At 39.3% G+C, this 72,089-nt stretch overlaps 1 protein-coding gene across 1 annotated transcript; it reads right to left on the reverse strand.

The window, feature by feature from the left end:
* Positions 1-10,673: 10,673 nt before the first annotated feature.
* Positions 10,674-55,379, reverse strand: LOC139735344 (ras-related and estrogen-regulated growth inhibitor-like). Its single transcript, XM_071646091.1, has 4 exons — positions 55,130-55,379; positions 12,964-13,020; positions 11,561-11,640; positions 10,674-11,183 (listed from the first exon to the last, which is right to left on the reverse strand). The coding sequence occupies exons 1-4, from the start codon at positions 55,311-55,313 to the stop codon at positions 10,674-10,676; spliced, it is 831 nt and encodes a 276-aa protein (XP_071502192.1). The 5' UTR covers positions 55,314-55,379.
* Positions 55,380-72,089: the final 16,710 nt, after the last annotated feature.

Genomic DNA, 72,089 nt, shown 5'->3' on the forward strand with positions numbered 1-72,089 from the left:
TTGTAAAAGGGTCAAAAGTTGGGTACAAATCCTCAAATCCCCAAATACTTGCACTTTTAGACAGTATAGCCATTCATCCAAATAAACCTAGTTCAAGGAAAGTGAACACTAAATGCATTTATGACAAACCTGTAATTTTAATATTTTACCAGTTATGTGAAACTGTCATCACACATCGTCATTGTCAAGACATTGTGCTATAGACCTATTTAGAGAACCGTGCATTATGGCGGAGGCATACCAGTCGCCATAGCGACATTTCTAGTTGTTTCTTTTTGTCCAACAGACTTATTGTTTGGTCTCACATAAAGACCTTTTTAAGCCAACTACTGTATACACCGAATATTTTGCAAGGTTTTTATTTTCGCGAATTTTGCGAGTCAGGTGCTGTTCGCGAAACTAAAGACATGCAAAAATATTGACTCTGATCCCGATGTGGATGTGACGTATGCTTGTACATTTCTCCGTTCAGTACAGGACTCCACGTTCGCGAATTTAACCACGTGGAAATCTTCGGGAATTCCCAATTTGCAAAAATTTAGACTTGCGAAATATATGGCGTATACAGTAAATTGTTAACTGAGAGTTACATTAAACACAGTGTTATCTTTTGTTTCTACATTGATTTATCTATTTATCTACCTTTTTGTTCGGGGGAGGGGTGGTGGGAGGGGGTGGTTTTTTTTTTTTTTGTCCAATTCTTTGTGAAATACATTTATAAGTACCAGCTACTGATGAACATGCATGTATGTATGTATGGAAGACATGTATGTGATGTGCAGTACAGAGAATAAGTGATGAAATCAGATCGGTGAAATCGGTTTATAGTGGCCACCTGTCTGTAAAGGTCAACCGTTGCATTTCCCTTGAGTGCTCGCTGTGCACAGGTTTGACTGTATCAAAGTTACTCTTGTATCAAATTTTTGGAAGTGCGATGTCTCTTGCTTCAAATGCATTTTATCTAAAAGTCATTACTTGATGCAGCAGTTACATTCATGTACATGTAGTATTTGCATTATTCTCTTTTGTTGTTTTTGAAAGTGCATGCTGCCAGCGCGGATGTGTCCACTTTGAATGTGTTGTCTTGTGTTGTGCTATTTATTTATTCATTTATTTTGGTGATTTCTGTTTGAAAAAGGTTCATGTTCAAATGCAATAACTTTGAAGGTAGAACAAAAACAAAAGCAGAAAATTAAATGGAGGAAAAGGGTGTTGGGCAATTTCAATGTCTCACCTAGTCATCCTTACTTTTTTTTGGCATGATATTTTGACCTTCTGTGAGGACTCTGTTCATAAAGCAACACACAGCACAAACTAGAAATGCTAGTGCATTTTTATTATTTTCTGGTGCAGAGTATTTATCAAGGGAAAGATTTCCAACAATGAGCAAATAGATCAGAGCGTATGTATACATATGCATATATATATATTTTTTTTTTTTTGTTGATTGGCCTTGATATGGTGTAACTACAACATCCTGTGTTTCAGAAGAGTGTAATGACATTGAGAATCATGCACCTGTCTTGAAGCTCAAATTCCACCCAATTGGTGTATAAGTGTATGTCAGCTTCCGTCTTGTCCTGTAGAATTGTCTGAAGTGTTATTTGTGTAAATGTTTTTCAGTCAAAGCAGTTGATTTGTCTTAATGCTTCTAAGTGTGATCTTAAATTGAGTTTCTTCCTTCCTATGTAGGACTAAACACAATATTGACAAACAATGTATATTATTTCTTCATGTTGAGGTTATTTTCTTAATGGAAAAAGCATATCAAAACAATTCTATGCAAGTATATCACAAGCAATTTCTGAATAGCTTAATGTCTTCATTCTATTACTAGTCATTCCATTGAAATATGATTTTTTTTTTCTTTTCTTTTTTGTCCGTCCATGCATTGCACATGCACGTTATCAAATTTCAAAGCAATACAACATTCCATCCATTAAGCCTTGATACTTTGCCAGGTATTGCAAGATAGTCAAAACTGAAAATAATTTTGGAGCAGATGGCCCTAATGTTTATGACAGCTTGACATTCTATGATCATATCGTCCGCTGAGAACTAGAAGGGTGCTTTCAGGTTCTTAGACTTGAGCATTGATGAAGTTGAAACAATCAATTTTCATGAAATATAAAGTTTATCTAATCAAATGTGGGTAGATTTATAAGCATTGTTTCAAATATTGGGTAAATAGCACCCTTGTGATTCTGGTTTTTAACATTTTACTTCAAATTAAAATAATTTGGAATTGACGCAGTAATGTAGAAGAGATCAAGCTCTACAAAGTGATACCAACAATTCAATACCTTCTGGTTCTCAGCCGACACAATATTCAGTATGTAATCATCGTGGACATTGAGGTAAAAGTGACTTCAGTTGTTTAAACAGATTTCTCCAAGTTTTGTGGTGTTAATTTATTTCCTTTAAAAAAAAATGAATTTCCTTTGAGGTAGACAGATAGAGAGTGAGTAAAGCTTTTGTATGTTGAATGTGCTATAAAAGCTTTTTCTTAATATAATCAACAACTTTATTTGGCAAAATAAGACTTTCCTGCACTTGATTGGCTATTAAAGGAATTATAATTGCTCTCACTCTATGAATGCAAGTTTGCCAAATATCTTGTTGAAACAAGAGAAAAAATATTATTGCTTGAATATAGTGAGTATGTATTCAGGAGAATAGCTGTTCTAGCTTTTGGGTCACATGTGGAGGTTCGTTACATAAAATTGACATCAGCTGTAGTAAATATTGATATGTGTAGAAATAGAAGTACTCCATGCAAGTGTAGGAGTGAAGTAATCAGCCCAATTCCTGCTTGTGTCAGCAGCCACTAAATTATATTGTGTGTTCATTGGCAAATTATATGCTGTACCAATATTTTGTCCTTTTGCCTGTATGTACTAGAGATGCGTCATCTTATGTAGCCTGACTGTCGAGTGAGACAGGGGAATTTAGTGACTAAAAATTTAGGTCAGTCCAGTCAGTTGGTCAGGAACAAGTGGATTTGTACTTCTCCATCAAGGCAGGTACAGTACTTATGCTAAGGTTTGTCGTAATTATCCGTCCATTTTACGTATGTACCACTCCATTGTGCCTAGATAAAAATTATTCTTTGCAAGTATCATTACACCCTACATATTTAGTATGCAAAGCCCAATATCAATTTAAGAGAAATGTTATGCATTTTTGCTTTATTTTTTCAATCTAGAAGACAAAGAAGACATTTATTTTACTTGTGTTGAGTAGTGTGTGCAAGTGTTCATATTATGTCAATACATATTCCTGTTGAAAAAAACTGTCCATGAGGATTGGAAGATGGCCTTGTAAGTAATTTTATAGCAATAATTACAGAAAGAAGAAAAATGATCCCTTACAATGTGTACTATGTTCTTGTCAGTTTTGTTGTGTGCCGATTTGACAGATAAATTTGCATCTATGCCACAATACTTCATTTTAGTCATATTTATATATTATTGTGACAGTAAAAACAATAGATGTTCACAATACCAGCTGATGGCAGACGATAAACTAAGGGAGAACTAAAGATCGAAAGCTCCTACCCATCAGCTGGCATCGTGCAACATCTATTGTTTTCATTCTCACTATATACAGAGACTCCAACCCCAAGCACCTTCTGATCTGGAGATTCTCCCGCCTGAAACCCCTAGCAAACGGGAGACTCCAAGTTTATGTGTGCGAAGCGCGAAGTTCCTAGGATTATAAATGCTCTCTGGTGCTATCTAAGGCTTATTTTTTCAACATACAATAGCAATAAGTAAGAAATCCTTTAAAACGGGAGACAGTGAGCCAGGGCGGGAGAAATTAAATCTTAAGTGGGAGAATGGGAGATTTTGCAAAAATGGGTTTTTGGAGGGAGATCTCCCGTCGAAAATGGGAGAGTTGGAGTCTCTGTATATATCATCCTTCCCAAAATGACAGGCATTTGGTAAAGATATCAGCATCACACCAATATATATATATATATATAATGTGTGTGCATGTGTGTTATACAGTATATATATGCAGTAAAATAATACATACACCTATACACACACACTCACGCACATATATATATATATATATATATATATATATATATATATATGTATATATAAATATATCATATGTAATGAAAAGACGTTAGTCATCCAACTGACATCCTGCCACATCCTTTGTCATCATAATTGTCACAAATATATAATCTAAATATAAGTATACACACTCCCACAAGTAGGTCACGTTTTATGGTATATAAGTAAAGAATAGTGACTAGAGTAGACCTTTAGCAGAATCTTGGTTAATGGGGGTGCCATTGTCACAGCAGGGACTTGCCTCCCAGGTCACATTATGTGCCTACCCATGTGGCTCTGTGCTGTACTCCAGCTACTAGTCATTGGAAATATTCAGCGTGAAAAAACAAACAAACAAACAAAGCCTAAGAATCTACAGCCTTAAGTTACTAATTATGGCTTTCTCTCCTTCTCTTCCTCCTCATACTCCTTCTCCTTCCTGGAATGACCTTCTACAGTCACTGTCTAACTCCAATTAGAAAGCCTGAATGAGGAACAAGCCACCTGTGGTAGAATAATCAGGCTCATTATGGTACATCGATGATAGTGTCTGTTGGATGTTTGATCAGGGAGGTAGCCTCATTACCACCCTTCCCCAATGCTCTATCTAATTCTCCCCCTGGCCTTCATCTCCCCCACACACCCATTACTGTTGCATGACGTCATGATCCACTTCAAGTCACTTTTATCCCCCCCCCCCACCACTGTACGTGGGGTCTACTATTTAACCCTAAAGGGTCCCGGGGGGGGGGGGGAGCAGAATCCGCCCCCCCCCCCCCTTCGACGTTTCGCACTATAATTCTGTAACGCGAGAAGGCCTGGTCGCAAGGCTTCTTGACTTTCTTTGTTCAAGTCTAGCGCAACTTTGGAGACCAAATTTACAACGTACGCGTGTACTTTTTCGAAGCTACGCCCATTTTTGTAACGGCATGTCACCCCAAAACGGGCACAATTTTGTGATTTTGTGTACATTTCCTATGGAAAACTGCTCTGTCATGACAATTTCCAATAAAAAACAAAGAAAATAACAAAAGTCGAAAAACCAAGAAATACATAAGACATTCTGAAAACAATAAAATATATTAGAATTGAAATGACTTTTGGAAGTTTTTATGTTGTACAATATTGTTGAATATGCTCAAACAGATATACAAACCAAAAAGTAGACTCTCAATGCTTTTAATTAGGCTAAAATATGATCTTTTGCTTAATTTGCATAATTGATTAATTAAAATCAATAATTGGTTGTTTCAAAAAATCTTTTTACACAATCTTGTAGATTTTGACGTGGGTGTCACGCATGACAAATTTCGTCGCGATCGCACCTCTGATGGCCGAGATCTGGGGGGGGGGGGGGGGGGCGGAATCCACCCCCTCCGGTTAAGGCATAGCCAAAAAAGCCCGGCCTGATTAGGGTTAAGGGTCAAATATACATTTATTCATTCAGGTCATATCAATCGCAAGGATACATTTATATGGAATACGATAGCTCTACAGAGATCTGATGAGAACATGTTACGAAAAGTTACACCAACAGGTGACTTGTGTTGGGATGCCCTCATACGATGAAACAGTCTGAATACAACTGATACAACATTATATTCAAAAGCATACGTAAGTAGGCAGCATGAATGCCATTGTATTTTGGAACATTGTACTCTGTGCTATCTAAAGCCCACGGCACACTATAGTGTATTGTGATTGGCTGAAAACCCACGACCGGTCGTGAAAATTCGACATGTCAAATCTCTACGACTGGCACCAAGACCCAGTCGCACGACTGGAAACTGGCAAGGCTGGTGACGTCACACTTCCGGTCGTACGACGGGTAAATCGTGGCAAAGTCGCATAGTATGCGATGGCCTTACCTCCTTCCCCACCGGTGTATAAAACAGAATCTAATCCCAGATAAAAACTGATTTGACTAAAATTGGTAAAATCAAAGCAGGAGATAAGACAGTGGATTAGAATTTAAGTTTAAATGGTTTGGGAGTGTGACATCTAGCGTGTTGTCATCAAAATGGTTGCCTAGGTGGCATATGGCCACGACATAAGTTTTTTAGTGATCATACTGATCATAGGGAGCAATCTTGGGGCGATATAAAAACAAAAAGTAGCTGCGGTGGGAGATTTCAGGTGAGCTGGATCAAAGGTTTGTGAAATTCAGTTATCCTTACACGATCATAATTGATTGTGACTTGCTCTTGTAGACATTGTTTTAGTATTACGCTCCCATGGCGTTTTTGTTTGTTTGTTTGTTTGTTTGTGTCAATTCTCTGGAAGTCTTTACCCGCTAGGCAGTGGAAGGGCAGTATTGCTATATGCGAAAGAGCAAACGACCTTCTTTTTATCATTTTAAAAAAGTCTCACGGAGTAGTAACTTTTGTCTTTGATGAATGTTGGGTAGGACACTGTATCAAAACAGTCCGGAAGTGATGTGGAAACTGGTTATTTTGTCCCTTGATATCAATATAGTGTTGTCACATGTGTAGGAGAGGACAATGCTGATACATGTCATGGCCCAGAGTAAGTCAGTATAGTTTCCTATACAATTGTATGTGTGACAAGATGCTGAGAGATGTTCACACAATATTGATGCAGGAATTTTGTTGTGTGTGTGTGTGTGTAATATATAGGACGTATGGGATACTTGAGAACGAGTTGACATTCTTAGGATTGAAATTATGTGTAGATTTGTACTTTTGCATGATTTGAATATTTTGCAATTAATAAAAAAATAATAATAACCAGTGGACCAGATGGATGTTACATTCTCATTAGTGTCAATGAGTTATGTTTTAGCATCACTCATCTACCACGACCATAATATCACACAAACACATTTCAGTTATTGGCGTACAAAATTGTGATGTATTCTCTATTTCATCTTATACGTCGTCATAAAAACAGATCCACTGTCATTACGTCGTCGGCATTAGCTTGCGTATAAATCGTGCTCAGCAATACAACTCACCAAACAATGTGTTCGGGTATACAATCATTTCTCGAATGTAAAACATAGGAGCGGAAGATACATACATGTACTACAGTTTTACACAGGGTCGTCTACCCAGCGGTATTCATCACGTGAACATTATCAAGAAGGCCTTATTCCGCCAATTTGAAAAGGTTCATGTCAAAATGAAAATAACAGGATAAAGAAATATGGAGTGAGAAAATAGATGAATGGATAGATAGATAGATAAATAGATAGATGGATGGATAGATAGATAGATAGATAGATAGATAGATAGATAGATAGATGGATGGATAGATAGACAGAGAAATAGGAAGAGAAGGACAGAGAGAGAGAAACAGAAAGAAAAAAATGGTCTATGCAAAGATTCAACAGACCTGTCACAACGTTGTCACGACACAATAAAACAATCAATCAATCAAACTGGCAGTGAGACGGCCTCATTTGCTATAAACTCCTTCTGCTGTAGCCATGATATCTGCCAAATTCATGTCCATGGGGACAACTATCAGACTTTACAGTGAAACTAACTCCCTTGCATCTCGAAGAGTGAAACATGGTACAGTGTATTAAACAATGATTATGTCCAGGCGGTCTGCCTACTTCAGCATACTAGCAATCAGAAGGCTGGGGTACACGCATTAGGTGTTAGAGCGCCCTCATCCAGTACTATGTTGAGTTTCGCCTGTCCAAGCCATACAACATCCTTGGTCCGAGGCCAACGATGAATGACTACCAAAAAAAAAATGAATAAACAAATAAGAACAGGTCTCTAAGTGAATACCAGTAAAACAGTCTTTATAGATTAATGTAGACAGTACTTCCGAATTGCTTGCTAAGTATGACAAACATATTTGAAGAGTAGGTGTGATAAGTAAAGAGTAAAAATTAACGTTCACTTGTACATCTTCACCTTCTTCGAACATCGCTGCAGGTATAGCTGCTACAGTCGAGGATTTCTTCTGGTCGTAATGCTACTTTGAAAGTTTACTTCTGAAGCTATTGATTTGCTTGTATACATACATCAATGAACACTACACGTTCGCTGCCTACTTTACAAGCGCAGAATTTGTTAATCAAGAATTCCAATACGAAGGCACTGTGCGGAAAAAAGATGGAATGTGAGAAGTGTCATGTAAGTTTCTGGATTTTAATTTGTTCTATAACAGGCATGCATTGAGATATCCTTTGAGGAGTTACAATGGACACATCACCATACCTACACAATCGGTGTAGTGGCACGATCACTTTTATACTTTCATTTATGAGTATAATAATTCGAATTTTTATGCAGAATGTTTCCTATTCGAAAAAGTAGTAGGTCTCAATGAAGTTCAAAACTGTTGCTGTTAAGGCTTGAAGTCCTAGAACGAAGTTATCTATTCCTTTATCGGTTGTCATTCAGGTCTTGCCCTTTCTTCGGTGGTTATACAAGAAGACTTTAGGCCATCGCCAATTTGGCTAGATGAGCGATTCAACGACAAGTACTTTCCTGTGGTTGGACTGATAACACTGTCACACTGGTAACCTAACCATACAGACCATAATAAATCACGACTCAAAACAAATCCATCGTAAGCTGTCACCGGCGTCTTTAGAGAAACAGAAATCTGGCCACAACGCAAGACTGTGCGTAAAGCATCTGTCCTCTCTCCATTAGCTACCTTGATAAACCTCACATTCTGTGGGCAATGGCAAATATCAGGTAAGAATCAATATGCCAAATTATCCTTTTGGACAAGTTATGCAAAGACACTGCGATAAAGCAACGCCCATTCAGTAAGTAGGTCTTCAGTAATCACTGGTCAAAAAGCGCTATAGCGTCCGTTTGTCGTCGTGTAACTCTGCAGGTAGGCGTCACTCGCCCGATTTTCAGCAACATATTGTCTTGAGAGACCACCTGAACCTTTAGGTCGAGTCGTTGTTCACTCGTGAGATTCAAGACAGTTAAATGCCGCGAAAAGATTACGAAATTGATTTTCATCAATTCTGGTATTTTTTTATCTTTACCAGCACTGCCACTTTTTAATTCCTATTAGTTGAAGGGTTTTCTTCCTTCCTCCTGTTGTTTGTCATTAGTGCTCAAAGATTTATTTCATAGCAGCAACAATACCCGGTGGTATCTGGTCAACACAATACCACAGAAATATCAAGATCATAATCATATGATCGTTATATTTCACAATCTTTTGTAGTTAAGCGCACAAGGAAAGAAACGATGCCACGATAACATTACCATCCACTGCTTTCATTCTTAGTATTCAAATCAATCCGTAGGAGAGAACAAAGAGAATCAAAAGGACTGCTTACAGTTAATTTTGCTTACATCTTTGTTTTGTTTTGATTATGTAATCATTACGTAAATCTATTGTAAACTGTAATGTCGACATACATCAAACTGTAAGTCATACTGTAAATTATTTCGGAATAGATTGTACACATCAGATAGACGTATGTCGAATGTTATAATAACGAGATGGTTATAGTTGACGATTGCGTAATTATATGTTTGAAAGTCATGTCTGTCAAATGTTTTGTCGTAGCTGTGGGAGAAAACTATGAGAAGGGGTTATATTTGATAAGCTTGATGCAAAATTGTACAAGCAGTTGGAAATGCAATAATCGCGAGTGCAATTGTTATTCTTTAGAACGATCAACCTCTAATCATTTTTGTGACGGTGGTCTGATAAATTGCTGTCCTGGATTGGAAAAAAAAAATAGATTTTAAAAAACAAGGTTTTAGCCGCTTACGTTCGTCTTCAGTGAGACCAATTAAGCAGCTATGAATGCATGCAGAAAGGTCCATGGCATGACATGAATTATTAAGGCCAACTTTGCACATTCCACAAGTTTGGTCCTTGTATGGAGTCTACTAGATACAATATAAAATTCTTTCTCTTATAATACAACATACACATTGTGCATTGTTAATAGGAATGAATGCTTTTAAACAACAAATTGAGCCAGCAGAGGGCATACAGGTCATACACCGTTAGTGTCTCATTCGCCCCTTTTCTGTCAATGTTCAACAGTGCCTCCATAAGCTGATGATGATATACAAAAAAATAAGGCAAGTAAATTCGACATTCACCTCATTTCAATCGAAGCATTTGCGGTATGGGTTTAGCTCATAAGAATACAGAGTACCAACAGGTATGAATCAGAGTACGAGCACGATGATGACATCCCTGCGGAGACGATGGTTAGCCATCTTGTCTATGTACTTGCAAAATATCACACATGCATTGTTCATAATGCCTGCTGAAACTGTTGTTCATGTCGTTGATTTCCTACCAAATGTCAGTCGAACATCTTGCAGTCACAGGATGACTTGATTCAATCCGCCAGTGATAATTATTATGTATGGCATCGTTGTTTTTACGCTCAGGAAGGCATTTCTGGCAGTGGCATTCCGTGTATTTAATACATAGCTTACGTCGCTTGACAACATTAAATGGTCACTATCGAAGGTTTTAAACGTTGAAGTTCGTATGTCAGTTTAGCTATCGGTCAGTCGATAATGCCACACGAGTCATCGTCATACGATGACACCAAGTACAGCTTGTAACCGCTAACATGGAGGCTCCAACCGCATCAACCACATCATCGCATGCAAGGCGGTAAAACAGTCATTCTGCGATCTCATTATCTGACAAGTCGCTCATAACCGCATGGTCAAACTTTCTGTTCATCAACCCCATGGGTGTGACGAAGCTGGTAGAGCGTTCACGCGGCCGCGGTGGGCAATTGTCCAGGTCCATTTTGGGGACACTATTCTTTTTCCTTAGCGAGAATTTCTGCGTAGTCGATGATGTCCGCTTCCGAACTCGGTACTCGCTCATGAGTTTCTCGAACGCGTTGTAGACCTCCTCAAACGACTCCCGTACAGACACTTCGAGGAAAGCACAGCCGAGGCTTCTGGCAAGCTCCTCACCCTCGTCGGCCTCGACGATGCGGTCGTACTCCAGATCGCGCTTGTTGCCGACGATGAGGATAGCGGGATCGTGTGATCGCTTCGACGTCGCTCTGGCGCAGAGAAATTTAAGACGCATCACCTCGTCAAAGCTGCAGCGATCGGCTATGGAATAGACAATGATGAAGGCATCAGCCCATCTCATCTTCTCCTCCGTCTTGTCTTCCTGGAAAAGAAAACGGGGAGAGAAAAGAGAAATGAAACATACGGCATCAAGATGAAAGCACTGTTTCAGATCATGTTGTAGATTTGTGTTTTTCATCATTACTGTTGGGAACACCAGAACCCGATCACAAGCCACTGCTGCAAGCCACCAGAAGATGTTGTATACATACTGACAGCTAAACTACATATTACAATTTTCTAATTTGAAGAGACGACGACGTTGCGTTCATACACCTTCGTCTTCATTTCTGAGTTATATGCACTGCCACTGAGGTTAAATTGAAAATAATGTTTATTCCTGTGGTGATAATTATACAACACTTTTCCAGTCTATGCGTCACATGTTATGGCTAGTTTTCTCTCTGCAGTCATAGTTACCTGGCCAGCTGTATCTAGGATTTCAAAGTCAACTGGAGCTGTCTCTTCGGGAAAGAAGGCCCGATGCCGGTAGATCATTTCTGCAAACCAAACAGGAGAACAAAATCACATGAATATGCTTTTTTTGTTTTCAAAAACGGAAGTAATGTAGGCATATGGAGACAGAGGACCGGAAGACAATAAAAAGAATTTACATAGGGATCGTAATTACCTTTGTAAAAGGTTCTTCCGTACAACGAGGGGAAAAAGATGTCAAACTGAATTTGATGGCCTCCTTATTCTAACAAGACTTAAGTTATTCTCTCTTCAAACAAGTTACGGCAGTAAATACCTTGAAAGTACCACCGTTCTGCCTTTTAAGATACTACTACGAGAACCACAGTTAACCATTATAACGAATTCAGTTCCCGCAGGTATCAACGAATGGGAATGTCATTATTTTCGTCAAACAAAGTGTCTGTTCAAAAGTGAAAGAAAATAACTTCAAATGTTCATTTTTCTTCTTATCTCAAAGACCGGGAGAAAGGCAAGGAGGATCTATCACTATTATACCCCCACCCCACCCCACCCCACTCAAAAAAAAAAATAAAGAAGAAAGAAAAGCTTTCTGTCCAGGTTTGTACGATGATAAGTGATGGAAGGACAGGCCATGATGATCCTAATCAGATTTAAGACTTACGATCATCGACAAACCCACTTACGGCCTCACGCATGGGCCTCCGATATCAACTAGTATAACGGTTGCATAGTCAAGGGTCCTCCAAAAGTCATTACGCGTGCCCAGGGGAATACAAAGGGGCATTTTCTGAACTTGGGAATCATGAAGGAGGACCGACACATTGCAACCTGCTTAAGGCCCCGTGTGATTGCTCTCTGGAAACCCTTGAAATAAGGTAGTCATGTTCTATACACGTGATACATTATGAAACGCAATGAGGACCTTATCTTTACAACATGGAATTAGCGAAGGTTTTGGCCATGGAAAAGGATAGATATATAAAACCTTATACGAAGCTGAATAAGAAACTGTTTGAACTGTAAACATAGTACGGATGGTTATCTTCGAGAAGAAAGACTGGAGGTGTCTATGTTTTTATCTCACAGCAGCTTGTTCGAGGACACTGCCTTGTATAAGGAAGTGAGTTCAATTAATGCGCGCTCATGTTCACGTTATAGTATTATGGATAGCCCCGAGAGTTTTGCACAGGTAAAAATACTAACACGGGACAATGGTGATGATGACAATCAACGTAACATCCAGAGACAATGCAGTCTATGATTAATAATCAGCTATGTGAAATAAACTATGTCTTTCGGTCCAGTGGGTCAAATGTTTCTATACATTGCCGAGAGGATCTTAGGTCCCGTGGAGGGATAAGTGTTACCAAAGATGAAGGACTCACCTAGGGTGGGGTCGTACTCCCAAATAAACCTCCTCGTGACGAACCTCACGGTAAATGCTGGAAAGAGAAAACGGAAAACAGTATAAGATGCATGAGACTGCACAAAGTAATCATCATAATTATCATAATGAATGCTAGGCGATTTTATCGCACCTTACCGTTGTCGACTGCCGCAGAATGATTGATAGAATAAAACACTGATCAATGAAGTAATTACATAACATGACCGCCGAGGGATAACAAATGAAATTTGCAAAGGCACATTATCAGAGAGAGAAGAGGAGGGGGGAGGGGAGGAGGTGGGGAGGGAAAGGGTGGGAAAAGACAGACAGGCAGACGGATAGACGGAGGTTAGAATCATGTTTGAATTATACAACGAGACGGTAACTTTATCATATGATTTGTTGTTGTTGTTTTTTTAAGAGAAACATGTGCATATAGTCGTTACACAACTGCAGTCTTTAGTTCTTCTCACATAATGAATAAGAACATATCGCTCGAATGATGATCGGTCGCGAGACTGCGAACACCTTTTTCAAATTCATAATATGTAGCTGAATTCTAAGATGTAATATACATCAAAACGAAACAAAGATATAAGAACGACAGTCTTCACCAATGGAAAAAATGTTAGAATATGTAGTATGAAGAAGCGGAAAGATGAAAATGTGAAAAGACAATGCGAACAGAAAGGTTACTTTTTGTCTAAATGTAAAGCAAATATCATGATATCAAGGCAAAGAACAGAGACATTAGACCGGTTTCGGATAGCTTTTTTTTTAACCCGATTAGAAAATAGGTAGTATTACAATGTATATGTATTTATTTTTGCAAATGAAATGAAACGAAAATAAGCAGGAAACAATATAGATTGTGATAAAGGGAGGAAGACAAAAAAAAAGTAGGGAGAAAGAATAGATAAAAGATAAAAGGTAGGAGGAGGTAGGAAGAGGAGGAGCAGGAGGAGGAGCAGGAGAGAAAAAGCAACAAGAGGAAGGGAGAAACTTTAGAGACAGGCTCTCTATGATATATCACCCTCTGACAGTCCCCTGGTGATTTTATCTGATATCATACCACCAGCTGGCATGCAATTGTCTACATCATTTCATATGCCAACGAAATTGGCTCTTGGATTATCCAGGGGATACTGTTGAACCAATACGGAATTTCATCAATAGTATCACGTCTATGAACGTTGATATATGTCAACCGAAATGCAAGTCTCGTTGCTAGGCAGCAAAACATCATCCAAGAACAAAAAAAAAAAGTTGGAAAATTGACCATGCCACGATGAAACGAAATAGGGTATCAAACTAGCAGGATACAAGTTTAGCACTCTTCGTCAACTTCCCCAAAACATAATCATTTTCATAATTTCTTCCCATTATAAGTACGCTGGATAGGTACATTTGATTCTGATAAACAGATTCAGCAATACGTTGTTCAGTTGCAGTCTGAACGTGTAGAACTGTGCACCGTCAAATAACAAGAAGGGGTGAGACGAAATATCACCTCTCTGCAATAAGAGAGGCTACACCCATTGACAAGGTGCACTGTCAATAGACTTCGAGAGGTACCTGAATTTTTGTAAATCTATTTATTATCATTTTTCAATCATTATTATCATTTTTTGTAGGGCACGATGTCATTACGCCGGGCCGGCAAGGGTCTATCCAATCGTATGAGGTACAATAGTTGTGTTCATTGCAGGTAATGAAATCTTCATCTTCTGTTCAAGGGGATCATGCAAACCATGGAGCTATACAACAGGACATGGACAAACTTTGATGGGTGACCTATGTACACAGTATCCGAGGACATCCAGCAATTGCACGAGGATACGATTAGATAATACGCCTTATATTGATAAGGGGTGTTGATTCCAATTATAAGTGTAATGAGAAAATACTCATGCCACCGAGAAAATCACTACTGATTGTCGCTCTTAGTTACAGTTTGAAGTTGTCTGAAATCGCTCAACTAAATCTCATTTCAAGAGTGTGCTCTCATATATCACCTAACATGGATATGTCCGTCCAAGTCGGCACATTTGATTATAGGTTATGGTTGATCTCCAAAACTATATAGCGGGTCTTCGAGAAGCATCTTTTGTGCCCAATTTGGCACAAACCATTTCCATCGAAACACCACAGTTTTCAAACAGAAATCAAACTGGATTCCTCGATTCATGCGCTTGCTGGAGAAACTTGAATATTGGTAGATTCCTATTCTGCCCAAACTAATATTCATTCCCCCAAACTTGTACTTGGGCCCTGCACATGAGACATAAACGTATCCTGAACATCATGTGGGCTGGTGGTAGGCTGAATGCATGGTACTCTTCTGAGGCACCCTGTACGGCTCGCGACTAGCAACCAGGGTAACGATCCAAAAATCTGAAATCATAGACACTTGTTGACATTTCAAACATTCTGATCCAATTTTTATTGTTCTCATCGCCCCGGCGGAGAGCATGAGCGGGGTTGTAAGACAATACGTCAGGTAGGTAATGGGTCATATCTTGTCGGGTTGCCATAAAACAGGCGGACATAGGGATTACGAGTTCAAGAAAGACAGACTCACTCAACAACGAATTTGCCTATTTAGTCTCCGTCTATACACCAGTTATTCTCTCTCGTCCACAATATGACATTACAGTCGTTGCACTTACCAACTCTCTAAATTCTTTAGATTGAGATGAGGGGCAAATCCAAAATTAGATTGAAAATCTCGATCTACAAGATTTAGAACTAAATCTGTTTTCTCACTCTGATTTTGGATTTGTCCCTAAACACAATCTTATAGATTGATTTCCAATGTAAGGAATTTAGAGAGAACACATATTTAGGGCAATCATGAACAAGGTAAACATAAAACCAAACAAACACCCAGCCCTCACACAGAACTTGAACTGCTGCACAGAAGTGTAATGTCCATGACTTTTCATGTTAATTACGAGGTCGTGTAACGAAAGTAGATTATGTCCGGTTTACTCCTATAATACGGAACTGTCAACAGGTCATTATTGATGGTTGTCAACAAGTTTCTTTGAGACAGCAATGTATGATTTTAAGATATACATTGTAGGAGTCGACAACAAGCGATATTTACCAAATCTCTGCGGGTGTGTGGGGGCGGATGAGGGGTCTGCTTATACCATTTTCACTTATACCCGGTATAGTTTTGTTGTGTAAGATGGGTTTCGTGACATATTTCCCTTTCTTCTTCGTTTCTATTTATAACAGATAAGTCTTTGAGAATAAAGAGGCAATTAAAAGGTATTATCGTCCTTTTTGAGCGTTTGTGGTTTCTTTGTTGATGTTTTTTTTTTAATTGACTGAACAGATTTGTCAGAATAGATGGTGTTAAGCAGGGAGTGCAGTTACTGTGCCAAATCATCGGATGACTGGTTAGACAGGTCTTCAACCTGCGAATCCCCATATTATCAAATATCAAAACAAACGTCTTCTCAACGCGTAGACCTTCGAAGATGGGATGGTGCGGTGCGCAAATTGGCAACCTGCCGAACATCACAAGGCCACGAGGTGTCAGGCGACTGGTGGTATGTTATATCGAGTTGCGTAACATTCCACGTGGAGTGCTTATTTTGAAATAGAGAGAACTCCTTCCGTCCGTCACAGCTCTGAATGTCATCACACTTTCTCATTTCAATGGTTAATTATGGGATGGATGTGATACGATCCAAGGCACTTTTAATCTGGACAATGATTTCACTGATCACACAGATACTGCATTCCGCCATGAGTTTACAGTATATGACAGTATATACTTACACTATCGCTGTAAAAAGTAACCGTTACATTTTATGGGGGAAATTGTGATACGTCTGATATTATATCATGAGCGAAATGTGTCATTCTGATAAGTTTATATTACATCTATCGGTTTCTGCGGCACTGATTTGAATACATTATTGTATTCTTACATACAGGAAGCAACTTTGTGTTAGCATCCAATAATGTGCATTGACTTGTGTGTGTGATACACATCGCGCTCGTACAGCAATGCCGGGACAGGAAAGAAATATGGCTTGCACATAGTGACGGGGGGGGGGGGGGGGGGAGCGAATGGACATTCAACAGCTTTTACAAGTAATATCATTACCAGAAACTTTGTTGAAACAGATTTACGATATGAATAACTGTGATATTTCAGAGAGAGTAAGGCGTTTCTCAACTGTACTTGCACTGTAATCTGCCATAAATGAGTCCGTAATATATTTTGATGGTCAAATAACTCTCGAGAAAGAAGGTCCATGTGATAACACGTACCAGAGACGGTACCACCTAAAATACGTAGTTTATAGGTGGGTAATATGTGGGCAAAAGCTGCGTTCAGCTCTCCGACAATGCATGCGTCTCACTTATATGCTTAAAATGACTCAGGAAAGTGCATTCATTGAGAAATTTGACCTAATTCAGTAGTAAATATTATCGAATGCATCGTACAATGAAGGCGTTTTCAGCCGCTTGTCCAGACAAGAAACCTCAAAACTCGCCATTAATTACCCGTTTAAATCTACCGTTAAAACCCACGATTTCCACATGATCGACCAAACAAAGATGAGTAAATTCCACTCATTCTCTGTATTTCTACGACAACGCTGTCTAACTTTCGAATTCGGTAAGAAAAACGAGGGCCCACACACTCCCCTTATTGAGATACTGACAGCAAATTGTTTATTTTGATGCAGCTGTGACTTGAAGTAAAAAAAAAATATACTTGTGTCTGCCTTTCAACTTTGTTGTGATCTGAACTTACTAGACCTTCGACGAGGTATACCAGTTCAATGAAGGAGGCACAATCCCGTAATCACATGACATGGAATAAAGGAAATGAGAAAGGTGATGTGGATCCTAGTTTTAGACTGATGTACTTCTGCATACAACGCCAGCAAGTGGAATGTCTTGACAAGACGCCGACCGATCATGATGGTAGTGGTTGTGATGGCGGTGACAACAACGGTGATGATGATAATGATAATGATAATGTAATGATGAATAACAATTATGATATCAATGATGATGAATGTGATTACAATAATATTATTAACACAGTGACTAATAACAATGATAACAACAACCATCGTCGTATTAACCATGTTAACCATCTATTATTGTCTTCTTCATGCATTAGAGGGTTCCTAGCATGTTTATTTCGAACTTTCGGGTTTTTTTACAGCTAGTTGTAATTTTGCCTTCACTGAACATATAAAAACCCAGTTTTTGATTCTTTTCGCTGTTATGATAACTTCCAACAATCAGGACAAAAGAAACGTCTTCTCTTGATGCAAGTAACATGAAACTTTTGTTGAATTCTGTCATTTTTACCCCCGCAGAAAGAAACTATGGAAACACAGGGGCATCCAACCGAAATGCATACTTCTTGACTAATTAACTAAAACGTTCCCGTCTTCAGTACGTAATTATCGAGAATGGCGGGTTTATAAGACGCCATAATTAAAAAATCAGGGTTTTAGATTCCAGAGGCACGTGCAAGCTGCTATTCCTTTGTTTACTTACTTAATTTTCGTTTGTGTCTTTCTTGTTTTCTTTACGCTCATCACTGATCAACCTCTGACTTTTCATTTCGTGTCACTAGACTTGCGTTCTGTCTCGTTTTGACCATGGAGGTGTGAGACTGACACCTCCCTGTTTTAATTTTTAATAAAATTATCGAGATCGCATCGCATGTGCATGTCGAAGTGCCAATGACAGACGGCTTGGACCGAAAGGGCGTCGATAGCGTCGCGTTCAGCACTTTTTCTGCAAACCCGGGGAGGGGGGACGACTTTTGACGAATGGCGGGGTTCCAGTCAACGCGACCCGGCGGTACAAGCTATGACTGACAATGAGACTCGAAGATGTAAACGGACTTTGAGGGTAATGAAGCGTGAGTTGGTCAGTGTTATGGGAATACGTATGTAATGTGTGAATGATTGTCAAAAAGTGCATTGACACCAGGTATATCACCTGATCTCCTTTTACAGGAAGTGAAATCAATCTGTAACGTCAAAAGAGGAGTAAAAGTTAATCCACATCCCTGCTGCTGATCATGATCCACATATTAGATTATGATTGTTTATCATCTTTATGTATTGAATTTGGATTTTTTCATGCCAACATTCTTGTTCGAAAGCAATGTAGACAATATTATTAATTATGATGTGACAAAAATAGACATGATAGCACTGTTCAGTTTGACCAAGGGCACTGATTCAAAAGTGAAGTATTAATTGCACCTTATATCGGAAGGGGTATTTTGGAGTATCAAAAACTGTGTGAATTTATTACCATTAGTCAAACTCGTCTTTCCATCCACGCATAGGCCTACATAATAATTCAAAATGTCAGATAAAACACTTGTCATGTAAAGTCCCTGACCGTAACTCCGGTTTCAGACTAACCCACTAAAAAACAAACAAACAAACAAACAAACAAACAAACAAACAAACAAACAATACACCAAAACATTTATCATATTATTACACTCTTTGCTGTTAGGATTTCGATCACAGCAGATCTTCTGATTCTATCAATAAAATCTTGGCATTGTTGCAGAAGGCCTACATATTATCTTAACGGAATTCAATCAACATTGGAGGGATCGCAAAGGCTCGCAGCATCTTTGTACAATGTCTGGATTAACAATGCAGTTAACATCGAATACTTGAGTAAATCAGGAAACTAAACGCATTATCCCTCATGCCGTCGGCTGCTTTTGAACACTATACTGTATCTTAATCTTTTTCATCCAACCAAATTTGCTCCTGTTCAAATATTGTGAGATTCTACCATCCCCCAAAAGTTGTTGTCATATATACAAAAATGCTAACTGGTATTCCTTTTTTTTTTCACTGCACACGATAACACGTTCAACATCAGTAAGCCAAATCGGTTTGTCTCACTGATAAGAGAACCATATCACCATGTAACTATTTTAATTGGCATTTCAAAGAAGCCGACATTGCAGCCCCGGAGTTTTTGACAGCATGGTTTGACCATAAGACCAATATGGAGATGATGATCGTTATAATATCTAGCATGGACAAGCCCGAAAGAAAGGAAATATGGATATTTTTCCCGATTGTAGATGATATCATGCAGTTTCTTGTTGCAATCTGGTTGTTTTGTAAAGATCTTGTAGAATACTTTACACATATAGGCATACAGAAACTACAACAATGCAGTTGCTTTGTTTTTTGTCACCAGCTGTGAAAAGGCAGGGAAAGCTTATAGATAATCCAGTAGTCATGTTAGTCATTTCCCTCCCCTTCAGTCTAACTTCAGAGATGACAAGGTAGTCATCTTGGTTTGCAGGGCAAAATACTTTCTTTTGACAAAAAAAAAATATATATTAATTTAGTCATTTACTGCAAAACAATTCTTAAATGGATGCTACTAAAACACTGATCAATTCAGTGCTTATTTACGTCGATGTAGGGCAATTTGTCAATCAGTTGCAATGAAAAACATCTCGACGGAAGAATCTCATGAATTTGAATTCTTAAATGTTATCTTCAAATCGGAGCAAAGTTTCGGGAAAATATCAATAGAATATAGCTTTCACTTTCACATGTCTTTACTGGTCATGCTCATCATGTGAATACTCATCAAATATTATATCGCGTCTCTTGTGCAGGTAGAAAAATATAGGAGAAATTGATATTGGATCGAAAGTACAAGGTAACCAATTGATTGATTCATCAATTAATTGTTTACAAGTAGGCGGTATTTATCGATATCCATGAAAAAAAGAATGTTTATCTTGAGCAATATATACCCTTCAAAACGTTGTTATAAATTTCTGTATTGTTTACTATATTACTCGGCGCTGCGTGAGCTTTCAGACGTTAACTTACGCTATAAGACTGAAGGTGTGTTAATTCCAACATGTTTCACCTTGAAATTTCCTCTGCAAAGAATGACTAAAAGCCTGGTTTCTCCATAGAATCTATGTTGAGATGCTGAGAAAAGACAACTATCAGTTTCTTCTCCTAAATATAGAATCGCCGGGTTTCCTCATCAAATTCCGGAAGCTACAAAATAAACGCACGTGCTTTCCCGAATTCACACTACATGAAAATGATATCTACCTGGCAACGGATTAGCGGTCTGTTGCTAGTGACGTAATGCATGCCCTGGGAGGAGATTTCAAGGGGTGTGTTTTGAAAGTCCATCGCCATAGCTTCGGTCTTTTATACCATGTGCATACTCCTTCCAATTGTATTATACTGGTGCACCTGAGATATATGAAATCAATGTGGTATGATGGATATGAGAATCCATATTCATAGACATAGGAGTTCATTAACAACTTTTTACAATCAGCTCTGTATTGTGTTGTAAACTGACGAGCTATTTGATTTAAATTGCTCCTCCGTCTAGTCAACCGATAAACTATCAACCACTCTCTAATTTATCATAACTATTATCCCGCACGTGAATGTTACGTCGTATGACTGATAGAATTACCCTTGTTTGTAAAATCGCATCAATTGCAGTTGAATTAAGATGTGAAACATTATGATGTTTATTAAAGGAATGATTTTAATCACATTCCTTATTCAGCAAAATATTTTGAAGAAAAGCTACACTAAAAACAAAGTTTGCTCGTCATATCTGGCTACGGACATAGTTATTGTTGAGAATTCACGCTGACCGGGAAAGATCAATATCGCGTGTCTGACTATGAAAACCTTAACCTTATCGTCGACTTCATACTTTCCAAGCAAGTCACGTAGACCGTCGCGAGCCGTGTATGCAGTCCGCAATTGTCAATGACCACGGTATCTTTATTTTAGACCGCGACATATCGAAGGAAATATAGCACACGTTAGGGGTGCTACGTGGGTGGAATTACGTCGCTTTGTCGATGATTGATAGCAAGGTCACCCAAGTACCACCAACCTGTTCACTTTTTAAAAAAAATATATAATCAAAGTCAAACATATACAATTACATTTTGTTCTCCTGATTTATATACACACGTTTAATAGTATGCATGTATGTCTGTCTGCATGCGAGTATGTGCTAATGTGAATTACAATAATACATAATATAATGCATATGTATATATATGCATATATATATATATATATATATATATATATATATATATATATATATATATATATAATGTGTGTGTGTGTGTGTGTGTGTGCATGTGTATACTTCAACGAAAAACACACAAACACACACTTCTACATACACACTTGTTATGCAAAGTATGTTATAGAGGTTAGCTCATCCACTGTAGCTCATCATGATCACTGTACAGTACTGTATTCGCGACGAAAATGTAACGCTAATGTTGACATGGGATTCCAAGAAAAACTATGTGAAACAGAGACGTGTCGAAATGTGCGATGCGTAAACCAATGCAGCGCAGTTGCTCTCTCTAGATTTAAAAAAAAAGAAAATCCCTTCTGGTTTTTTCCTGTGTATAAGGCGAGCCCAAACTGGAAAGTGGAAGTACACATCACAAAATATATGCAAACTTATCTACCATAACTTCAGAGGTATATCAAAAATACCTTTATGAGGGCATGCAGTATGAAAATAATCGTTCACGCATGCATTTGTAGACTTCTGTAACGCGTTGCTATATAATCATAGACTTCCTGCTTCTCAAATTGGTGCGACTGAAGCAATCGAGTCTAAAACATGTGCTATAGGCTGATCTGTAGTAGATCCAGATTCTCAAGGATCACTCCTCTTCTGAGGGAGCTACACTCGCTTCGAATTCGCCAACAAATATCGTTTCAAGATCTCGCTGATGGTACACAGAGAACCATGGTCAAGCCCCATTATGACTATTATACTGCACAAGTCTCACTTAAACACTAAACCTGTGCAATTCCAAAATATACAATCCTTTTGCAAATCCCAACTTGTAAAAACAAACAATCAATCAAACAAACAAACAAACAATAACAACAACAACAAGAAATTACAAGACCAAGGATTTGTTTATTTAGTCCAAAAACTGTAGAATGAAATAGCATTAGAAATCAGGAAATCCCCAACTGTCACTACGGTAGCAACATTCAAATCAAGACTTAAAATGCACCTCTTCAGTTAACTGTTTGGCGTATAAATCAGAAGTTCTTGCAGAAGAGAATATATACCTAGGTTCTGCCCTTTATCCATCGATATATTGTTATCAATAGAAAGAAAAATGCAATCTCGTCTATGATAAGGATATAATTATTCAAGCACACGGAGATGGAAAAGCGTGGTGCATCACTTCACATTCACGGTTAATCTTCATCTACAAAGGCATGAGTTGTTGTGTAACTCCGATCACGTGCCGCTGTGCCGTATATGAGAAATATGAAAAATGATTATGATCCAGCTCCGAGCTTTTATATTACTGCACCTTAACTGATGGTTCAGGTGTACTAGGTACATGGTATGATATTATTTTCCTCTCATTTTATCAGTTGTTGGCATCATTATAAAAAGCAGAAGTTTAGCTTGGGATATTCTCGTTGATAATCAAATACCTCCCCCCCCCCCCCTTATACCCACACATCACATCGACCGAAGCACTTACTTCTTGCTGTCTCGAACACTTTGTTTTGTACCCATAATACACCTGCACTATGCACACACACTCAAAATGTGAAAAGCTTCAATGTTAACACATTAAATAACTCTTCCTAAGTACCTGCTTCCTGCTGCAGTGTGAATGCAGTGCGTCCCCCCCACCCCCCCCCCCCCCCCCCCCCCCACCCCTCCATTATGAGCATGTCGACTTCCTGGGAATACGCGCAGTCTTTAGTGTATCCCCTTCTTCATGACAGTACTACGAACTGATGGACATTTGCATTAAATGACCAGAAATCTGTCTTGGAACGCTGAATCTATCGAACGTGATAATCTGAAAGGAGACCAGAAAGAAACAGCGCATCAGCCTGAAAATGAGGCCACGCATATGGTATTTGTAACTATGGCAACCACTCACTCTTTCGTATCCTACCAGCGTGAAATCTGCAAAAGGTATTGAAGTCTCAATGAGGACATTACGCTTCGTATTCGCCCCTCGATATGCAAATTACCACTGCAGTGCATACATAGAAAGGAAGTAACCACGATCGATTGAATCTGGGCGATAACAAGCCACGAGTGGTTTTAAACCAGGATTTGATGGATGCTGACATTCATGTAACTGCTCCACTGCAAGTCAGATTTTGGCGAGAGAAAAACATCAATCTGTATTGTAATAAACAAGAAAGAAACGCACACACACACACAGAGACACACACACTGAGCATTCCCATCGTCTTCCACTCATTATTCTACACTCCATCATTGTTCTATCACGCACGGCGAGAGCTAGATTGAGGTTCCCTGCCGTGAAAAGCAAAATGATTGTTCGTAAAATGTTACATTGCTGTTCGCCAAGTTCTATTCTCTACTCGCATTTGAAACTGTCATTAAACCCGTGAGGTGCAGCATAAAGTGATGGTACGTGTGGACTGGAGAGTTTGGTGATTGGTGCTCCCATTAAAGGGATGGTATAGTTTTGGTTAAGATGGGAATTCAGGTTTTATTTTTTGCGTGCTAATTAGAAACCACTTAAATGAAATATCAAAGAGCATTCAATAACTGAGAGGAATTCAAAGTTTATTTCATGAAAATCGGTTTTGAAACGGCCGAGATATTCAAAAGCAAATTGAAGCTATAAAAGGTGGGACCTACCTTTTATCAAGACCAGTTTGTTTCGCTTTGTTTTTGGAAATCTCAGCCATTTAAAAAACGATTTACATCAAATAAACTTGAATTCCTGTTAGATTTGTATACTCTTTGATATTTCATTTAAGTGGTTTCTAATTATCTTGCAAAAAGAACCTGAATCCCCATCTCAACCAAAACTGTACCATCCTTTAAAAATGGACCAGGATTAGTTGGGGAAAAAAGGCAGTAGCCTTCCCAGATAAAAAACGAACGTATGGGCCTTCACGCAATCAGTGACATGTAATAAGTTATTATCCATCTGTCTTTTTGTATACTTTGGATGCAACCATTCGAAACACTGTCAGATATTGATTCTTTTATGCTCTCGCTTTGACAATGATAAAAAAAAAATGTCTCCCTGGAGCAAAAATTGTCTGCATTTTTCTTATTCTCCCCCCTTGGAAATTACCTTGTATAGTCATTCAGAGCAAGTGCATTGTTCAGCTGCCTCAGTTTAATGAGGCGTTAATAATGCATTTATTCTACAAATCACAATGCACTTTTACGACTCGTAATAAAATGGTACATGGCGTGTACAACCGTGTCAAAATCGATCTTGCCAAAACCTTGAAAGGTATGGTGGTGTTAGAGTGTCCGATGACAAAGCAAACTATTGCTCAGCGCATTAGTATCGCGTCATTCAATTCGGTAGTTTCCACACCAGCCGCCAATACGCAGACTGTGCATTTTGAGCAACGGTCAGGCTGTTTTCCATCCGTACTGTACACAGGGCTGTACACGTGACGGCAAAATGCTCATGAATGAAATGGTCAATGATTATTATTCACAATGAAGAGGGGATTAAGGGTTTGGTCATTAAAAGGGAGTTCAGGGGAACACACACTAATATAGTGAGTTTAGTTCACAATCTGCTACGGAGGTGGACACTAAAAAAGGCCTACTCCATCATCACCTATGGCAATCATATTATTTCGCATTGGAATGATACACAACATAATATATGAATGAACACGCATGGAAGCGTAGGATAAGAACTCAGTCCTTGGTCTATATAAATATATGAACACAAGAAAGCAAACAAAGAGAAAAAAGAATAGTGAGGGAACCGTGTTTCAACTAAAGTCTACGATGGGATCAATTATTGGAATGTGATGTACTTTGGGAATGCTGTCGCTGATCTTCTCATGGTCCGTTTACATGTTTTGTGCCAAATCTCTCTCCCAATCCCTTTCCTTTGTTGATCATCACGTTGCTGCTGCTGTTTGCTATCTTTCGTATTCATCAAGTTTGTTTGTAGACAGCATCATCGATTCTTCTGTCAGTGTCACGTATTTCCGGCCTGTAAACTAGTTCACTGCACTTCTCGAAAAGACCAGGTCCAGATGTAAGATACATTACAAGTGAAACGCCTTCTCCGAGGTACAGTCTAAAACTAAATCAGGACGATTCAAGTTTGATAGAAGCAGTGGATACCAGTTCCGCATTCACGTGATGGTGAGCGTATAGGCGCGCTATGTAACCGATGATTTCGCGTCGCCAAGGAAACCGAGAGCATGGTGCCGACTGTATGGCAGCTTCTTTCTCTCTTTTTTTAAAATTTTCTTTGTATGTACTCAGGTATAATTCAGTCAGCATTGATATCAGTATTCGTCGGTGACATAAAGAAAGCGTTGTATATTAACGGATGTATTCTATACTGTATTCATCGCAGCCTCGATGAAGAGTAACGGCTCAGTATTCATCGGTTCTAATCTCTGCCGCCGGTCATTTTATCTCCAAAAAATATATTTCCCTATAACGATTCACGGCACCTCATCGTGTTCTACATACATCTGAATCGTGAAGGGATGAAATGAAGACAAGCATGACATACATTGTCAGCTGTGCCAACCGCGAGGATAACAAGAAGAGAGAGAGAGAGAGAGAGAGAGAGAGAGAGAGAGAGAGAGAGAGAGAGAGAGAGACGGACCACAATAATATCTTCTGGAATCGAAACAGGTTTATGTAGAGAATCATAAGCTTTAGTAAAGTTCGTATGTCCCATTTGCAACCCTAAAAATTAAGATTCCTTTTCTAAGCTGGTCCCTCGTATATAGGTATAGGTAATTCAGACCTTCCCTCGGAATAATAAAGCAGGAACCTTATTTATGATGGAGGGGAACTAATATACTATAGATTTCCAGTGAATTCATTGGGACCCCCGAAAATATTCCAACCGTTTTTTCTTCGTACAAGAGAGGAGCGCATTCTCGAGTGGCATGGGGTATAGCTTATTATTTCTTAAAATCTCTGAGGTGTGTTACCATAAGATTTCATACACGATGTTGACAGACATTATTCTTCAAGCTTGCAAAATTTTGTGACGTTTGTAAAAGAGATATAAGACTTTAAAACGATCACCTTTAGGCTTTTTTTCATTCCTTGCATCTACAGAATATGAGCAGCAAAAAAAAAAAAAAATGCATTGGCTAAGCATAAACTGAAATGAAGTGACATTACTTTTTTTTTTTTGCTTATTGTAGCTGAAATATATGGCCAATTAGTTTTGTGTGTTAGATTAACGTATATGTGGTTCATATACTCCTCTGATACTTCTGATAGTTCGCTTTCGTTTCGTTATAAGTAAAACATGCATTTACATGCACACCAAGTTATCATACATACGGTAGGCATGTCGAGTAAATACAAATACCCGCGGTGACTGAAGAACCTACACACGACATCTTTGAAGACATCCTTTTGGTTACTACGGGAATGGCATATACCTGAGACATTTATGTGACTATGTTTTCCCTGCATTGCCCTTTATGGGTTTTTTGTGGCTGATGCCTTTTGTCGAAAGATCGGTTGAGGAAATAATAGAATTACATCTTAGTCTATGCGCGCAAATTTGTTATTACCTGAGCGAAAATGGTGAGGTCATTACTAGACGAAAGAGACCACTAAGATGGAAGCAAGAAAATCGCATTTCGCGCTCTTCAGACAATAGTCGCTATGTCATCCTACACCGCAAGAAAAAGGATTACAGCAGTAGTTGTGCAAGACTTTGATTGTCTTTCACTTGCACTCAAGGTCGGTAAGGAGAGGGACTTTATTTTCCTCTCATCAGCATGGTCCATCTTTGCTCCGATTGCACATTCTGTGATATCAAATACCGACATGCACGGCAGTTTCTGTCATATTTTGCCAATGCTCTAGCGAACTGTCCCCTTTAAAGATAGATCGCTCTCCCGTGTCGTCAGGTAGGCATACAATACGACTCTAATGATCATTAATTGAATGTTGTGATTATGACATGCGCCACATGTATCATCGTTATGAGAGTTCGAAGGGCGCATTTCTGGTCCCCCATGGTGAGCCCCGAGCTATTTGGTCAATAAGAGTGTTTGCTTGTAGGGATCTACCCACCAGATTCCAGCGGTAATATCCGGATACTTTCCACCCTCTCCCCTAATCTATGTTTAGTTGTTGGTTTTATTTTACCCTGTTTCATTGCTGACGTCACAATTGGAATGATATATGCACGTACACCGTGCTGGTACCACTCCTGTTTGAAGAAAATGTTCCGAAGAAATCTCCTAGGGATCACTGACTGCGATATATGGACAGAGAAAATTTCACGGCGCCATATTGTATGGGCTTTATTTCGGGATCCTGAAGATCAGGGGTTTAGAAACCAAGGCATGAAATCCATTTGTTTACATTTTCCTTTCCAATGTCATGCTCTATTTGATTCGTTTTGCCGCGATGACATGCAATCGACAAATCACAAGAGAACGGCGTCAGAGATCAAGATAAAATCAGGAAGCTCCTTGATGAAATCAAGTTTCAAAAGATCCTCGGATCAAGATTTTGAGTCCCGACAAGCGCTCATGGATAAACAGTGAGCACTGCGCAGCTCCGATATTTCTTTGAAAATAACTATTATTGAGGAGTTTGATGTTATTTCTCTGGGATTTAGACCCCCGAGTCGAGCACATTTCCTCCGGACCATGGGAATCTGGAGAATCAGCCTATGACTCGGTTTGGTTTTGGGCACGTGTTATACCGTCAGAATGAATGAATAGATTATGGAGCATGTTACGGGGCTAGTTAGTATATAGTCAACTTACACTCCCAAGTCAGGCAAGACAAACAGCCCTCAAACTCAGTATTCTTGGAAGTAACATGAATTCAGAATAGTGTTGGTGTTGTTTTGTTGTTATTTTGTTCCTGTTGGTGGTTGTTGTTGTTTTGGTTTTGGTGGGTTTTGTTTTGTTTTGTTTTTTGTTTTGTTTTGTTTTGTTTTGTTGTTTGTTTTTTTTTTGGGGGGGGGGGGTGTAATCCAACCAGGGATCACCTCCCTGATAAAGTTTTCATGAAATATTCAACATGTGCCACGATGGCACAATGATATGTGACAGTGCAAAGTAAGGTACCGTACTTTGTCGGAGCAAAAAGTGACTTGTGACTTGCTTTGGTCTCAATCTCATACAAATGTGTAATATCACGCTGGTCATTGTAATTTCTTACGAATACATAATACATTAGTATAGTGACACTAGCTGAAATCTGCACGGTCCATTAACAAATTGCTTATCAAATACAATATTGGGAATTTCCTTTGAAGTGCGTCACCGTTGTTAGGTACATGATCTCATCTTCAATGGATACTGAGAGAGAGGACGAGAATCTCGTCATCTTTGAGAATGTGACCTTGAACTACACACATACACACACGTCACGTCTCATTACTCCGGCATATTGGGTCAGACACAGTGGTGTTAGGAAATGAAAATCGGGCTGTCAAAGCTAAACCGTTTGAGCGTTGATTGCATTTGAAAAGTTATGCAGCTGAGAGGGTGACGGGCCAGATTGGCCACTCGTCAACGTGGGCGGCGCGCTTATTTTTCTCTCATCCCATTATCATTTTCATTCTATTTTTTTTTTTTACTTCAGTCTCTTAGAGGTGATGGAGATCGGAATGCTATCCGAGTCAGTTTGGGCGCTCACCTAGATACATGCAAAAGGTCTGGCGCAAAACACATCCTCCGGTCAAAACGTAGGATCAATGGAATTATATCTGACACGGGACTTACGGATTGTCTCATAGCTATCGTATTTATATGAATGGAAATGGAAAGCCTTTATGGCAGTAACAACGATGCTGACAGGTTTGAATACCCGTGTGTTGTGTTATCTCCTTATTATTTATTACAATTGGTTGTATCCAAAACTTATGACTTAATATAGAATCGTATTGATAATTTTGCGCATATCATTGTGAGTGTGAGTATACCAATAGCGCCCTTCTATTTTCATTGCAAATACAGTTCTGCAAGAGAGACAATGTCATGGTTCATCCACCAAATGAAAGCGACAACCAAAGAGCTAATTCTTCCCTCTGTAGACAAACCAACCCTAACGAACATACATAAACCATCATGAACACATGTTTGTCATCGCTGAGCGATCAAAACCTCTTTCCCTGCAATAACATTGGTTTTACCCCTCCGCCTCCAACACACGAAGAATCCTATACCTCAGAAATACAACGTCAGGGGTACACACAGACAGACAGACGGACAGACAGAAATAAAAACACACATACACACACATATCCGCACACAACACACATACTAATACACACACGTGTTGAAACTAGAAGAGAACGTGGATAGCAAGAATTGCATTCACGAAGAATCGTTCGGAATGTCGGTAATGCGTAATTATTTTGCCCTCAAGACGGGAGCTGAAAGGACGTTGGTGGACGAGTGGCGGAGGGGGGGGGGGGATGCTGTATGTTCATGATCATCAGAAGATTCATTGCGCGTTACAAAACACATGATATAGCGATTAAGACATCGTCGTCGATTACTGTGACTGTGATATGGCATGAAGTCTGGCGCGACTCCACTCCTGGTCGTGCTTGGTTAGTCAATCGTCTTGTCTCCTCCCAAACTCACCAAGGATTCGGATGCGGTGTGTGCCGCCATCGCCTCATGGCATACCAGAGTAAACCACAACCTATCATTGCGTACGGAGCAGAACATCTCACAACACATTCCTGCCTGAAATATTGTTAGTTTAATTGTGACTTTTCTGATGCTCTGGGATTGTGTACACTTTAAGAAATCCACTAACTGATGACAACGAAAAAATAGACCAATTCCAGCTACCCTCATTTTATTTCTGATATCATAAGGAAGAAGACAACACGTTTCGTAGAGCTGGGGGGGGGGGGGAGGGGGATTCCTTGCGACCAAAATTATAATACCCAATTATCTAATCTGATATTGAGGCATAATAATATTATCTCGTCTCAAGAATTATTTTTTTCTCTACGGTAAGCTGTTGCCTGTTCACACGATGCAGCTAGTTCGCTCCTACACTTGTATTCTTTACCCTCCATTTCCAGCTGCAGACGAATGCAGCTAAAATTCAGTTTAATTGGTGCATTCTTTCAGTGTGTATCGGTTAATTAGCCTGTTTAAGTAATTTTCTGTCTCAAACAACATGGATTGATTCATTGGTAACTGACAAACAATTTAATGATTCCTTTGAATATCAAACCAACATCTCATCAGAATATCCTGTCAATATGGCAAGTTATTTGATATCTGAATTCACATAGATTTCCACTTTGACTTTATTTTTAGCATTATTGCAGCTACTGCGAATATCGGCGTAAATCTGCCCCCCCCCCCCCCAACAATTTAGGTTCTATTCAGACGGAGGCACATGTCATCTGGTAGGTATACACTCGGTGCTCATGTGAAAATTGCTATAACATTGTGGCGGTCGGCATTTGGTATGTTAGGTCACGTAAAACCACATTCTTTCAAAACCAGGTTAAGCCGAGGACAAAAACAGAGCAAGCGGCAACAATTCTGTAATATGACATTTTAGCACCGCATAATATGTAATGGGAAACCTCCGTTCCAAGGAAGGATCGTGTTCTACGCTTTTGCCATGTCTACAGACCCGAAGATTATGAAGTCCACGCGATAACACGTCCTCGGCTATTCTGGGTCACGAAATTAATTTTTGAGAGCAAAAGCGCAGACGAACTTGATATCACAGAAAAACACGATTTTTATCAAGTTTTGTGGCTCCTCAATATATGACACTGTTCAGGATTGTCTGATTTCCATAATACTAGGGAAAGTAATGATGTTGATTGATGTTGTGTTCCTCAGACACGCTCCCTCATGGTTCCGCCACAGGATCTACTCTTACGTACACAGCGCCACTTTGGTCGCTACTGGTCGGTAGCACACAATCTTTAACGTGTGCTATATTGATGACAGCTTGAAATGTCATGCACTATAATGATTTCTCTAGTATGATCTTATCACAAGTTTCAATCACTTACTTTTGTGTATAGAGCTTGCTTTCTCTTCATCATGAGCTATTATGGGGGGGGGGGGGCGGAATGTGGCATAGTGGATAAACTCCCGACTCCCAATCGGAGGACCCGAGTTCGATTCCCGCCCGGTGCATATACGTCCTTGGACAAGATGTTTTAAAAACCCACCACGTCCCTTTCCATCCAGGTATATAAATGGGTACCTGGCAACGCTAGGGTAATGATAATGGCAGGGCCCTCTGGTAGAGCAGTGACAACACTAAGAGGCTACCCTGGATAAAGAAGACCTTATTGTTATTATTATCATATATTGAAATCAGTCAATATGGCTCTTTGCCTGCATACAAAATGAAGACAAGATGTGTTCAAAAAAGACAAACCCGTTAAAGTTCGATAGGAAAACGCACTTTTATGTTGTTTCGTGAAATTTGTGCTTTTCTCATAGCATCGCTTCATCCAGCCTTTGACATTTCGAAGCATCTTTACATGCTGACAACATTAAGCTACCCGCTTGTTTAGTTTAGCGATGTTGGATATTAACATTGTTATCTGTTGAACTTTCTCATCATGCAATGGTATAGTCTAACCTCAGTCAAATTTGGCTCATTCTCTGTTGCTATAATATTCAATTTTCCAATTTCATCGTGCCCACTATTAAAGACATTTTTTACCTTTTGCAGATGAAACAAAAACCAAGCTTTAGTGCTTCAAAATAGTTCTAAAATATGGGCTATAGGGATAGAAGCAACCAATGTAAAAATTTGAATCAGTATAATCACTCTTAATGTTGAATATACAAATATAAGCAATAGTGATTATAAGAATGTTTCTTGACTAAACCGTCTACAGTTATGGTTTAATGAGAAAAACAATGACATCTCCTTACATTCTAGGCTTTATTGCAATTTTTTCATATGGTAGGATGTTTTGTGATACATTAACTGACATACAAATATGCATCAATAATGTGATATCTCGAACATTTTTTTTTCAAATCACTGCTCCCAATGGTAAACAGTACCTTTAAAGTTTCATGCTCCATTCGCCTCGACAAAATCCCACTTTACCTTTATAGACCAGGAGCTGGCTGCTGGTCAATTTACCCCATCAAGCCCAAAAGGTTTGACCCCTCAAAGTTACTGGGGCCACCCCTCTCATTACAAAACTGGGCGTCAGCCTGATACCTGAGGGCGGGGTCGTCCCCCAGGGACCCCCCCCCCCAAAATGGCCCCTGGCGGGTGTAATTTACCCCATGGAGCCCATGGACCAAACCTGGTCTAAAAGAATGGCCTAGGGGTGTACATAATAAAAATATAAAAACTGACAAAATATCTGGTCGGGAAAGGGGTTGCCAGACCGTCCCCCCCCTGGGCCCCCCCTGGCGGGTGTAATTTACCCCACGCAGCCCATGCACCAAACTTGGTCCAATGAAAGTACTATGGGTGTACATAATGAAAATATAAAAACTGACACGATATCTGGTTGGGAAAGGGGTTGCCAGATCCCCTCACCCCCCCCCCCCCCCCCCACCACCGCTCATTACGCCCCTTCGTGGGTTTAATTTAGCCAACAGCACCCATGGATCGAATTTGGCTGGGGGAAAGTAGGTCCCACTATGGGTGTGCAAAAAATAAAGATAAAAGATGACAAAATATCTCACAAAGAGTAATCAAACATATCCCCTAGTATTGTTACCCCCCCCCCTATTTTGTAGTGTGAAGGGCCTGTACGGTTTGGAGAGGTATGAATGAGCGTGTCATAAAAAGTAATAAATGGAACTTCTTGAATTAAGATGAAGTTATAACAACAGAAGCATTGTGTGTGTACATACATCCACATGCCCCATCCCACTCCCTCCCCCAAAAGAATGGAGTTATCGATATCTACACTAGAAACATACTCAGACAGTGCAGACCTTTGCCAAGCAGCTCATTTCCACCCATCCACACATGCTAAAAACTGCCAAATTTCCCATATAAAAGCCTTTTGCTTTTAAATGCCATCAACTTCCAGCTGTGTGGTAGTGCATTGTACCTTGAGCACATGCCTTTACCTTTAGTGCGCATGTATGCAAACCTCAAATTCATGCAGCTTGAACTCCCAATTCCATTGATCTCATCTGCCATAAGATAAAAATCATCAAAATTTAATAAAGATTCCCGGATCACTACCAAAATTTATATTTATCATCTGTTTTTAAAATGTAATTGTGTTATTATCATCTTTTCATACAAGTTTCATCCAAATGTGTTCTCAACCTTTCAAGTTGTTTTGCATACAAACAATAATGCAGACAATACTATATATAAGTAACATAAAACCTCAAGTGGCAGAAATAATCACAACTGTATCCAACATCCTACAGTTCAACTGTGTTACCATGCATGTGGAGCAAGCTCATGTACAACAGTACCATGTACAAGAAACTGTATACCTGTGATAAAAAATTGTACATGCAGTGGGTGCATAGGCCATAGTGTGGTTAATTGCATGCATATATTTGTATGTTGTATACATTTTACTTGTTGCATGCAATTATACATTTCGAAGATCGGCAACATGTGTTTCATCAGTCTGCAAACAATAAAAAGGCAGTGTTTTCCTGACCTTGGTAAGTGAACTGGGCTTTCCTATTGTAGGTACTATACTGGTAGGCCCCTATGACAGTAGTACATGTATTTCATCACTGGATGACAATTGGTGTCAGTAACAGAGCAAACAAAGAAAGGTAAAGAGTCTAGATCTTGGACTAGATCTAAGTCTCAAACATGCTATGATATGGCTAGATATCTAACGTTACACCTATATTTCCTATACATGCTATAGCTTGTAGAGTACCTAGTACTATTTGGCGAAACCAAATGAACTGGAACAGGGGATGGATTATCAGCGAGATGTAGTGTATTATGAGTCATAACTGAAAAACCAATAAATAGAACATCAATGTTCTCAGCCTATATAGATTTAAGTGTCAAAGGTGTGCATTGCTTTAAATTTGCATAGAACACTTAAACCCTGAATTTGTTAAAGTCACTGCACTTCCTATCATTCATATAGCTAGAGTCAAAAGGCAGAATTATACTACATTTCAATTTCTCTATCTAATAGACAACTTTGACTTTAGAATTAGAAATAGCCTTATTAATAGCTATATGTATCATAAGTGTTGAAGACGCAGATGTTCCAGTGAATGAATACTTGCAGAATTGGGTATGAAGATTAGGCAAATAATCTGAAACTCTCTTTAAATATAGCAAAAGAAATAACAAACAGCCTGATTAAAGTTACAAATATTGTGATACCGATGTCTTAACAAGCTACAGTACATGCAGCATGTCTACCATGCCAGAAACATGGACAGAGAGCCTTAAAGGACAAGTTCACCTTCATAAACATAAGGATTGAGAGAATGCAGCAATATTAGTAGAACACATCAGTGAAAGTTTGAGGAAAATTGGACAATCGATGCAAAAGCTATGAATTTTTAAAATTTTTGTGTTGGAACCGCTGGATGAGGAGACTACTACAGCTTGTGAGTCATATGCATACAACAGTATAAAGGAAATGTAAAAGAAAATTCAACATATTTTCACTTTTTTCGCATAATAAAAGAGCTCTTGACTTGCCTCTTTCTAAAGGCAGGGGGAATAATATTGCCCATAACATTTGTCGGTAACGAGTCAGGGGAATGTGTACTTTTTTCAAAAGATGGAATTTTGTGAAATTCTCTTTATATTTTCCTTATATTGTTGTACGCAAGCTATTCATACACTGCAGTAGTCTTCTCATCCAGCGGTTGCTGCACAAAAATTTTAAAAATTCATAACTTTTGAACGGATTGTCTGATTTTCCTCAAACTTTCAATGATGTGTTCTACTAATATTGCTACATTCTCTCAATCCTTATGTTTATAAAAGTGAACTTGTCCTTTAAGATTGAAGAGCTGTGACCAAATGAAGCCTCAAATTGCTTAAATTGCAAATCAAAACCATTGGTAGTAAGATAATATTTTAAATACCTGCAAAAATATAGGAATCTGTACCAAAGGTCATTCACTTACACCTCTGTTAGAGCCAAAGCTATAATTGTGCATTGCTATAGTATTTATGCTCAACTCTGAGTTTGTTTACACTGATGTATGAGGCGAAAGTACACATAAGCTTGTTTTCACTTCAGTTGTTTGTTTTCTATACCTTGTGCAGCTCTCATAGTTTACAGGTACAAACCTTTGTTGGTTGTCAATGAGTCTGCACAAAGACTACTACATGCACCACACTGGCACTGCAGCCTCTCCTGGGAGAGGCTACAACACAGGGACAGTTTGTTATTTCTTTTGCTATATTTAAAGAGAGTTTCAGATTATTTGCCTAATCTTCATACCCAATTCTGCAAGTATTCATTCACTGGAACATCTGCATCTTCAACACTTATGATACATATAGCTATTAATAAGGCTATTTCTAATCCTAAAGTCAAAGTTGTCTATTAGATAGAGAAATTGAAATGTAGTATAATTCTGCCTTTTTGACTCTAGCTATGAATGATAGGAAGTGCAGTGACTTTAACAAATTCAGGGTTTAAGTGTTCTATGCAAATTTAAAGCAATGCACACCTTTGACACTTAAACCTATATAGGCTGAGAACATTGATGTTCTATTTATTGGTTTCTCAGTTATGACTCATGATACACTACATCTCGCTGATAATCCATCCCCTGTTCCAGTTCATTTGGTTTCGCCAAATAGTACTAGGTACTCTACAAGCTATAGCATGTATAGGAAATATAGGTCTAACGTTAGATATCTAGCCATATCATAGCATATTTGAGACTTAGATCTAGTCCAAGATCTAGACTCTTTACCTTTCTTTGTTTGCTCTGTTACTGACACCAATTGTCATCCAGTGATGAAATACATGTACTACTGTCATAGGGGCCTACCAGTATAGTACAATGTACCTACAATAGGAAAGCCCAGTTCACTTACCAAGGTCAGGAAAACACTGCCTTTTTATTGTTTGCAGACTGATGATACACATGTTGCTGATCTTCGAAATGTATAATTGCATGCAACAAGTAAAATGTATACAACATACAAATATATGCATGCAATTAACCACACTATGGCCTATGCACCCACTGCATGTACAATTTTTTTATTACAGGTATACAGTTTCTTGTACTGTTGTACATGAGCTTGCTCCACATGCATGGTAACACAGTTGAACTGTAGGATGTTGGATACAGTTGTGATTATTTCTGCCACTTGAGGTTTTATGTTACTTATATATAGTATTGTCTGCATTATTGTTTGTATGCAAAACAACTTGAAAGGTTGAGAACACATTTGGATGAAACTTGTATGAAAAGATGATAATAACACAATTACATTTTAAAAACAGATGATAAATATAAATTTTGGTAGTGATCCGGGAATCTTTATGAAATTTTGATGATTTTTATCTTATGGCAGATGAGATCAATGGAATTGGGAGTTCAAGCTGCATGAATTTGAGGTTTGCATACATGCGCACTAAAGGTAAAGGCATGTGCTCAAGGTATAATGCACTACCACACAGCTGGAAGTTGATGGCATTTAAAAGCAAAAGGCTTTTATATGGGAAATTTGGCAGTTTTTAGCATGTGTGGATGGGTGGAAATGAGCTGCTTGGCAAAGGTCTGCACTGTCTGAGCATGTTTCTAGTGTAGATATCGATAACTCCATTCTTTTGGGGGAGGGAGCGGGATGGGGCATGTGGATATATGTACACACACAATGCTTCTGTTGTCATAACTTCATCTTAATTCAAGAAGTTCCATTTATTACTTTTTATGACACGCTCATTCATACCTCTCCAAACCGTACAGGCCCTTCACACTACAAAATGGGGGGGGGGGGGTAGCAAAGGTAGGGGATATGTTTGATTACTCTTTGTAAGTGAGATATTTTGTCATCTTTTATCTTTATTTTTTGCACACTCATAGTGGGACCTACTTTCCCCCAGCCAAATTCGATCCATGGGTGCTGTTGGCTAAATTAAACCCACGAAGGGGCGTAATGGGCGGTGGTGGGGGGGGGGGGGGGGGGGGGGTGAGGGGATCTGGCAACCCCTTTCCCAACCAGATATCGTGTCAGTTTTTATATTTTCATTATGTACACCCATAGTACTTTCATTGGACCAAGTTTGGTGCATGGGCTGCGTGGGGTAAATTACACCCGCCAGGGGGGGCCCAGGGGAGGACGGTCTGGCAACCCCTTTCCCGACCAGATATTTTGTCAGTTTTTATATTTTTATTATGTACACCCCTAGGCCATTCTTTTAGACCAGGTTTGGTCCATGGGCTCCATGGGGTAAATTACACCCGCCGGGGGCCATTTTGGGGGGGTCCCTGGGGGACGACCCCACCCTCAGGTATCAGGCTGACGCCCAGTTTTGTAATGAGGGGGGTGGCCCCAGTAACTCTGAGGGGTCAAACCTTTTGGGCTTGATGGGGTAAATTGACCAGCAGCCAGCTCCTGGTCTATTACCAACGCTCTGCATCAGACTGGTTAGCATTATATCATCGGTAATGATGATAATGATTAGGGGGAAAATGCTTGCCTCATTTAACCAAACATCATCTTGACAGGCCAATTTTCTTTTATTGCATTAAATGAATGTTTATTCTGACGCCAACTTGTTCGACATGACAAAGTGTAGTGTTCAAAATCTCTCTTGAGCAGGCTGTCGTCAATCAACCCATATTACTGGCGCGGACAATATTAAAGTACATCAATCACAAAGTGACATGAATTTATGAATATTTGTTGTAGAAAGGGATGGCGCGGAGATGGGTATGAGGATAAGAGTGAGAGGTGACAGCAGTAATACCATCTACTGGTAGCTTTCAGCCACACAACGTGCTTGGCGCTATAAGCACACTTCAATCATGAGTGCGATTGGTAGATGATTGCTATCGTTATGAATGTAATGTTTCATTAGCACTCTAGTACTGACAATCTTTCTGCAATTTTCCAATCTCGAGACCGAAGTACAAACCCAACCACGACACGGGTTTGATTTTTGTAGGATCTTCGATAAATCTGGAATGATAGATTATCAAGTTTCGCGTGTGTAATTATGAATACTGCATGATGACGCAACTTCCGTTAAGATGAAGATCTTACGTGGAAATTCATTCTTGGCGGCTGAGAATGCTGACCTGCTTTTTCCCTCCCATTCTGCCACCATCCAACATCCCCCTCAATCAATCACTCTTCCGATGTAGCTATGGATGAGTGACTGTATAGATGCTGGCTTGGCTTCCGGGCGCATCACCAGGCCTGGAGCAAGATTTATCATATATATATTATTTTTCTTCTTTATGGAAGACTCTCCTCGTGTCTTGCATAGCAGTCAAAGTAGTTTGCACGCTTTGCGCATAATATTCATCTCACGGTTGAGCCGCGAGCATGCAGGCACTCCGACAAATCAGAGCTTGTGGTTCACGCCGGAGATATGGACGAGCTATTTGACTGATTACTGAAAATGTGTGCAGGGTTGACTTAAGACAACAACAACTTCTGCAGAAAATCTGCCTCTGCGCATGAGAAGACTTCGTACGCACGATCTTCTATCAATAATTTTTGTTCTTAAAGTTTCATTTCGGAGAAATGCAAATCGCATTCATTACGCTCGACAGCAACAATTTTGCCGCTGCTGAAAACTGAATCACGACTGTTGCTTGTTCTTCTCAAAGTTGTCCGTATGTTGTAGGAGTATGTTTGCACATGACGATAGAACAGTTCCTGAAAAAAAAAAATCCCGTGTGGTTTCGTCAGTACCATATTTTTCTCATACATCGATTGCTCTACTTTCATTTGACCTTTCTTTCTCCATAATACACATCCATGCAAACAAACACTCCTTCCTACAGAAAAAAAAAAAGCTGTATAGCGTTTGCCCATAATACACATGTCGATCACAGCGCTTTGAACACTCGCACGGGTAATCAAGATGATGTCGAAAGCTGATTACATCTTCAATATGATAACACTCAGACAAGCCAACGAAGCAGAATTAACACATAATGCTTCATGAAACCCTGACCTATGTCAATATGTATTATCACAGGCTTTATGAAAGGAGAGTGACGTCATTATTGCACAATTCGCCCACCGTTTCATACAGGCGCTTTGTAATGTACCACATCTGAAATATTATCTGTGGTGAGGCAATGGTCAGATCTTTTTCCACTTCCCCTGGTAAGATGTGTGTAACTAGACAAAGCACTCTGCCCGTTGCTACCTGTCGAAGTTCTTTAATCACCCTGATCGCCAAGCAACCTTTTGAAACTCATTCTCGTAAGCCAGGCAGCAGCGTATTAGGTCAGTTATGCTTTTATCCCGAATCTCAAGAACAATTTGATCTCATTACCGCGACTTGAATTTCAGACTCCCTAATTAGAAGTCCCGCTGGGCATTTCGAACCCTGGAAGAACGGTGAGACGTAAACGAGATACACCCATGTGAGTTCAGGAAATACTTTGTGTGATTAACCCTCTAAGCACATTTGACCCAGCCAAAGCACAGCAAGACGTGAGCAACTGGGGAACTTAGAATTGATAGCAGGGTGATTTTAAGCACAATCAAACCTCAAGGATAACAAACGACATAAACATCATTTGAAACGTAAATATAACGTAAATCAAACTGAAATCGATTATATTCTCTGTATAAGATATTGCATACATAATATAGATTGTTAATATCAAACAACATAACATGGCATTATATATAGATATTGCCTTTTTAAAGGTGCAATATAACACATGACATTCCCGCGGCGGTTATATTCCCCCCAAGAGATTATCTTTTTCCCGAAGCGCGCAGCGCCAAGTGAAAATATCGATTCGCACACGCATATAAACAAAACTAGCGTCCATATAGGAAATACATACAATATAGCTTATGATTTTGGATTGTATCGATGTATACACACGCTGTACTGTATTATTATGAAAAAAAAAACTGGATCAAACGCCCCCATTTCTACTGAAAGGAAGGATTATTGGTTTTGTAATGCGAATGCATTTGTTATTCTGATCAACATAATCCAGAAGTAAAAAAAAAAGAGAAAGAAATATATAAATTCTCACGAAATATGAAAATCAGTTTATGAGTAACTTTCTTCATGAGTAACACACCAAAACAAAGAATTTGACAAACAGCAGCGGCAAAGGAATGTTCATGTTTTTTTGCCAGTATGTTTACAGGTATACGTATGTGCGTTGTTCGCTTGAGGCAAATCCACGTATTCTGTTACTACTAGGCGGGGTTGCCATGTGAACGGAAGGTGTTGGGTAATTACATCCCAAATCCCGGGTTTGCGTAGAGAGGAAAGTAAAACAAATCTCACATCATCCCTGAATAACCGAGGAAGTGCATTAGGAGTGTCACAGTGACAAACAGGCGCTATAAACTGAAGCTGAAACGCCTACAAGCCTTCTGCGAGTCGGGATTGGGCCAGAGGTGTTAGCAGCTCGCCACGCTGTCAGAAACCATTACTCCCGCTGCTCCCCAAAAACTTTGACTCGACTTTCAACCCCGGTGGATTCGACAGGGGCGACATTTAAGCCTCGTTCGCCACCGGCGGGCAAAAATGTCATTCTTATAAAGCTTATACAGCGTATTTGTTTTTTATAATGTGGCAAATCAAGAGGGACACACTGCGTGAGAACGGGGGATCCAAATAATGGTTGAGGGGTGGACAAAGTTCGGAGGGGAAATAAAAATAACACTGCGAAAATTCACAAAATAGCCTACACAATATGGCTACAACTTAAGCCTGTAAAGTTCCGGAGAATTTTGCTGCAAAAACTACAGTCTTTTTATCATTTCATCACCATTTTTTAATTCTACAGCAGATTTTAAATAAAACGGAAGATTACACTAAATTCATATAATCTGAATGAAATCACAAAGAAAACGACAAAATTTGCCGATTTCAGAGAGGGGTATGAATTTAAAAGGATCAGTTGTAAATTTCGAAGTCAGAAGGCTTTTGCAAATTTTGCAACCTAAACGAACAATTCAATAAGATAATTCCTTACCGGGCTTACTCTACTCTACCTTAAGAAATAACAACGAATAGATAAGATTTGATAAAGAGATATAGTGCCGAACCACAGAAAATAATGTGGTTTCCGAACTCGATGGGTTAAATCCATCTATCGATAGCGTGAGATGTTCTCAAGCATGCGCACAAACGTAGCCCCAAGATGTATTTACCTCTTCCCTTGCTGATTGTTTAATATGTCACGCTCTGAAGTTCTTGATCCTAGTTGTATATCATACATTTATCGTGAACAAACAACCAAACATATGGCTTTCGCCAAGCTTTACATGTATGTTATCTATGCCTCTGGATGTAGGATATTGCGTCAAAGCAGTTTTTCTTTCACTTTGTCAACATGTTTTCCTGCTGAGAATTTGTCGACGTAATACATGGTCTAAATAGGCTTAAATGGATTATCATCAATAGAATAAAGATTCCTGATTTATTGTATGTTTTTAATGGTATTCAAATCAGAAGTAACAAATAAACAAACCACTTAAAAATCAAACCATTTTATTTGATTCATAGTAACATTTATAGTGCAGAATTTACCCAAGAAATCAGCAGTTTGACCTCGAGTACATACAAACAACATAACAGAACTTTCCCGTTTCTCAGTACGAGACCAGGAGACATAGCTAGAACAATAACTATAGGGAGGTACTTCTCTGCTAGAACCCGTAAATTCAACACATGCTACCCAGATGCTCATTTTCAGTCATAAATGATTTTTATTTTAACGTGGAATAGCTATGTACATATGCGCTTAACGGAAACAGCCATTGACATCGAATTAAGACAATGTTTAGGCAATATGCATGGGGGTCATAACGATAATATTATCAGCAATGAGTGAATTACTTGTCAAAAGATGAACATTGTGAGAACAGAAAGTAGGATTGCTATCGATCGAATTTTAAGGTTTGTAGCAAACATAAAATAGATCTGTGAAATGCTACATGAACACAACACACAAACAAACAAACTATTAAACATGTACATTTGTATATTGACTTCTGGGATCACGAGAGATTTAAGAAGGGACACTATGTATATTATTTCTACAATGCAATATTTATCATTTTGAGACAACACTAAAACCAAAGAAAACGTTCTTCGATTGATTTGATATGTATCTGGTGAAATATCTAGAAGTTCCAGCTGCCGATAAAAATAGGATTTTCTCAAACCCTGAAATAAATCCTACATATTTTCTTTCCTGTCAATGAATGACAAAGTCAAACGAACTCTTTATTTTTTTTTTCTGACTGGCACACGTCGGGTAGAACGCGCGGTATTTTCCAAAGAAACTGGGTTATTTTTCTATTCTCCTCAAAACACCACAGGACGTTTCATCAGAAAACATAGCTTGAATAAAGCAAAAACAGTCCAAAGAGAAAGAAATGAAAACAGACCCAGATTGACGGAACCACCAACCTAACGTAGCCGAAGGGCCCTACATTAACAAGATTTCCCATAAAGAAATATTCTCTTGAACATGACTGTGAAAGGAAGGTTATAAGCACGCTTTAAGGAGATGTATTAACAGCTTTACCATTCAATGTTATCACGTGACATGAAAATGGTGAATTTGTGTATAAGTATAATAGACCTCGACAAAAATTTGACCAAAAAGCAACAACACACAAACGAACGAACCCTAAAACGGAGAACAGGTTTTATTTTGATTTCTTTCTCTCCCCTTGAGTCCCCCTCCCAGTTTATATTCCGTTCTTTATCCAAGATGAAAAAATGGGCTAAAGAGACCTTAAATCTTTAGAACGATTCTCATTATTATATAACTCTGAATGTCTTCTAATGAACCCAGAACATGCACGTAAGTCTGTATAATAATCCATGGAATTAATGTTTGTTTTGTTAATTGAATGAAAGAGACCTTGCCATTTCTAAAAAGAAAAAAAATAACGTGTATGAACTTTTGTTGAAAAGAAATAAGTAATCTGAGTGTTTACGCAGTAATGGGGAAAGGTAGGAGACTTTCATTTCTGTCAGTAATTTGCTCAGAGCATACTGGTTGTAATCATCCATAATGACAGTCTACGCCTCGGGAAATTATTATCTTTCTTCATTGTTGGTGATCATATCCTACGGAAGCTCATTTATAAGTGCCGCCGAGAAAACGAGATAGTTCCTCGTTTTCTCGACCTTTTCGGGCCCGAGAAGACGAGAAAGCAAGTTGTGAGGTCTCGTCTTCTCGACTTCTCAGATCTATTTATTTATTTATTCATTCATTCATGCAATATCTCCTTAAGCACTTTTTCAGACATTCTCTTACATATTCATTCATTCATCATTGTTCATTCGTTCATTCATTCATTCTTTTTTTTTAGTCGGTAAGGAGTGACATGAGATCTAATATCTCGTCTTCTCGCCTTATCGGACCAGAAAATGTTGGAGGAACTACTCTCCTATCTTCTCGTTGGAGATCTTACATACATGTTTGACCTTTCGGTATAGACTCTGACGTTCATGCGAATCGGGTTGTCCCGTCAACATTGCGAATGGGAGCCTCTGCATAGGCTCTGAAAGTGAGCTTCAAGTGGAGACGGTGAGTTCAGTGTCATTGGCCATATATTTGCTAGGTCATAACCGGATACGATTTGAGAACAGGTAATATAAAGGTCGACTGGTAAGATGGAGGCATGCACGTTGAAGTCGACGATGAGCAGAGTGCCACAATTTCACGCCTAAGATGTCGTGTATGGAGAAGTGTTGGGAAACAAGGTCCATTGGGATAGAAGGAGGAGAGAGTTGGGTGAGGGGGGAAGTGGAACGGAGATGGGGGCAGCTTCACATGAGAATGAATACATCATATCAATAAAACTCGACGTGCTGGCTCATAAGGATTCACGATGTATTGACAGGTTTCCTCACTTTTCATCAAAGTCGTTCTCTTACAAACTCAATACCTCTTTTTTTATGAGCAAACTGCGTGGCAGGAACTGATCGCATTAGAAAGATTTTTCAGAGGAAGACACGGTGTAAGTTCTTTGACCGTAAAATAAAAAGAGAGATGGAAGAAGAAGAGAGGGAGAGGAGATACCGGTTAGACTCACTAGTTTGAGAGGGAGAGAGGGAGAAGGGACACAAAGAAAGAAGAAAGAATTGATAAAAGAGGGACATAGATGGAAAGAAAAAAGGAGAGAGAAAGGTTTTGATTTCTTCTCAGTCGTGCTACTTATCACGCACTTGGAGGCCAGACATGCGCTACTCAAGGCTCGTACTGTGCGCGGGCATTTCCTGCTAAATATGAATCAGAAACGTGTGTGTGTTATTTCAAGTTCCACTTTGGGCTATATTTAGACCATCGTCTCGCCACTGCGCCAGGAAAAAACAATATTACCATTGCGAAGATATAAAGAGGGAAAGTGTGTCACTCTACGCAGTGATGAAACGGGAAGGTGGAATTGTTTCCCCGATGATGCTAACCCACACATCTGTTGAGGAAGTTGGAGTAGTTCCCAGTAAGATGGTAATGAGCATAGGTCATTCAATCTGTCTCGACAAGACATTACATCTCAAGGCACCAAGTATAGCTTCTGTCGCGCGCGATTGTCGTTGGCGGAAGAACTGATGATACAAATAAACTAACGAGGAGTCGAAACAGAGCCATGCCTCGTGTAGGCAATCTCGTTAAATTAACGGGACGCAATTTGTCTCTCGTCGGTGAAGGAGAAAACTCTGCATACAGAATATGGGAACGTTACATCATTAACGTGTCATTGTATGAGATCATTGGTCGGCAGCATAAACCGTCGGTTGAGAATGATAAGGGCGTTAAGTGACCACAAAACCCATAGTGTTCGAGACAACTTAACGCCCTTCTCATTCTCAACAGACGATAACGATATATGATAAAACCAAAAAATGTTATGAATTTTACGGCGATTAAAAGTTTGTCTCTTGCATCTCTCAAAAGTAAATTCATAGATTTACCCTTTGCTTCATCAATATAAATAGTATGTATTCACTATGCATTCTTGTTCTTGGTTAATTCATTCGTGTCCAAATGATATGTTAATTCACTTCTTTATTCCTTCAATAATCACGAAATTATTCATTGAATCTCTTCATTCAAGCAATCACTCATTAATCATTTCTGTCAATAAAAATAATTCTCTCATTTATTCATCATTCATTCATTCATTCAATTAGTCAATAATAGTTCTTTCATTCTGTCATTCTTTAAGCCATCCATTCATTCATTCATTTTCGGTTAATGCGGGATTCAAGCCCCTCGGTGGATCCCATCAGAAAGTCACAGGAAACACTACACGACTTCGCATAATCATCATCGAACACATTCCCAACATTACACTCAGGGGAGGCAACATTCCCTTAGCAGTATCTGGTAGAGCAGACACAAGGTGTGCAGCGGTAGTACCGGATTTCTCCCCTTTAAAGCATTACCTCTCCACGGGCTTGTGGTACATATTGGAGGCTACTAATACTGTGAGTTTCCGATCTGCGAAACAGCACAGAATTTCGAAACCGAGGGATATATAGCGAATATTGAATAATTTTAATCAACGCGTCCCCATCACACCCACCCACAATCGACCTATCTGTATGCTCGTACAAGTAGGCGATTTATCAGGTACTTCATATGAGTATATCGCATGATTAAGTAATCATATATTGAATTTAATAACGTGTTTTATATGTAAATTACAGAATGATTTTATTATGATCAATGCACATTAATCTTTGCATAGAGCTTTGATTTTAAATGCACATAAATTGCAGGGTTAATCACACTCTTTCTCATAAACAAATTAAACATGAGGTTTCATATGTTACTGTTGTCTTTTGTTCGCTTGGATGCACGATGGTATGGGGGCCGTCCGCTCTACGCGGTCAGAGTTGAAAATGAATTTTCTCTGAAATCAACCTCGGATCCAGAGGTGGCCCTGGAAGAATGCTCTATAGACGACATTATTGCGGTATGAGACAGTAGGGAGATTTACAATTATAACTATGTTTGCGCCGCTATGTGTGAGAGGAATGCAGTTTTAGTGACATTCCTTCTATATTTCCATCACTCTCTATCGTCAACAATATACACACTGGCATCATCATACACTAGAAATGACCACGTAAATACCTCGAAATACACTGGCTAGGGTCTAAAAATTCAAAGGGAGTATTCCAAGAAGACAGAGTGAAGGTAAGTAGTGCACATAACTTTCTTTTTTGCTTTCTTTTGTATCGAAGGAAAGTTCCAAGTCCTTTTCGAGACATGCATCTACGGACTTCAGAGGAGAATCGTCATGGAATATGGAAACTGATGATTAAAAAAAAGAATGTATATACAATTGATCCTGTTATATAGGACGCGGTACTGAATGATTGACCCACATCAAAAGAGAATACACATTCATTTCAATACCAACAGAGATATATTTCTTTAATATTCACTGGGTCACCTTCCTCGGCACATTCACTTTTCCTATTTTCATCTCGCAGCATGGCAATACTTTCCTTGTGGAACTGGAAGGCAATGACCGCTGCTTATCCAAGTAATAATATTGCCCTCTCAACCTTTTGAGTTATCCACCCACTCACTTCCCCTCTTCCCGCTGGCAAGTACCTTAAATAAAAAATCCTTGCGGCGGTGTTAAGGGGTGATTTTTCGTGTTATGACGAGGTCCCGGGTATATCCTTGCCTTTAACTAAGCCGCAAAATTTAGTGTCAACAATGAACATGGGTTGATTGGTGCGAAAACCTGTCAAATAGTGCTGCCTTCATCGTCTTGCTTAGCCCCAAAGACAGAAATTCGACTGCACTATTATCCTAGAGCAGACAAGACTCTTAAATATCCGCCCTGCCATGACCAATAGCGTGTGTACTGTAGGCCTCCCTTACTCGCTTGAGGCACTTCTTCACCTTCAGAGGTTAAACAGAGGGCGGGGAGCACTGGCGGCCTGAATCTGTGGGCCTGCATATGGGCCTGTAAAATACACTTGCAAAAATACAAAATATGACCCAGCCCACCCCCACCCTATCATAGAAAAGAGCGATGACAATATCTTCAGACAGAGAAGTTCTACACCACATATCATAAATCGGTGAGTTATACAGAGCAAAGAGTTCGGCCATAATTATCTCCTCACGAGGAAGGCGAACTATTAGTGATCTAGCAACATCGTGTAGACAGATGATGACTGTAGAAAATGATGAAACCAGTTGAAAGAGGCAATAAATCACAGTCTTTCAGTAAAAGCCAATAGACATTAACTCCTTACCAATCGAATGCCCACAAATGCTACTGCGGAGGGAGAAGTCCGTCATGCTCCTTCGACTTTGGTTTTGAGGCATTATTGTCCCACGATGCACTTTTGTTCTTGCCGTAACAGAGGGATCAACTGATGAATAGGCCTTCAAGGATTTATTCCCCGAAAATGTCATGAAGTAATATCTTCTTTGAGACAGTGGTTACCATTCCGAAACGGTGGCCTATATGGTTTATCCGCTACATTATACACTATCGCAAGATCTCGAGCCAAGAAAAATCACGCCAGTGCGGCTGTCATAACATCGAAGGGTGAAAGGGTTCAATCTTCAACTTTGATGAAATGCCTGTCGTTCGGGTGTGACTTCTTTAAGATTGCCGCCTCCTCGAAGTGTTTGTTTCATTATACCCTCTCGATAATTGAGAATCCCCTCATTCTACGATGAATCCCAGGCGGTATAATGATACATTTGTTTGCCCCCGTATTTCCTCGAAATACTGGCTACACTGCCGCTTCAGAAAGTACAACTTCTGTCCATTCACCATCTCCCGTGGCAGAAAAACAAAAGAGAGTATAATATCGGGTAAAAACGAAACCCAGTGTCCAGCTGCGGTTGAGCTTGGGGGTAAGCCAATGCGACATAAATAGCCTCTCCATTTAACCAAATTGTATTTCTACGAATAGAGATGACAACAAATGCGTTGTTGAACAGAAAAGAAAATATAATGAACAAAGAGTTAAAAAAAGAGAAAAAAATCAAACTTTGCAGACAGCATGTCTGTTTCCTGGAAAGTGAAATTATTTTTAAACTTGAGTCTACTTGTGTGATCACGCAGCCACGTAGATGATTATAACAGAAAATAATTTCCTCTTTTTCATGTCATAAAAAAAAATAAGACGAGATAATGGGTTTCAAGATTGATGGACGGACTATGAATGGATCGCTGGTAAGAATAGATATACAAAAACCCGGGCGAGGATAGAAATAAAGAGATCAGAATAGGGGGAAGGAAGGGGGAAACGAGGGCATTGTTTCGCTGTCTTTTAAGGGTTTGAGCCAAACTTGAGGTTCCATTTTGAAGTATTTCGACAATGGAGCGACGAATACTTAATGTCCGTTCAAAGTTGGGTGCGTTTACATAATTATATATCATATCAAATACATTACATACTTTCTCGTCGCTGTGACTTAATTTTTTAATGAAAATATGGTTAGTAAAGGACTCAAGTCTCTATGTATTACTACAGACATTAAAGCAGACATTAAAGGGGAAGGCTAGTAACTGATCAGTGGGAATCAGTGGAAATGCTGGGAGATGATTGTTCCAATCCTTATGGGATTCATTCAAGAGTACATTGTATATCTATTGTTGTGTGAAAATTACTTGCTTCAGAACGGTCTCATATTCAAGTATAATGTGCAGTTTAATGCCCCGTCACTGACCAGGGACGCTTACCTGGAAACATTAAACTGCACATTACTTGAATATGAGACCATTCTGAAGCAATTGATTTTCACACAGCAAAAGATATATAATGTACTCTTGAATGAATCCCATAAGGATTGGAACAATCATCTCCCAGCATTTCCACTGATTCCCACTGATCAGTTACTAGCCTTCCCCTTTAAGCGACACCGAAAAGTTGAAAATATCAAGTTGGTAGTCAAACCTAAAATAAAACATTGTGTCATCCACATGACAGTGCATCAGCATGACTTCAAATAAAACCATCCAAGGAGAACTGCGTAAACATTACGAGCTGAAGACGCAGAGATGCATTTTGGCTCGTACAGTAACAATCGCGTGATCTGCGCATTCCTTGGTAGATGTTTCGGATGGTCTGCGTCCTCACGACACACACTGCGCACTAATGACCCTTTAATACCTATAAAGTAACTTATAAGCCATCGCCAGGCCAAGCGGTTACCATGTTATCCCTTCAGCATTCACAAACTTTCTTTGAAATGTAATCTCACCGTTAACACCGTTTCGTGTCGATTATTTCGGAAATGAAGCTATGGTAGCCTCGAAACTTCCAAGGGTCGTCAAGCTCCACTCGAGTTGACTTTGGGTTGACCTGCCCCAGCCTTCGACATCTCATCAACAACTCTGACGGTGGTAGCCAGCTGGGGTTGTATACATATGCTTAAAAGAATAGCTTCCTATGCTATGTGAATGACGTCATGATGAATTTTGAAGATAATACTGTAATCTCTCGAGTAAATCGCATATAGGGCATGACATGCCTCACCTGCAAATTTTCATCAATTGATTTGTGGTTGTTGTGATGTAGTAAACGCGAAAAAGCATCAACAGCGCGCGATGCGAACACACCATACGAAAATGACTTGCATGTTTAATTTGTTGGTTAACATGAACAGATCCCGCATGTGAAGTCAGGGCATACTTTCAGAACCAAATCCTGCCTAAAGAAATTCAAAGGTAGATCCGCCTCGACTTCATAATGTCGTATTTTCGTTATGATCCATTGTAACTTTTAGTGAAGTTTGTATGCATACAAAATATTTCATCCAATGTCACTGCTGATTTGTGGATATTTCCTTTAATCTCTGACATGGCACATGTTAAAATCCATCATTGACAAACAGTCACGTCATTTTTCTTTACATCAGCTATTTTTAGTGTGAATGAGGTCTCATTTTTTCCCCTTCTCTTTTACTTCTCTGAGTGGGTGACTCATTCGCATAATGCTCTGAGCACATAACATGTCGGTCTAAGACTTCGCTTGGATTAGCGATCCTACTGGATGAAGTCAAACCTACAAGAAAGGTTGTTGCTTTTAGAATATCTTCTGCCAGTCTAATTTCGCTTACGCTTCACGAGGGAACATTCTTATATCACGCAACCACTGTCAGCTCAATATACGTATGATTTAAATTTGTCTTGGCTAGTACTGGCTATAACGTCTTATCCGATGTATATATTGTTGTCCAAATTTCTCTGTGATTTTTATTTGATAATCTGTCCATCAATGTACGTTTCCATACACAGTTAAGGAAATATTTGTCTTCACCACTTATCCTGGGTGTCGGTAACTGAAACTAAAGGTGTGTTACAGTTTCACTCATATTATGAGAGACATGGGCCTCTGTTACACGTATTTTTATGTTTCTAGCCTAGATCTACTTCTACATCTTGTCTGCGCAGCAACGATTGCATTTCCCTATATCTCATTACAAGGTAATACCGGATCAGAGGGGCACCACTACCTCTTTCCTCGTATCGTGTTTCTCTACTCCCCGTAAGTAGAGTTCAAGTCCCGAGTGTGACGGTCAGACGATATCAAGGTCCAATAGACACCAAAGATCTGCTGCACTCTCTTTCACTACTGAATTTTGCTGCAACTTTTATAGCAAAATTATCCTTTGAAATTCCCACGTTTTCTTTTTATTTTGGCAAATAGGCCTATAGACAAAGCAATTGTGTGATGTTTATATGTTTGACGCAGATTTACGTGTCTAGGTATTGGACGCAAGGCGAATTTGACCTATAGACAAGAATGAAATGATCCCATTAAGACTTTAAGCCTGCGGCATTAACAATACTAAGGGGCGGCTTTAACAATACTGAGGGACGGTAAAAAAGTAATATGCCCCTTTTCAGGCCTGGTCCTTAATTACCACCGTAGCACAAGAACCAGCGACTTATTGAAAAAGGAAGCTACACGACTTTGAATTCCTGCTTTAAAAGAGAGGAAACACTGGTAAGACTGTATTCTCTCAAACTCGTATTGATACCTGGTAGCTGCGGGGGGGGGGGGGGGATACATGAGACATGTTACTGGAAAACAAGATGATTAATTTGTGTCTCTGATACAAAAGTCGTAATCGTTGTAAAAATGAGTGCTAATAGAAATTCATGATTTTAGGTGACGTCTCGTAGTTTATGCAATTCTTCACTCCACGTTAGATAACTTTCACAAACAGATCGGCATAACGCTCCTTAAAAGTGTATACTAGTATCAAAATATTGGCATTGAGCAATAATTTACATCCCCGTCATGATGCTCCCTGCAAATAAATGATAATAGGCTTTAGCCAAAACATAGTGACAGATGCACTACAAATCTGTTTCCAGGAATACTGTGAGCGTTCGAGAGAAGGGAAATACCCTGATGACAGATTTGTGCTTCCTGATATAGCTTACGCAATTTGACTTTATCCTGAATTCTTGTGAAATGTTACATGTTATCTCGATGCCCGTTGTCTCAGGAGCAAGGTCTATTGATCTCAGAGGCGAAATAGAGGGCAAGCTCATTTAATTTGAGAAAACTTGACTACCCGTACATTGCAGAGATCGATCTATGTATTGTGTTTCACGCCAATCTAAATCGTACATCAAGCACAAAGCATAGAGGTTGATATGCGACATCACAGACTTACCGCAATGGTATACACTATAGGTGTCTATGGCGTTTAAAAGCGTTTAATTGCTACTCTATTTTACTTTATTGTTTGTCACTGGACGAAATTCAAAGCTTTGATTTCCCGTTCATGACAATGAAAGCATCTGCACACGTACACGTATATAGCGTGCGCTGAAGACATAGTCGTTTTATTTGGCATTGTGAGTAAAGACAGAAGAGGAAAAACGTATGGTAGAGGGGGAAACTGACATAAACACAACCTGGACCTATGTCCTAAAACAGATTTGTGTGCTTGTTTGCTGTTGTTTTGTTAGTCAATGTGTGAACAAAACGTAACAAGCCGGTGAAATTCTCTCTTAACACGCAGACAACTAATAGACATGGACTTGGCCATCTATGAGTATGTCAATTCGAATCAACACGGGGCCAGAGAGAGGCGAGTATATTCAAGCAATCTCACATGCCATTCAACATTTGCTTCAAGCCTCAGATATCACGAGTCATGTCTTCAATTACGTGTTTCTTCTGAGCACAATGTACAAGTTTGTAATACCTCCTTTCATTTTACGCAGATAATGCCGATTTGTTGCTTTGGTAACGACGACTGCTCAAAAGCTTTCTCTTCGAGAACTTCAATCTTCCCTGCAAACTTGAACAACGAGTGCATTAGTGACTGTGTGACATTGGATTTGACTTTTTAGAGAAGGATAAATTTTTGTTGCTGCAGCTGCATTACAAAAATAGTTCATGTTTGTGAACGAGAGAAGCAACCCTAGCTGGTATTGTGACGAAGGATTAATGGTCGACCACATAAAGTTGATTTCAGAGGAGGCGTTGGAGAAGATAGACAGTGGTTCTTTGTACTCATAGTGACGAATGACGGCATGATAACTACCACGTGACTACCCTGGACCAATTTGATATGATCTTCGGGGACATGTACGACCTGGAATGACGAATTTCAGAGTTTATCAACGTCATCCATCACGACTGGCAAATTGGCGGCAACGTCTTCCATCGCAGCCCGGGGCAGGCGAGACGATTCACGCGATTCTGCGCATGCGCGTTGCCTCAACGTGAACCACAACAATAGGATACATCAGAGAGAATGGAGAAGAGTTTCGTTGTGTTTTGATGCCTTTGGAAAGAAAACACGCACTTCAGCGCACAATGGCTCTTACCGTGCTCATGGGGATGCATCCTTTGTTGTAAATTTGCAAAGCCAAACAGGTCCCCTCTGAAACCTCATAAAGAAAAGTAGCTGCCCGGACTTTATATACACACAGTACGAGTTTGGAGCAAAGTGTATCAACACCTCTTAACTAAATCTCTAATCCACAACTGGAATCAATACTCATGTAGGTATATCAAATCACCTTGATGTTACAAGCAAGAGCTGACCAACACACATCACAACGCAAACTAAAAGTTATAACGCAGTATTGGCAGACGGTCAAAACAGTATGCAGTCGATTGATTATTGAGTTATGATACCTTTGTCGACTACGTTATTTAGTAGGTCATTGCTTTCTGCGTTCTACACAAATGATAAAGAGGAAATGTGTGATTTACGCCATGGATACCCATAATTTGCAACATATCATACTCTTTTTATGGTTTTCATATAGAGCTGACTTTATTGTTTTAGGTTGGAGAAACTTTAACAAATATCGTACAACATTCCAGCGCTGAAGATTGTATATCTATCATACTCTAAATTTCTTGCAGCTGTTTGACACAAGAATTCATTGAAATTAAGATTTTTCATTTAAATTCAAAATCTAATTAAATTTAGACAAATTGAGAGTATTAGAAAATAGTATATTTTTACAGTCCAATGAATAATAAAGCAATGATCACTTGTGAGCAAGCAACCCAGGACGGGACCGATGGAATCGGGTCCTAATAGAAGAACTATAATTTATAGGCAATACTTTGCTTCGGATGAAGCCACAGCTGACACTGGGACTCGAACCAGCAACTTCGTGATAGATAGTATGCGGTCTTATCCACTGAGCGACAAAAACTCCAACAATAGTTAGGAGTTCCGAGTGGATGTAAGGATCTGGGGATAGCTAAATATTCTACGAAACTGTTGATAGAGCAGGACCTGAGACGCGGCGCCGTATTTTGGTTGGTGTCTGTTTAAATCGTGTCTCATGAAAGCAGCGTAAGTAACGGACTAACTGACGTATCAACGGGAAGGAAATGAAATAATGACTACCTGTCGGGGGAACTTAGTAAAACGCTCCAACCATTATGAATGGAGCAATGCCATCGCTTTTGTTTTTAACTGAGGCGGAGCGTAGAGCGGCGGAAGAGAAAGATAAACATGTTTACAGTTTGCTCTATTTACCTGTCTTGCCGACGGAGGCTTGCCCGAGGACGATGACTCGGAGCGGCTTGCTGCTCTGCACCACGCCGTTCCGCCTGGCGGTGATAGAACTCAGCGACGTCTTCCGTTTCAGCGAGCCGATATCTACCGACTTCGTGTTGCTGGTTGGTGGGGGTGAGGACATTTTCGCAGTGTTCTCGGGCATTGCCGCTTCGGTGGCGTCGTCGCGTCCCTAATCGAAAGAAACGGTGATGTCAACGTGCGACTGTGGTTTGTGGCAATCACAGGATGCGATGTCGCCACACTGTGGAATGAAGGTGTAGTTAAAGTTAGTCGACACGAATCGACGGATCAATTTTTTACGTTTAATTTGATGAGATTCAGAGACACATTCCAAAGGATCGTTTACCACCCCAGAATTTCTCTTCTAGTAGTAGCGGCAGGAACCCTCATGTGTCCCAAATTTTCCGTCTAAATCGACGCATATAGCATTCTCGCGTTGTACCTGTGCCCCAGCTGATTGAATTTTATATAGCTACAGTAGCTTTCTGCTTTTGTTCAGCAACGTTGGAGATAAAAAGGAACGAAAATCAATAGTCTATGGAGATTGAAACTCCACTTGTCTTGAAAAGAGTGTAAGATGATAAGCTGAGATTGAACCACGAGTCGCAGAATCCTAGGACCACAAATCTCAGCAGTTAAACAGCACAGTACATTCTTAGTTGCAGAAATATCTTCTCGGTCTGACCAGAAGTCGATGACGATGATTTCAAGACGGAGAACGAACAAGTTTTGCGGCAGTTTTTCTCTCTTGGTTTGTCACTCGTTTAGTCTCATGGTACGGAATGAGCGCTCCACATGTGAAGTTGTCTCACTCCACAGCTTGCAGGTAGCATGTTGGTGTGTTATGATGGGAGACCTTGATTTGATGACTCAAAGTCGATGGATCGGCACTAATACAATATGTCCCGTTATTTCCATGGAGATTTCGAATCCATTCTATATTGTCACCAGAAAACCTCCTTCATCATAATACTGTGTATTCGTGCCGGACAGACTGTGACTAACTCGAGGTGATTCTCTGAAAAGGAAAAGAAATGGAAACACAACCAATAACACTAGGCCAGAAAAGTGATTGAGTTGTCTGGCATATGGTAATCACCTGACGGAATACGTGCGCAAAATGTATGCAAATCATGATTCGTCTATGAGGTTGCAATCAAGCGCACTCTCATGCATATGCATTAAATGCAGGTTGATTAAACGAAACTTTATAAAGATAAAAAAAAAACATTAACCCAACCAAGAAGGAAAGATGTTAAATCATGCGTCCCACCGACCGATGTTGAATAGGGCTAAGCGGTAAAAGTATGCATCCGAGATGATATACCTCCAAACAAACAAAAATCACCTGTTTGTCTTGTCTCGGATGAGCGGTTGGTATGGCAATAAGCGAAGTCACGCTATCAGCAAGATGATAATCCCAACTAATTAGTGTCCCTTAAATCATTGCAGGAAAAAAAATGAGCATCCGCCCTAAACCAGTTGCAAGGGAGGGAAACATTAGACAAAGTTAGGGATATGGAGTTTTCTGCTCGTGAGTCTTCACCTGTTGAATGAATCCGAACCTGCTCACCTCTTCAAAGCGCAGCCCGGGCAGCTCGTCGACACAATGGGGTGTAGATACGGTCGCTCACACATCCGCACGCACTCGGTGAGAGTTGTCAAATGAACTGAGGGAGTTGCGCTGTCCTTGTCTGTGTTGTGAGGGTGTGTGTGTGTGTATGGGCTACCGCAAGTTGGAGCCCTGCAAGACAGAGGTGGCGCGTGCGTAGACGCACAAAGAAATAACCTAGCGCGTAGGACCGAACTCGGAGGGGCGCTCGCCGGAATGACACATTATGATTTGCCGGTGACTTCAGGAATTTTCACCTATCTATCTATCTATCTATCTATCTATCTATCTATCTATCTATCTATCCATAGTTTCTCTCCCCTCGGGTCCTTTTTTTCTCACCCTCTCCCCTTTTTCACTCTCTCCCCTCTCTCTTTCTCTCTTTCTTTTTGCTTGTATGTATGCGTGTATGTATATGTATATCTATGTATGTATAATGTGTATTTTATACACACATTATATCGTCTGTATACAAGTATCGATAATCCCCTCGTTACTCTCAACCATGCATGCCCACAAATCCACCCTTCAAAATACTTGAGGAAGCAATAATTATTCACGCAGTACCAAGTTAAGTCATCGGCGAGATGAGTTTATTACTGTAAACAATAATCGTCTGGAATTAAACATTTTATTATCGTCCAAAAGATTATAGTTTCATGGGTGTCATTCATTATTTCTGTCCAATTGTGTCTTTGTGAGAATAATAAGAAACATAAGAGTGACCTAATGATAGTCATCAGCGGTGTTTCGAATCCATTCTGGCGCATGTTCTTCCAATGGAGCTGTTGCTTATGAAACTCAGTTCAAATAAAATTCCGTCCGGATTCATAATTCCGGCTGACCATATTTTTTTTTCGTTTGTGTAACAACGTAACGTAAGGCACACATGAGGGTATCTTGATATTAACGAGGGGCATGCAGGTAGTTGATTAACACCTCTTAACATGAATTTAGACAAAGACATGCGGAGACACACAGGTAAAACGTAATGGCTCGGGAAAGAGTGTACAAGGTTGTGACTACAAGTGTGTGTGTGTGTGTGTGTGTGTCTGTGTGTGTGTGTGTGTGTGTGTGTGTGTGTGTGTGTGTGTGTACCATCTTAAAACAGTAGTATCGCTTGATTTTTAGCGTCATAAAGACATGGTGAGTTTCGTAATCCCCAGTCCAAGGATTCAGCACAGGGACACCTCCATTATGTTTTAAGAGCTTCATTAGTTTCTATGAAGAAAACGTATACATGCACAAAACTGATACTTGTAAGTGACACGTAAGGCGTACTAAACCGTAATTACATCTTCTTGACCGATACAGATTTTAATAAGAATCAGCTGACAGAGTCAGACCAATTATAGCTTCTTGCATAAGCAATAACAAAATATTCTGTAAACTTATATTTTATTATGTATTGTGATGTAATTATGTGTTCAATTTCTGGTAAATATTTTATATGTTTCTGTTGGAAATGGAAAATGAATGAACGAACGAATGAATGAGTGAATAAATGAATGAATGAAATCTTTTTTTCTAAGTGATCCATCTCCTACAAGTTACGCATTTTAATATGGATAACTGCTTTCTGTCGCTTTATCTATTCTTTGTTACCATTGCAAAGTATGCACTATTTTGTCGTTATAAAATCATATCTGTTCATATATTTTGCATTTATATTTTATGACTTGTACTTCTTTCAAATTGTCAATATGAATTGACAAATACAATGTACATGCTTTGTATCATATTTGATTTTTTGTTTGGTTTGATAGGAAAAAAAAGTATAATTGAATTGTATTGAATTGCATAAGTACTTGGCTAATACAATTGCAGCTGGCACTGCGCCTCGCAGTACGTTGTGATTTTTTTCTGACGATATTTATTTGAGCATTTGTTGTTGTTGTTGTTCTTGTTCTTGTTTTTTGTTCACTGCTCGCGGTGCACAGACGTTATCTAAGAAACAAACATCGTGAATGCAAACTATCATATACACGAAAAACCCATTTTTCTTTCTACAGGACTCATCTCTGATTATCATAAATTGATTGGAAATAACAACTCTTTCTGTTAATCGATGATTTGCTTGGACAACTCATTGAATCAATACACACCAAGTACACAGTGTGCTTGGAGGACATTTTTATAGACGAGCCATCTCTAAGAATAGCAAGGCGAATTCATGAATTTCCTTTCTTTCCTTTCTGTCATTCTCTAGAGTTTTTGAAAATTTCCTTTCGCTCTTACTTCAGACAATGTCTTGTGTACAACACAGGCAATCCATAGCTTATGTTATATTTGTCACTTACGACAGCGATATGAATATGAAAATAATAAGTTGAAGTGCTGATACGCGGGCTCTAATAAGATTTTTGCAACTTCTTTCATTCACTTTGGATATATATCTGACTTAATGGCTGTTCGCTGGGAGACTTAGGCGATAAACGGCACTTTTGCCGGGAGAGCCATTTGCATTATAGGTGATTTGTCGGAGATGATTCCTGCAGCTCCTGAGACGGGCACACGACGACGCAGTAACCATGGAAACCCATTATACAATTCCACTTCGATAATGGCTCGGAAAATATATTATTACAGCATCTATACACAGTGGGCTGGCGTTTTGTTTACCTGTTGCGTGAGGGGGGAAAATAGATTATGATTCTTCAGAACCATTGGGAATGAGAGACAGCCATTCAAGACCGTTTGCCCGTACTGACAGATCACGCACTTGTGTTAGACGAATGCTAATGGCTATTTTGTCCAACAGGAATCATATTTCTGTCACGTGTCCTAAAGCGAGACCGCTATCTCATCATGTTCGCGCAGCTGTATGACAGCGTATCTCCGATAGCGTGAATTTCACTTATGCTTTCAGGCTGTTTTTTATGAAGGGTATTCTGCAAAAAAAAAAAAAATATATATATATATTAACAAAATATTATATGATATTTCCCATCGTTTCTTGACATTTTTTTTTTCTAATGGCTGCATCGCTAGTAGAGGATGTTTAGTGGGCAGTGATATTCATATGAGTCAGCATTTAATGTCAAGGCTTCATCTAAAATCCTTCTTTAACTCTACAAAATATTACTTCCCGAGAGTATAACCCTTAGTCTAAAAGAGATTAAATTAAAAATGAGTGGATTTTGCCTAATAGATATGATCCCCTTGTCGGCTTGTTTCAGGTCATGGTCCTTCTTCTCCTTGCAATCCACCACAATGTGTATCAACATTATAACGGATGAAAATCACTGAAAATGTATCAGTTGTCAACGTTTTGGTTCACAGCACGCAATCTATCTCTTTCTTCAGACAGCAATATGGATGAAAGGCTGTAGAATTTATATCGAGGTTTTTATCGTAAGATCTCCACTGATTAATTCTCAGTGATTCATCGATCGCATCGATCAACTTGCTGTCACTTAAATCTGATTCGCTCCATTATTCTCGATAAACCAATTAGTCATTCCCTATTGAATTGTATCAGTCCATCTTTGTAAGTCTTGTTCTGTCTGTTTGTTTTTATTTGTGTAATGTAGTAGCATATGTCTTTTATTTCATCTTATTTGTCTATGTTATCTGTAACTGTCATTAAGTAATCTGAATGTAACTCTGAATTTGCATTTGCATGTATATTCTTATGTATCCAACTCTCCTAAAGGGGATCACTTGTCTCAAGCCTTTGGCTTTATTTGTGAACTCCCCGACACATTTTACTCTGTATATATTTCCATTTTTATGATTATCAATAAAGTGAATTGAATTGAATTGAATTGAATTGAATTGAATTTTTGTTAACTTCACCGTTATATCCTCCACAATTACTGTGTTCTGCTCTGCCCATCGTGATCGCTGATATTTGGCATTATTCAGGGCTCCGATGTGAATGAAAATGATAAAGATATCTTGAGTTTTGCCCAGATTAACGATGATGAGATTGTGGCGTCTCTTTAATGAGGAGTGGAATGGAGCAGCGACTCTCAATTGCACTACAATGAAATGTGAATACCCTCGACATCAGCACGTGAAGGATAAGACAGTATACTATGATACGACGCTGCCTGTGATCGGTTGAAGGCGTGTTATATACCGCGGAGACAATTCGCTGTGTAGTAATTAAACATGCAGCTAGAGCTGGGGATACATTACACACCCCTTGCTATATTTTGTATACTCACTCCAATACGGTCAGCACCGAAAAGATGATGAATGAGAAAGATAGTTGTATTTGCAAAAGATCTTTTTTTCTCGATCACATTTTCTTGTCATGAAAGATATTTAAAGGAAAAAGTAGAAACTGAGACTAACACATTATACATGTAGCTAGACCTCGAATGACGCCATGAAAGTCGAGAAAATGACCAATATGAGCAAGACGACAAGAAGATGATAAACACTGAATGACGTCATATATCATTTACTGTAGTTGCTGTATTAATGGTGATACTCTTATACGTATACTCGGGGAAAGTTATCTTCATAAACGCTGTATTTTTAAATTGTTTTGAATTTGAGTGACGTAGCAGCGTCGCCTGGAGTTCGCAGTTCCTGACTCGCAATCTTTGTTGAGTATCACACCTGTTTTGAAGGTGTTGAAGCTTCCATGTTTGTTTGCCACCATCCTGCCTACGTAATGTCACTTGTCCTCGAACAGTGTCCACGCACCTCACAAACACCGTTACGATCCCTAAGAGAACAATCGCAAACAGGCAGATGGACAGAAGGAAAAGAATGAAGAGAAGAAACCGAGAACTTGTACTTGAACTGTACGTTCCCTTATCTTCTCAATTATTACCACTAACCATTAAAAAAATAGCATGGATCAGAAAATCACAAAGAGTGGACTTGGTGAATGATTTGTTTCTTTGTCTCATGTTTATGCTTACCATCGGAAACAAAACGAAAAAATGGATATCTTGTTTTCGGTCGAGTACGTGCCTCAGCAGGACATGCTTCTCATGAAGAAAAGGAACGAAGACATTTACGAACGGAGAGGATATGCAACGGTTTTTTGAAGCTACCAGGAGAGTTGCCACCGGCAACACGGACTTAAACCTCCGCAATAGCATTAGTCCCCCTCGGTCCCAGCAGGCTCCAGTGCACTTACAGAGATGATGCGCGTCACAACCGCTGGTGGCATGGTGAGATACGTGCACGACTGGCAGCTGAAATTATCCGCGTGTCGGACGGCGTGGACCTTTCTCTGCGGTACAAAAGACCGAATATTTCATGCTATTCAGAGCTCAACAAGATTAAGGAGGGATTCCTGATTACTTTGTGTAAGCAAAGGAGTTAACGCCGAATACAAAATGCAAATAAAAAAGGGGATGAAGAGAGACGATAGTAACAGCGAATTCTTACCCTTTATTTTCCTTTGCAATTATTTGATTTACAATGATCGTAATATTATTGTCAATGTTGATAAAAGAATATAAGAAATATATATCGTCTAACGTAACAGTTTGCACTTTTACCCCTTCTCATGGAAAAACATAACCAAGTGACCAAGGAAGTGTTGTACAATTTGGTTTACCAAAACGCGTATATCATTGCGGCCATGTTTACTGTTATTGTTTTTACAGTCATTTACCATACATTACTATAACATAGAACTTGATTTGAACGTTAGACGGGCCAATTGAATGATAAAATCCTTATATGCATGTGAGTGGTCATGTCGATTGAGGCTTGGATTTGAAAAATTTCATTCAGAGCTCAGTGTCTGTTCGTAATACAATATACGAACCACTCTTTCATCTTTATTGAACGGGTACAAGTTCTTTCACCTCGTCACAAGCAAGCCAGCAAAATAAGACGCAAACATACATTGATATCCAGCGCATTATTAAATCTCATGTCCATAATAAGACAACCGGTTGCGATCGGCAGTCTAAAAGTGGGTGTATTACCTTGAATAAAGAGATGTAGAGATGCTAACCCGAACAAGCGCCTATTATTAAAAAAAAAAAATTGAGCAAACAGATGATCGTCCCTATTACGTATGTTTCAGCGCTATTAGTCAACCGAACATTTTAAATTGAGTTACTTCCCACCAGCATCTCTTTTAAAAAAACTCAATAGTGAAAAGAACAATCACTGAAATATGTACTGACAATCCGAAATACTATGTAACAAAACAATTTGTAAGTCTCGTGAATATAAATACTGTAATTAGAAAACGATTTTACAACAATGATAACAATTTCAAGACTAGTCCTGTTTTGAAGAATATTTCTCCTCCTTTCTTCACTGAGTAACATTAAGAGACATCAGAGAAATAGGTATAACTTTAAAATGTTTTAATTAACAACTTCATCCTTTCACTGGCAGGAGACCAAACAATAAAGCATTATCTCTGATATCGATATGTTGTCATCTTTTCGTCTTCTCAATTTCAAACAGAAATAAACAGCCATAAACATACGATTAACAGAAGACGCAGTAAAAATTATTGCCTAACATCTCTTTGTGTAGGGCCTACCGGCTTTCATTCTGTCAGGGCAAGCATCATCCTTTTCAGAAAGAAGCTTCTGATAAATCGAGAGTGTTGTTCGGACGGTCGATTGTTCAAACAAAAGAAATCGATGTAGAGGATCGCGATCATTAGCGTTATTTTACGAGTTTACATCGTATAGGGATTGCCTGTGCGCTCGATCGCCTGACTGCGGCCGATCGAACCCGAAGCCTGCGGGAAGATTTCGTCAAGCGGTATCGTCACGGGGGAGAAGTTTCCATTGTTCAAATGCCACGTTGAATCCACGTAGTGCATGGGCGTCACCAGGGGGGGTGCGTTGGGTGCGAACGCACCCCCCTTCAGACCCTAAAAAAAAAAAAAAAAAAAAAAAAAAAAAAAAAAAAAATCAGTCTGCGAGCGACCTCAACGCCGGACCTTAAATGATAATTAATATCTATCTTTTTTTTTTCTTTTTTTTTTGCATCCGGGACAAAAAAAAAAAACAAAAAAAACAAAAAAAAAATCGTGGGCAAAAACAATTCGCAACCCTGGTTCTGGCAGCACTGATTTTATACATATCTACTCGTACAAGTTGGTGTATTCTATACAGTGTTTACTATTTAGATAGATTTTGGACATCCTTCCCATGCTTGGTCACTTCGACGCCACCTCGCTGGTCATACCTCCCCCAGTCATGAACATAAACCGACACCCCTGACTACCAGTGGTGGATCCAGGGGGAGGGGCGCACCGGGCGTCCCCCCCCCCCCCCCGCCCCCGACCCCTCTTAATTTCTAAAGCGAAAAAAGTATAGCTACAAACGGCAGTTTTTGGACTGTAAAATGTCGAAATTTTCAAGGTCGCTCGCTCCGCTCGCTGGCATTTAGTCGTAATGCCATTCTCCTGAAGTTGCTGCCAGTAATTGCAGCCGGTTCCAGCCGGTTCCAGCCGGTGCGCCCCCCCCCCCCCCTTAATGCAAAAAAAAAATATAGCTATAATATACAAACGGCAGTTTTTGGACTGTAAAATGTCACAATTTTCAAGCTCGCTCGCTCCGCTCGCTCGCATTTAAATTCTCCTGATATTGCTGCCAGTAATTGCCAGCAGTTGTGCCTGGTGCGCCCCCTTAATTTCGAAAGCAAAAAAGATATACATTTTGTAGCTTCAAACGGCAGTTTTTGGACTGTAAAATGTCAAAATTTTCAAGCTCGCTCGCATTTAATCTTTATGCAATTCCCCTGATGTTACTGCCAGTAATTGTCTGCAGTTGCGCCCGGTGCGCCCCCCTCCCTTGATTTCCAAAGCGAAAAAATATGGCTAAGAACGGCAGCTTTTGGACTGTAAAATGTAAAATTTTCAAGCTCGCTCGCTCCGCTCGCTCGCATGTAATCGTTATGCTCTCCTGATATTGCTAGGAGTTGCGCCCGATGCGCCCCCTTAAAATGCCAAAGCGAAAAAATATAGCAACAAACGGCAGGTTTTCTACTGTAAAATGTCAAAATTTTCAAGCTCGCTCTCTTCGCTCGCTCGCATTTAATCGTTATGCAATTCACCTGATGTTGCTGCCAGTAATTGCCAGCAGTTCCGCCCGGTGCGCCCCCCTCCCTTGATTTCCAAAGCGAAAAAATACGGCTAAGAACGGCAGCTTTTGGACTGTAAAATGTAAAATTTTCAAGCTCGCTCGCTCCGCTCGCTCGCATGTAATCTTTATGCTCTCCTGATATTGCTGCCAGTAATTGCTAGGAGTTGCGCCCGATGCGCCCCCTTAAATTCCAAAGCGAAAAAATATAGCAACAAACGGCAGGTTTTTTTTTTTTTTTTTTTTTTTTTTTACTGTAAAATGTCAAAATATTCAAGCTCGCTTGCATTTAATTGTTATGCCTTTCTCCCGATGTTGCTGCCAGTAACTGCCGGCAGTTGCGCCCGGTGCGCCCTCCCCCTTTATTTCCAAAGCGAAAAAATATAGCTCCAAATGGTCGTTTGTTTTTTTTTACTGTAAAATGTCACAAATTTTCAAGCTCGCTCTCTTCGCTTACGCGCATTTAATCGTTATGCCATTCACCTGATGTTGCTGCCAGTAATTGCCAGCAGTTGCGCCCGGTGCGCCGCCCTTAATTTCCAAAGCAAAAAAATATGGCTACAAACGGCAGTTTTGGGACTGTAAAATGTCACAATTTTAAAGCTCGCTCGCTCCGCTCGCTCGCATGTAATCGTTAAGCCATTCTCCCGATATTGCTGCCAGTAATTTGTAGTTTCACACCGTCATTCCATAATCCATTTATAGGGGCCAAACCCCTCCCACAACCTCCCCCTTGCTCGTTCCGCTTGTTCGGGCTCGGTCGCGTTCATGACATCAGTGTAAGAATTATTACTAGAAGTTTATTTGAATTATACCTTTTATAGGCAAATTGTTCAATAACAATTTACTTCAAAATGTACTGATACCTTAAGCAAGTGGGACTGTTTCAAGTCGATAAAACACGCAAAATACCTGCATCAAATTGCACCATTTACAACATCAAAATGCAAAAAGTGCTCACCGTGGGAGGAGGACACTCCCTCCCACATCCTCCCCCTCGCTCACTCCTCTCGCTCTTGCTTGGCCGCGTTCATGATATTCAGTGTAAATATTAAAACAAGAAGTTTATTTGGATGATACCATTTTATAGGCAAATTGTTCGATGATAATAATCTACATCAAAATATACTGCTTTACTTTAAACAAGTGGGACTGTTTCAAGTCAATAAAACAAGCAAAACATGCATCAAATCCCCCTCGCTCTCTCCGCTTGCTCGGGCTCGGTCGCGTTCATGACATTTTAGTGTAGCTGTAAGAATCAATGCAAGAAGTTTATTGAAATGATATAGTTTATAGGCACATTGTTCAACAACAAATTCCATCAAAATGTACTGCTACCTTAAACAAGTGGGACTGTTTCAAGTCGATAAAAACACGCAAAGAGCCTGCATCAAATTGCACCATTTACAACATCAAAATGCAAAAAGTTCTCACCGTGGGGGGGGGGGGGGACAACAGGCACTTCCACACCCTCTCCCCCCCCCCCCCTTGCTCGCTCCCTCGCATACTAACACCCCCCCCCCCCCCCCCAGATGAAATCCTAGCTACGCCAGTGCCCTTTCCCCGCTTGGTTTCCCTCAAAAACAGTAAAAGTCTAGGGATTGAGAGCTTCCTATATATTCCAAATGTCTGTCAAAAAAAAAAATCGTTACATTAGGGTCAAAACGCACCCCCCTTGAAAAAAAGCTGGTGACGCCCCTGTAGTGGGATAACGGTCGTAGTATTTTGGTAACTGACAACCACTAATTGAATGATGAGGGAGGATTAGAATGAAAGCAGGATTAAGGCGGAGCAAGTCACCGAGTCAATATCATCAACACGAGTTACTAAACTTTGAAGTCGTCGCTAGCTTGCTTGTCTCACAGCAGCTATAATAGAGGTCGCACCGTGGGGCCTAAATCGTAGTAAATACTAGTAGGTATACACACATGTGTAACTATTTATATATTAGTCAAATTCCACAACGTTCAAAATGGCTGTTTCTGTTTGTGGTGGTGAATCAAAGGGCATGAAAATTCACTAAAATTATGTTTTTCTATCTTAAATAAAAAGTAGTGATCATACATTAAAATTAAAAAGATTTTCTCAAAGTGGACGTGAGAGTGAGTATGAAGCATCGCTGTATAAACGTGTCTTTTTAAAGCTCTATGACATAAAAATTTAGATTTTCCATGCAGGCCTACACGGCAACTTAATCGATGCTTGTCACATAAACTCTCTCACGTTTTGCTTTTTGGCTGACGGTCAAATCTGTATCGATTGCGTTCGATACCAAGCTCAATGATACCAGTTTTAAAATGTTTTACTTTCATCGATACAGTGGAGTCGATGACGTATGCGCGTATTATTATCATAAAAACGCACAAACAGAAAAAAAGTCGCTCACGGAAATGATAAACGTCATAAATTCCATGAATATCATTTACCTTGATTTTATCTTTACAGAAATCATAAGCATACTATGCTTTTAAAGGAAAATAGATAAATAATAGTTTTCCTTAGCCGGGCGATCCCCTTTAACTTTGACCAATATTCTCAACGCTCCATTTCTTCACACTCCATGAAAGGTTAAAAGAACAAACAATCGCATTTCATTCACCACATGGACCTTTCCCTTACACATATCCCTAATATTTACTAATTGAATCAGGAAAGTGGAAAGCGAACTCACTTTGTAACTCTGCAAGCCATGCAGACGACCTATTCCTTGTGTCCAGGGTGTGGTCGTAGTGAGGAAGACACGTTAACGGCTCCCCAAGCTGAGTCATAGTAATTGGTCCCATTGAGACCATTGGGCGTGAGGTCCAATTTGTCAATGGAAGTGGGTACAGGAAAATAACAAAAAATTACGGGCAGAAACAACCTATCGCGTATGTGATGTATGGTGTGAATGATATTCATCTTCTTCATTCAATATTATATTCTCGCCAGTTTTACGTCGATGTTGAGAGGTTATTGACAGAAGGGAAACGATTTTGAAGTTCGGCAGTGGTGCGGCGGAAGTGCACGGTGCTGTAAACAGAAAGCATTCAAGAGGAAAGAGTGATAGGGAGAAGATGAAGAAGCGTATGTACAACTGAAGAATATACATAAAGCATCGCAGGTGAAAAGCTGCTGATGTTCCATCAGCAAATAAGCATCACTAATAAGATGCTTTTGTAGAACAACTTGAGCGAAAAGTATTTTCGCAAACACAAATGTTTGTGTAAATCCTGTTTTGCTTAGCTTGTATTGATTTTAATATATTTTCTTTTTAAGAAGAAAAAAAAAACAGAATTGTGGTTGCCGTCGGTTCACGTAGTATCTTCATGCTTCGTTTAGTACGAATTTCATTCTTCATGCACACGTACTCCTCGTGGAATAAGGGTAGAGTGTAGATTATTTTCACCCACATCTTTCTGAAGTGTTGACAATTCAAATGGCGTGTATATGTGTGCGCTGACTCCAAGATCCAGTCTGAACCATTCTAAAGGCATGAGGAGGTATGTGACAGCCGACACGAAGACAGAACAAATGAACTGAATTTGAGGAAACAGTTCCCCCAGTTTTTGCTGGCAATTCAATACAGCTGCAATTACAGCTACCGCTGGTTTTCATTTGGTATCAGATCCAGAACCCGGCGAGGAAAGTGGAAAGGGTTGAGTCCTGGGGCCAGAAAGCAGAGAAATTGAGGATTTGTTGAATGCATCCGACTTGACCTTATTTTGTAATCCTATATCATATACCAGACACATGTGGGAAACGCATTTCTGGAATGAATGAAGAAAATGATTATAGGGGAGATCTTATTTTCCGTACACTCTTGCACGTGTGTGTTTCGTTCCTCTCGAGATGGGGGGGGGGGGGGGGGGTACCATGAGGGGTAGTCTAGCCACAAGACCCAAGTTTCGGAAGTTTTGATTGCCCCACCAATTCAGCAACACATAATGTAGATACACATCCGCGAAAAGTGTTAGCGATCATCCGTGTCAAATGATGGACAAGTTATTTTCAGGACACATATTAGTAGATCCTCTTCGTTTATCCGTAAAACAAAGAAATTGATGTAACAATAACAATAATTTCTTACCTTGCTAAAGTCATACAAATATAAAGACATTGATTCCAATACGAAAGAGAATGGAAAGACGGATGAAGACAAAATAATGCTGCGAATTCAATGACATGAAAGACATGTGATGCAAACTACTGCTGACATTAGAAAGACTAGTCATCTTTCACACAATGTTGACAAAAAAAAAAGAAAGAAAAGAAGAAATCCAAAGAGTGCGAATTCCTGGTTGCTGACGTGAGACACAAGAATGAAAGGAGTGAGTTTGAAATAGGGTAACTGCTATCGGCTAGAATTGGGCTAATGCGTGCATTAGCAGATTTACCGCACGTGCGATAATATTATGTTTGAATTCAACTGCAAAATCCACTTAAAAAGAAAACAAATCCACAGAAACGTATATGTTTTATGGTCAGTGCGTGACACGACGTTTGCGTTACAATGTTGATTTATATAATTGCTAGTATATGTGATGAGAATTATATATATATATATATATATATATATATATATATATATACGTGTGTATGTGTGAATGTATACATGTTATCATTATCATTTGTTGTTGAATCAACACACATCCTTGAGTTAAATGAATCTTATCTCTTATTGAATTTATTTCAGTTTGGCAAGTTTTATCGTTTTAAAGCTTGTGTGGTAATCTTTTTATTTTGGCATGTTTGTTTCCTTAGGAGACATGGACATTGTCCTAGTAAAATTCATTGAATCGTAGATTATACCATATCTTGTTCACTTTTCAAGGTGTTTCCAGTTTGGTTCGCACATTCACACACGAAAATAATATATTTTCCCTATAAAGCTCTGCAAGTAGCTTAGGATTTATGTCAACTGTAGTGTGATAGGACCCAACATTAATTGCGACATTGGGAACGGTAGAGATTGATGGTTTTAAATTAATCAACAACGATGAAGTAAGTAGACTATAGATTAACTCGTACATTCGTAATCAAGCTGTTCATTTTTTTCAAACACACGTTCAGTGTTCTAACCTATACATTGCCAGAGTCATAACAAATCCAATACATATCATCTTGCACACGAATGTTGAAATCTAGATAGATAGATATTGATAGATAGATAGATAGATAGATAGATATATAAAGTGATAGATAGATAGACAGACAGACAGATAGATAGATAGATAGATATCATATAGATAGATAGATAGATAGATAGATAGATAGATAGATAGATAGAGATTAATGCGGAGACATTTTTGTGTGTTTAACCACACTTGTTCCTATATGAAATGCTTTCATGGGCAATCTGCATAGAGTGAATGAATTCAACGGCTTTTATAATACTAAATGCATAAAGAACAAAGAGACTGGTGTGCAGACAAAATATGATAAACTAGCATCACCATCTTAGATATTATAGTTTCAGTAAGTTTTATTTTTCCACTTGTATAAAAGAAAAACAAGTATGACAACATCAAACATATTTACAAGTCATGAAAGTATAAACAAGACTTCTCATTACAAAATGTATAATCATGCAATAACTCATACATGTCATGACAAATCTTAAAGTATACAGGTGCATGCACGGAGGAGACCGTTATCAATACGTTATTTCTTCAGATAGGAACTATATTGTCTACAGGTTCTAAAGACGGCTGCAAATGTTAATTTTCTTCTTATAATGACTAGAAGACAGAAATGTGATAACGGTGCAACACTTGTAACACTCATGTAACATCAAAGATGATGACAATGGTATCAAGGATTACTTGCTGACACTCCAACCATCATAACGTTCATATTTTCGCAAATCTTTTGTCCTTTTCATATTTCCACAGGGGGACGGGACTACAGACCTATCTTGCAAACTTTGCTTTATGCATATTTGCCCATTTTCCTTCAAACACAAACAGCGAGTGTCGTCACTGATATTATCACTAAACACCTACATGCAATTTAAAAAAAAAATGTTGTGCTTTATCCATTTCTCTGCGCGGGGTGCGGGGTCATTGCAGAAATACGAGGACAAAGCCAAAAATGATGATAGTGATGATGATGATGATAATGACATAAAGAAAACTTGACCTCACTGTCCAGTAAGATGTCGTGTCGAACAGTTGCTATAAGGAATGACTCAGGTCATTTACCATGATGGATGTCGTCCGTCCTCTCTAATCTTGACCTCGATTAAAGAATAAAACTGACCACCAACAGCCAGAATTAGCAGCTGACTACTTCCCGTCCTACAAGATGAAAAACGCGGAGAAGTCAAACAGTGCACAAAGTCCTTGCCTATTCACCAGGGGGTGAGACAGGGCTGGTTACAGTACATCGGCACCGTATGTGAAGAAAATACATATATTGGCTTCTTATCAATTTATTTATTTTATTTATTCTGTCTTCTTTATACAGGGTAGTCTCTTCAGTACATAAAACTGCTTTACAAGAGAGCCCTGTATTACATAAAAATATTGAAATACAATTTACAATTCGAAACAACTTTGAAACAGTATAATGTTACAATCTATAACAATATATTACATAAAGTACAATAAAAAATACGACAAGTTAAAACGGCAATCAAAGTATAAAACTGAGTATGATATAAGTTGAATAAAATGTATAACAATGTAAAATTAAAATACGTCTTACATCTTACATTCAGGATAACAATATACATTTATTATAGCCAGTAAAACATCACCCATGATTAAAAAAACAAACAAACAAAGAAATACAATCTATCCATTATCCCCTATCCCCTATCCCCACCCCGCACCCCACCCCCCTTTCCGGATAATACAGTGTAGTAGCTGCGGCAAGATGTTTTTGGGTAGGAAAAAAAAAAAGGTGAATACGGTCGGCAAGAATTTGTTCAGCTAAAATGAAAACAAAAATCAAACTCTCATATTTACATAATTTCTTCAAATATTCAAAGTACACATAGATTCGTACATAAATAAATAATCACTGTTTGGTTTGGGTAAAACATCAGATGGGTAAAATATATAGAAATTAAAAATCAAAATCAAAACTTAAACGTTTACACTGTTTCTTAAAATTTTCAAACGACACAGAAGTTTGGACTTGAATAGGTAACATATTAAAATACAATGTGCCTTGATACGAAAATGTTGACCTCATATATTCTGTACGTGGTTTCGGAACAAAAAGAGGATTGTTTGCAGCATATCTTGTATAATAATATATTGGTCTGTTGGAAATTAGTTTCTTTAAATACATG

Source organism: Diadema antillarum, unplaced genomic scaffold (genome assembly GCF_040938485.1).
Source record: "Diadema antillarum isolate AM-2024a unplaced genomic scaffold, OU_Dant_1.0 seq00000570_RagTag, whole genome shotgun sequence".
Lineage (NCBI taxonomy): Eukaryota > Metazoa > Echinodermata > Echinoidea > Diadematoida > Diadematidae > Diadema > Diadema antillarum.

Bases quoted from the DNA above. Each gene is read 5' to 3' on its own strand.
- LOC139735344 (XM_071646091.1), bottom strand. From the start codon at position 55,313: ATGCCCGAGAACACTGCGAAAATGTCCTCACCCCCACCAACCAGCAAC. The intron at 13,021-55,129 runs GTAAATAGAGCA...TTCTCTTTCCAG, and splicing joins AGCCTCCGTCGGCAAGACAG to CATTTACCGTGAGGTTCGTC. The intron at 11,641-12,963 runs GTGAGTCCTTCA...TTTGGTTTGCAG, and splicing joins GGAGTACGACCCCACCCTAG to AAATGATCTACCGGCATCGG.